We start from the raw sequence: 72,089 nt of genomic DNA on the forward strand, positions 1-72,089 counted from the left end.
AGGAAAGGCGAATTGCATCACCAGATTAAAGAATTCCGCTCTAGGCTATTCAATATACGAAGTCGGAGAACAAGTTTCCAGCTCAATATTCAACAAGTTCGCTGTTACCTACGACTCAGTCGCAGCCGAGGTAAAATGCCAATGCTTATTATTCGAGTCGAGAGGGATACTGTGCCGTCACGCACTAAGCGTGTTAAGCTTCGAACAAGTAAGCCAAGTGTCCCCTAGATATATACTGGAACGATGGAGCAAGAAGGTAAAGAGGCGACACACACATCAAGAGCAGCCACGACGAGCCACTAATGGAGCCAAGAAGCAAGAGGTTCGACCAATTGGTTTTTCGTTCGCAAAATATTTGCGAATTTGCCTCCGAATCGGAGGAGCTGACTGCAATTCTACACCGTACGTACGATAACGTCATGGCCGAGATGGAAGCATTAAAAGCCAAAAGGAAGGGGAGATCTTCTTTATCCCACGAAGACGCCAACTTGGAATCCGTTAATGAGCTTCAAAGCCCGCCAAGGATTCGAACAAGAGGACGTCCAAAAAACAGGCTAGGTTCAAAGCTAGAGAAACAGATTGCAAATGCCACAAAGAAGAAGAAGATGAAAGTTTTAAGCGAGGTACAAGGAAATGTTCTTTAAATTTGTGGCAATTGAGTTTATTTTTGTCGTTAATAGTTTAGCTAATGTGTGAGTGTTATATTCAGATAAACGTGTTTGATGCTGCATCAGCGGCGCATTCAAATTCCAACCAATATCAAGGACACGTTATGAATTATCAGCTCAGGGTACCAGCGGCAGGGGATAACTCTTTGGGTGTATAGTTTTATAGAATATGGTTGTAAAAGCTCTGTTTCTTTTGGGTGTATTTTTGTTAATTCACAATTTACATATAGACACATATATAGATACATATAGAACAAAAGCTGTAAAAATTCGCAGGTTATGGGTGTATATTTCATTTGATGTTTTTCTTCATATTTTAGTACATATAATTCATACATTTTGAGTACAGCGCAGACAGTTGGGTGTATAGTTTACGCAATCTTGGGTGTATTATTAGACTTGCGTTGGGTGTAACAGTTTATAATTTGCGTTCACCACCTGTAATACAGTTTTTAAATACATCACAGACAGTTTACCAGCACAGATAGTTTAATTATGGAAAAAAATATACATGGAATAGAAGTTGTTGATAATTGGCAAATATTTACATCATTTGTTTAAATTACAAACTACGCAGCAGTTGGATTACCCAGTTTCTATATCAGCAGAATTAATCTGACAAAACGGACTCAATAATACAGAGGATGGCTTTGACAGCCTTATAGCACTACTCTCTCTAATTGCCCGATCTCTCTGTTTATTCATCTCATTAAATAGTATCCGGGAAGCATACTCCACTCTATAGTGGTCCACCTCCTCCTACAATTAAAAAGTATATTCTGTTTAAACAGCAATATTAATTCAGTAAAGTAATACAGAGTTATATAGTTCTAAAGACAGTTACCTGTGGCCAATTATCCCATTCATACTTCCACTTTTTGATGTTTTCCGGCTCAATTAACTCAAGCCACTTCATAACGTAGATAGCGCAGTCATAGCTGAAAACGAAGAAAATAAATTACAAATCTCATTTAGGAAAGTTTAATGTTCAGACTCACAAATTTATACCTTATTTTTTGCCCTGATATTTTAACATATGATGCTTTAATTTCCTTTTCCTTCTCGCCTTTCTCCAGAGGTTTTCCGCCGGCATATGTTATCAATCTTGAAAATACATATCCCTTAAATACCAAAACAAATCATTAATACACCCGAATGAATGCACAGGATACACCCAACTGAATATAGAATATACACCCAACACAACCTTCGAAATAGACCTATCTATTAAAGTAAAGAAGACAGAGGCAACTTACAGTGAATTTATTAATGTCCTTTCTCTCATCGCTTGGAGCTTTTTTGTGTAGCGGGTCAAGTATTTGACATTTCCGCTTTGTTGTATTTATTAGCCATAACCACCAATGTCCCAAGTGGCAAACAGGAGCAAAAATCTGAAGGATTGCCACATTTTAACAGTGTGTTATTTTATTTGGCATATAAGTAAATAAATAAGCGTACCAACAAATTTAGCAAACGAAAATTTACATATGGATGCGAACTTAATTTTTTTCTATCTATGAAGTGAATGAAACTCGGGTAGGCTTCCACCCTGAATTCCTTTTTCGTTTTCGGGGATATGAATTCCCCCTTTGGGTGATCCGAAAGTGCCATGCTCTGCAAGAATTGCGAAACAAGAAATGAAATACTGAAAATACACAACTTACACCCAATCGAACCCAAAAAATACACCCAAATTAATGCAGAAAATACACCCAAAGTTCGTAGAAGTAACACTTACCACAATATCGGGGGGGAGACAGTATATTTGTTCCTGAAACCTCTTTTCATTTTTCTGGTTTAGGATGAGGCAGATGGCAGATACAATCTAGAAATATATGCCGAAATCAATTTTACATTAATAAACATTGCAGTTTACTTTGGTGTAAAAACATTAATGTTAGTCTAATATTACCTGACATTCTATATCACTTTTTGCCTGGAGGGATGCAAGGTGCGATCTGATCAAAATGTATTCTCCTTTGCCAATCAGATTGCAAATCTCCTCATACTCGTCAGTATTGCCATTTGCTTCTTCCTTCAGTCTCGTCCCCCAGATGTAGCACTTTTGTTTCATATCATCTGTAATTTGATTTATTCCCCCTGGAGTTTCAAATTTTGCAGAACTTTCTCCCCCAGTCTCCCTCTGAATTTGTGGACTTTCGTTTGTTCCCTTCGCCGCATTGCTTGCTAATTTTTGGACCAAAGTGTCTAATTGTTCTAGCATACTTGCAGTTTCTGGAGATTTTTCCCTTTCTGTCTCCTGCGTTGACGCCCCCTCCTGGCTTGAATCAGTCAGTCCAAGGCTGAATGATGGCATCCCTGAATCTGTTTTAGGAACATAGGTTGCTGTCCGTGCCATCATCAACAGGGCAGCAGCGTCTTCTGCGGCTGGATGACTGCGTCATGATGTATAAGAATAAGAGTAAGAATAATAATATACGGATGATAAGCAAAGATTGATTTTAGTCTGATGAACTTACATTTTAGTTGGAGCTGGGGGAAGCGTGGGTGTGGTTTGTTGAAGTTGCTTGGGGGATTCAGGAGTGCTGCACAGTAACACAAAATTAATCATGGCGTAAAGAAAAAATTGATCAGGAACAATATACACCCAAACTGTATGCAAATATACACCCAAACCCTAAACAAATATACACCCAATACTATTTCTTACTTTTCTGTAGTCCCTTCAATCCGTAGCATAGGGGTTGGTTCGAAATCTGTCTCAGGGGTTGTTTGGGATGCCGGCACAAAAACCTGGATCGGGACTCTAAACAAGAAGAAAAATGAAAGGTTAACAACGCCTTTGAAAATAATAAGGTTATAAGGTTGAAATATTCTTGGAAAACTCACATTGCAAGCGCTTCCGACGGTGTTTGTTCCCTCACAACCATCATATTCGAGTCAGTCGGACTCAACCTAAAATAACCCAAAAAGGGTAAAAAATACACCCGAACAATTCAAAAAGAAGACAGGCTTTGTTTTTTGAGAACTTACATAGTTGCAGTTTTTACTTTTTTTTTGCTGCCTTTTTTTTCTTGAATAAAATAATAAAGGGCTTTTTTTCTAAAAAAAAATATATACAGAATTAGAAGTAGAAGGTAATAGAAGAACAAAAGTAACGGTTATTTGAAAGAGAAATTACATGCTCTGCGATGGCTGGTTTACGCTACTCTGTTCTGTGCGTCCTTGAGAGGAAGGATCATCACTTCCCAAGTTCACAGCCGGTAGTCTAAACAGATTTCACGTTATTCAGACAAAATAAGATACAGGTATAAAATACACCCAAATGAATGCACAAGATACAACCAACCGAATGGACAATATACACCCAACAAAACAAACGAAATATCCCTAGTAAACAACATACACCTAACTTGATCCACAAAATAAACCCAAATGGTTCCACAAAATACATCTAAATCATGATAACAAGATTTTATTAAATAATAAAGTTTCTTACATTTCAGAGGACACATAGCGACCTTCTGTCGATCGCAGGTCAGCTAGGTTCTCCCTGCGAAACAAGATACAATTATTAGCAAACAAAACAGACAAAAATCTCAAATACACAGCCCCGCAAGACATACCCCTCCGCAGCAGATTTATCAACGTTTCCCCTTAGCCATTCATCGATTTCGTCACTTGATATTTCATATCTCTCACTACATTCATAAAATAAGATGTTAACAAAAATAATTACTATGATAGACCGTAATATAGCTTACGAGGTACTGTACCCATCAAAGTATTGATCTTCTTCAGGAGGTGAATCCTCCACAACAACTTTTTTCTTTTCTTGTTGTGTTCTGGGTGGAAAAAAAAGAATACCAATCAGAAATAAAAAATTAATTTTATCACAGAATATTAATGAAAGAAGTGCTTACTCTTTTGGTGTTGTTTTTGGTTTTTTCTTTTTCTTCTCCTTCTCCGCAGGTGATGATTCTTCACTCCTATAAGTTAATAATAGACACTTCAATTAATACACGAAATCTTTATAATGAAGCCAAAAGAAAGGAGTAATAATTTTAGGACATTACTCATCACTTAGTTCATATTCAGATTCTGAATTAGAATCTGACTCCTCTTGCCTCTGCTTTCTTTTTCTGGAGTCCATTCTGGAAGGCAAACAATCATCATTTAGAACATACTAAAAATACACCCAAACGAATTCACAAGATACACCTAACTGAATATTAAATATACACCCAACGCAGCAAACGAAACACACGCTGCTTAATAAACTACATACACCCAACGTGATCAAACAAAATACACCCAACTCGAAAAAGAAATTACACCCAAGTATGGTTCTTACTTTTTCCCCTTTTTGCTGGGGTGTTTTCTTCCTGAATCCTCTGAGTCTTCTTGAGCCTCAGACTCAGAGGTAGAAGTGTCACTGTCAGTAGTTTCTGTCTCCGAAGACGAAGTTGGACTCGCCTTCCTTTTTTTTGTTTTTTTTATTTCTTGTTTTTTTTTCTTTTTTTTTTCTTTTTTTTCATTTTTTCTCTTGTCTCTGCGATCTTCAGAATCCCCTGAAACATGAGATATTTTAGTTAGCAGCATTCAGGTAAATAAAATACACCCAACTTATTATGTTTACTTACCAAAATTTCCTGTCTTTCTGCAGACATTCTTTCCACCAACTGCTCCTTAGTCCAGTTGGCAATCCAGGGCTTTGGTGGTCTTTGAGTCCTGTTTTTGCCTTTGTTTTTTGAAAGATGAAAGTAGATTATCATAAGGGCGAAGAGGCAGCCATTAATTGATTTCTTCTTCTTCTCCTGATAGTCTGTGATGCCCTTGACCATGAAGGTCAAAACATGCCCCCCCCCCCAGTTTCTCTCTGATATGCCGTCCATGTTAAAAATTGGGGCCAGGTGCACGGGCGATATTTTGTTTATCGTCTTTGGCAAAAGGAACGCCATCTGTATGTAGAGGATGAATATCCTCTTGAACATCAGGCGTTCCTCTTCGTTGCCAACGCCGATTTCCATCATTTCATCAGTAAGACTTTTGAGGGTCTTACCCTGGAATCTTCTATAAATTATTTTGTCATCATCAGAAAGTTTCTTATACTCAACTTTCTCAGGAAATAGATCTCCTAAAAAAAGGAAGACAACAAAGTATCCAAGTCGGTTCAAAAACACCCAAGCATCAACTTATATAGACCCAAGCAACAACTTAATATACACCTATAATTTTAAGCTAGTTACCTGTTGCATTGATGCCAAGTGCATGACCTATTTTTCTTGGTGTTATTTGGAAAGAACCATATCCTGTCTTCAGTCTGTTCTCCCCAAGTTTGAAGTTGTTTGCCAGCTCCCTTAAGAGTTGGTGATCCACCCTTAGTGGTGTGATGTGCATCAACCCACCGAATCCCAGATCCCTCACAATTGCCTTCTTCTCCTCAGTCATGTTTCTGAACTTATCACTCAGGAGATGTGTGGCACACTTAAGGTCTTTTGTTTGGTTTCTTGCTGCCATTTTCTCTGAAACAAACAATACACCCAAAGATAACAGTAAGATACACCCATATATATATGAGTCAGATACACCCATATATATATGAGTCAGATACACCCATTGATAACAGTAAGATACACCCATATATATGATTCAGATACACCCAAAGATATCAGCAAGATACACCCATTGATAACAGTGAGATACACCCATTGATATTATTCAGATACATTGACAAACCCCAATTTGACGGTTTGTCTTGCATTGAATTTAGAGCATCTTGATAGCCTTTTGTCACATTTAGCCTAGGAATTAGCATGATTTTGTTATCTCTCCCGTATTTGTGCTTAAGTGTAAAAACATGCTTTTTGAGCCTTATTTTGATGAATTCTATTTCCTCTTTGATTCCACAAGATGCCTTGATGTGTTTGTTAGTAATCTCAGGATGAAATAGGCTAGGCATGGATCAAAGAAAGCAAGGAAGGAAGCATGCAAGTGGAGAGAAGCACAAAAAGCCAAAGAATTGATCTCGGCCAAGCACGCGTACGCGCACAAGGCGCTCGCGCGCACATGGCGATACAGGACAAGGACGCGCACGCGTACCGTGCGCGCACGCGTCGTGGTCCGCACGTGATTCTTTTATTGCAACACGTGCCTGGCGATTTTGGAAGGTTTCAACAACCAACTTTGGCGCCAAAATGCATATAAGAGCCAAGGATTGAAGGGGAAAAACACACATTCACATCCATAGACTAATTCTAGGTCATTAGATAGATAGTTAGAGTTAGTTTCTAGGGAGGGAAGCTCTCACTTCTCTCTAGAATTAGGATTAGGATTAGGTTTAGTTCTTAGATTGAGATTTAGATTCATCTTCTTCTATTTCTATCTTCTGAATTCTTTGTTGTTACATTCATTCTTCTTCCATTCTTTTATTGCAATTTCCTTTATGTTGTTCTTATATTTTGTTGTAGATCTAGTATTGTTCCTTCTACTTTCTTCCAATTCAATAAAAGGTAATTCATAATAAATGTGTTTCTTTTGATTGTTGTTGTTAATTCCTTTCAATAAATGTTGTTAGATTCTATTCTTGTTGTCAATTTGCTTTGCTTTTCTTTTGTGCCTTCCAAGTGTTTGATGAAATGCTTGGTTGGATTTTAGTGTAGGTTTTGTTCCTCTTGGCCTAGGTAGAGTAATTAGTGACTCTTGAGTTACCTAATTCCTTTGTTGATTGATAATTAGAAGTTGCTAATTGATTTGAATGCCTCTAAAGCTAGTCTTTCCTTCAGGAGTTGATTAGGACTTGAGGAATCAAATTGATTCATCCACTTGACTTTTCTCCATGGTTAGAGGTTAACTAAGTGGGAGCAATACACAATTCTCATCACAATTGAGAAGGATAACTAGGATAGGACTTCTAGTTCTCATATCTTGCCAAGAGTTTTATTAGTTGTTAGTTTATTTTCTTTGCCATTTATATCTCTTGTCTAAAATCTTAAAAACCCCAAAACAACTCACAACCAATAACAAGACACTTTATTGTAAATCCTAGGGAGAACGACCCGAGGTTTCAATACTTCGGTTTATAGATTTTAGGGGTTTGTACTTGTGACAAACAAATTTTTGCATGAAAGGATTAGCGATTGGTTTAGAGACTATACTTGCAACGAGAATTCATTTGTGAAATTCTAAACCGTCAAAAATCCAATCGTCATACATGCGTATAGATATTAGTCAGATCACTCAACCATGCTTCAATATCAAGCCACATTACAAGGTTAAGCAGTATACACCCCCGAATCTACGGAATAAACCCCCAAAAATCAACAACAATAACAGGAGAACTTAGAACAACAACGTAGAACGACGTAGAACTTAGAAGAACGACGTAGAATTTAGAACATTGTAACAAAGAAGCAAGAATAATAGTAAACCCTAGAAGAACGACGTAGAAGAAAAGTAAAATATACAGGAATCTTAATGAACTTACGTTGAGTATTGTTGCTTTGTTTTCTCTTCAGATTCTTCACGGAGAGTTTGATGGTGTTTTGATGGAGGTTTCGAAGAACGATTTGTATATTTTGAACTTTGATTTTCGCTCGAAAATGGGAGGGTTTCCTTGTTTTCGAAGTGCCTTGAGAAATGGAAGAAGTGGAAGAAGTGGAAGAGTCTGCCATACGTAACCGTTTGAGTGTTGAGCGCGTGACTTTGACGCGCCATGTTATCTCTTTTGGTGCGCGTGATTTCTCTTTGGGCTGGGCCAACTTGTATGCTTGTAGGCTTGTATGTGTAGCAGGCCCGTATAAGTATTGGTAAAGACATCATCTAAGTTTAAATAATTATAAATATAATTATGATGATTTGAAAATATAGACAGGTTATATTAATTATTATATATTAGTCTTGCTAGCTCATGCATTATTGTCCAAAAGGATGCTGCAAAACAATTGTTAAATAATTTTAACTTTGTAGTTTGCACTACCAAAGAGTCAAAGACCAAGTTGCCTCGATTAAATCGGTCTTCGTATTTTAAGTGTAATTAGAGCTTTATATTAAATAAAAGTTTTCACTTTTCAATTAGTTAAATTCACACTAGCCATTGGTTTTAAGAAAACAAATTATTCTTAAAGTATTTGCTTTTATGTTTAGGTTATTTAGAATAGAATTAATAATATAAAATATTTTGTTTTTTTTTTCGAATGACAACGGTTAGTAGAGTATTTAAAAGAATTTGTTTAAGACAGAAATTTAATCATAAAATTTTAAATAATAAAAAATTTAGTTAAAAATTTAGTGAAATTGTTGAAATCTAAGTTGTTGTGAAACAAAAAGCAAACATTTTTAATACAATTGACGATGATGTATAAGTTTTGACAACATGACTTTTCTTGCAACGTTTCAATTTTTTTTTTTGACTTTTCGATGATATATATATATATATATATATATATATATATATATATATATATATATATATATATATATATATATATATATATATAAAAGTATAGATTAAGTAGCTTTAAAATCACATAATAATATACTCATAATAAACAGAGAAAGTCAGGCTCGGAGAGGATTCATATGCTAAACATATAGTATAACAAATAATCAGGATTACATGATATTACACGACGTTTTTTATTTTAAATTTGTTTAAATATACATCATTGCATGTGAGGCTTTTTTATTTAGCTTTTTTTGAATGATGATCTGTTATACGTACAATCTTTTTTGACATACAAGTTAATCTTAACTCAACAAAATCCACTTACATAATGTGTGCATAAAAAAGAAGAAGAAAAAGAAAGATGATAATGATAATGATGATGAAGAACAAGAAGCAGCAGAAGATGAGGAGGAGAAAGAAGAAGATTTTTAAATTATGCAGAACGTATCACTATAAATACACCAAAAATTCTTAACAATACACATAAATATCTTAGTTTTACACCGAAATTAAAAATGCCAAAATAAGGAATAAGACTGGATATTATTAGAAATGTCCAAAAAATATCATAGTCGTAAAGCAAAAGTATAAATGTATTTCTATGTATGTGAAAAATCTAACAGAAACAAATTAGTATAATTGTTATTAGTCGAATTCGGTAATTTCTTTTGCATATAATTTTGTTTTATCCGATCTCAATATCGGTGTTTTTTTATGGATTTTTATTTCGAGTATTGCTCTGATCGGACCTCTTAACTACAAATACATAAAAATAATTTCTTCAATGCTGTATTTTTCTTCTTCTTTTTATTTTCTTTCTTTCTTTTTTTTTTTTCTTTTTTTTAGTTGAATGAATGTAGGTTCATCATTTTCTAAGTAATTTTACAGCATTATGTGTTTCTTTTTCTTCTTTATTTGATTTTTTTGTTTTTAATTTATTCTTATTAAGAGAGTAAAACAAAAAGAAACTTGACAAGGTAAAATAAGAAGAAAAAAATGAATAAAAAAAAGAAGATGATAATGATGAAAAAGAAGAAGAAGAAGCAGCAAAAAATGAAGAGAAGGAAGATGAAGAGTTTTGAATTACGCAGAACTTATCAGTACAAATACACTGAAATTTTTTAATAATACACAAAAATATATTAGTTTTACACCAAAATTTGTTACAAATACATGAAATGTTTTCTTTAATACTGCATTTTTTTTCTTCTTTTTTTTCTTATTTCTTTCTTTCTTTTAGTTGAATAAATGTAAGTTCATCCTCTTTCAAGTAATTTTGTGGTATTATGTATTTTTTTATTTGATTTTTTTTTGTTTTTATTCTTGTTAAGAAAATAAAATAAGAAGAAATTTAAAAAATTTTATGACAAAATTTTGGATTAGGCAACGTTATTGATATAGCAAAATTTTTACGATAACAATAACAATAATAACAATAACGATAATGACGATACATATATAAAGAAGACGACGATAACTATAACGATGATGAAGATGATGGAGAAGAAGGACGAAAAAAAAAAAAAAGAAAAAAGTCCACTAAAAAAAGAAAAAGAGGAGAGGAGGTGGTAATGACGAAAACAAAAAAATAACAAAAAAAAAGAAAAAGAAGAAAACAAAATTTTAGAATGACAAATAAAAAAAAGAAAAACGTGCAGAAATGTATAAATATAAATAACTTATTAAACTTGTTTGTATAAATAATTTGTAGATAAAAAATATCTATTAAATTTATATAACTCGTAAGTTTTGATACAGACTATTAGATCGAATCCCTTCTAGATAGATATTGTATTGCATACTTTTACATATAAACCAAGTGCTAAAATATTTATCACAAACAGAAGATTTTAAAATATTTTCTACTTTTAAAAATTGTAAAGCAAATTAAATCAATTTAAATAATTTTTTAATTTCCTAAACAATAAACCAAATCAGCTGTAATTAAAAATAATATCACATGATGATATTTTTTAACGAAAAAATATCACACGTTTTTTTTTAATTTGTTCTTTTGAAATATAAATAAGATAGATCAATAATATTAAAAAAATAAAAAAAATTAATTAAAATTTATCTTATTTAATAACAAATAATTAATAAATTTTAAATAAAATAAATTTTAATTATTTTTTATTAATATTTTTTCTTTATCAAATATTTTGACAAATAGATATAATCATATAGGTAAGCATCATTTCATGAAGGAGGAGAGAAGGACGAAAATATAAGTTACTTAAGATGTAAGTAGTCTAATAATAATGACAACATGTAGCAAAAGAGGGGTGGAATCAGGAAATTTTATAAGAAGAGGACGAAATTACATATAAAATAGTTAAAATATAATATACAAAATTAATAAAATATAATTTACGGTATAATATTAAATCGATCATTATATTATATAAAAATTAATATTTAATTAAATATTTTAAAATTTTGATATTTTAAATTTATGATATTTTATAGAACTAAAATCATTAAATATAATTTTATTTTGTTTGGACCACCTTAATCTATAAATAGACTAGCTTATTATTTTTGTTTTAGTCCAACCCATATATATCAATGACAAATTTATTACATATTCAATATTCATATATAAAAAAGTCTAGGGACAGCAATTTTATTAAATTTTGGCCATCATATAATTAGTAAAAGAAAAATGAGTAATTTTACATTATTGAATAAAATCTCACACCATTAAAAATATCATTAATAGCTATTTGATAGCTACAAATTACAAAAGTTACTGACTTTTTAACACTCCTCTTCATATATTTATACTCTTTTATTTATTTATTTATTTTTAAAACACTACTTGCTACTACTATATTACAATAATTCACATATAAATTTTTATGTGTCTAACATAGTAAGTTATTAACATATATATTTAATCCATAATACACATATATTATATATATATAATACTACTATTAGTCAACTACTAAATTATTTTAAGAGAAAAGGATAAATAGATTCTTGATTTTTTTTATCTACAAACATTTAAGTTTTTGAAAATTTGAAAATACATTTAATTCTTTGACCTTTTCAAAATTTAGACATATTGATCCCTTACATTCATTTGGGTTTATCAGACTCAACAAAAAAACATCAGACGTGACTTCCGTTGTACTGACCTAGCTTATACGGATGCACATGTAAGAGAGTTTTTAAAATTGAACAAATTAAACTCAGAGATCGATATGTCCAAATTTTAAAGAGGTCAGAAACTTAAATGTATTTTTAAATTTTTAAGGACTTAAATATCTTCAGACCAAAAAGTAAAAGATCAATTTATCATTTTCTCATATTTAAAAAAAATTAAGGAGACTATGGCCACCTTAGACTCCATGAACCCGCCAATGAACATGACAATCTATTTCATGGAAACTCCATTGATGGAACTTTCCAAAATAACTAAATTCTATCCCAAATTATCTTTTATTATATATAGAGATGTACATGGTCTGATCTAATTCGGTCCCGAATATTTTAGAGATTAATTTAGTGTGATTTTATTCAATCTAAAATTGGGTAAGAATCTCAAAAATGAACTTAGTCATTATTTTGAGTTGGGTCCGGGTCAATACAAACTCGTCTTCACCCGGTTCAAGTGCACCTTAAGGGAACTAAAAAAGATATATGTTTTAAATTAATTTTAATATTACATTATATTAATTATAATGTATAAACTTATTGTTTTATTTTTAATCACACTTATTGAATTAGAAAATAGATCAAAGAAGCATCAAATTAGAATTTATGGACAAATTCAAGTTCAAATATGGATAACAATTTTTCGATAACAAGTTTCTTCTTTATAAATAAATGCATCATAAATAATTTTTTTATAAAAAAGTTTCTTTATAATTTATTGTTAAAGTTTTAAAGACCCGGTATAGTTGTTGTGGCCTGAAAATGTTTAGATTTTATCGGATCTAAAGTCGAGTTAGAGTCTAAAAAATAGATCCGATGTATATTTAGGGCCGGATCTGGGTCAGGAGAAATCCGGTTTCACCCGGCCCGAATGCCTCGAACATTTTAGGGGCTAATTTTGTAGGGTTATATGGTGCGGAATTTATAACCCACAAACTAACCGGCAAGTGCACCGGGTCGTACCAAGTAATACCTCAGGTGAGTGAGGGTCGATCCCACGAAAATTGATAGACTAAGCAACAATGGTTGATTAATTTACTTAGTTAGACAAAAAGAAAATAGTGTTTGAGTGTTCAAAAGCATTAAACAGTAAATTCAGATAATTAGAAAGCAAGCAGTAAATTGGTTGTGAATAATATATGGAGAAACAGTTAAGGTTTCAGAGATATCTATTTTCCTGATTGACTTTTCTTATTAACTATTTTAATCATGCAAGATTTAATTCATGGAAAACTATATGTGACTAAACCCTAATTCCTTAGACCTTTTTAGTCTCCTCTAAAATTCATCAATCGCCAATTCTTTGGTCATTTGATTCCAATTAGAGGGTGAAGTTCAATTCTAGTTAATATGTCACAAAAATCCTAATTACCCAAATATAAGAGGATTATATGTCACGTATCCTGTTAAGTCCAGATAATTAAAAATTTAGGAGAATATGTTTTCAAGATGTTGTTCAAGTAAAGAACTTTTTCAAGTTATATAAGAACTCAATTAGAACAAGGCTCATACTTCCGTTCCACCCAAATTCATAAGATAAAGAACGAAAACAATTCTTGAAATATAAATCAGTACATGAATTAAAATAGAAAAATAATAGTATCAATCCATACAATAGACAGAGCTCCTAACCTTAACAGTGGAGGTTTAGTTGCTCATTGTTCAGAGAGAAAACTAGAATTATGAAAAATTGTAAATTGCGGAATGAGGTTCAAGAGAAGAGATGAGCCCGAAGGACTGATTCTTTTCCCTTTTATATTTAATCCTAATTAATGTAAAAATATATTTCCTAAAACTAAATAATATCTTTTCCTATTTTTAAATAAAATAAAGTTTAAATCAAAATTAATAGGAGATTGCGTGCTTGCTTCTTGGAGAATTGGGGACCACTTGATTCCTTAATTATCCACGCCTAACTTGAGAGGTGCAGCCTTGGTCAAATTGATGGAGAAGAAGTATAGACTATTATATATCGTTGGAAAGCTCTAGAAGTTAGCTTTCTAAGGCCACTAAAATTACGTCAATTGGACCTCTGTAGCTTGAGGTATTCAGGTTTGAGTGCAGAGAGGTCAGGGTTGATAGCATCATTCGCCTTCTTCTCTTTTTCTGCGAAAACTCCATCAAATCCATCCGAATGCTACCTAAAATAAACAGAATTATACACGACTTAAAGTAGCATCTATAGTGGTTAAAAGATAATTAATTCTTGATTAAAATCAATAAATTAAATACAAATTCACTAGGAAAAGGTAGGAAAGATGCTCACGCATCACAACACCAAACTTGAATTGTTGCTTGTCCTCAAGCAACCAAAATCAGTACATGATTAAGATATGAATTTGCATGAGAGGTGAGAGTTCAGTTATGCTCATGTCTCTTTTTAAAGTGGGGTTTATCTATTGTAATTCTGCACAGTTTTGGCATCTCACTCTCCTTTGAATCAGAGGAATGTCACTGTCATTCAGAATTAGAATCTGGATCATTATGAATTCTCTGCTCTTTGTACTCCAGTTTAATCCTTGAACACAGCATACATCCTTTACTTCTCAATGAATTGGTGCTTTGCACCTTGAGTCTAGCCGTAACTTTAAATGTTTTGTCTCAAGGTTCACTTGACACAAAAATACCACAAGTACTTGACTGGGGAACTCTCTTTAAGTTCTGATTTTTCTTTCAGTTACTCCCAGATAGTGGTACTTAAAGCCTTTGGCATACTCTGCTAAATATATTTGGCCTCAACTCTAGATATTCTGTTTCAAGGATTACTTAACACAAGAACTCCACAAGCATATAATTAAGGAAACAACTCTTTGAGCTTTTAATCATGTCTGACCTCCTTAGTCATTGATGCTCAGAGTCTTGGACCTTGCTTTTATTTTTCTTTTGCTGTTTCTTTTGCTTCAAGGATTAAGCTTTTGTTTAATTCAGAGAATTCATAATAGTTTTTTAAATTCCTATTCCTTATGCACCAACATCCTTTGATTCAAATTCAACTATGCATGGTTTATGTCATGCATTCAGAATCACAAATAATACCACCATGTTTAAGTAAATAGGACTAATCTTAAATATAAACTCAATTTCTGATGCAATACATCACTTCTTTTCTTTTCTTTTTAGATTCAAGTTCAGTAAGTGGTACATGAGACATTTTTTTAACTAAAAGCAAATGATAGAATGAAATTAAATCTAAGAACTGAAAGTACTAAAGATCATGCAAGCAATCAAAACAACAAAAAACAGAAGATAACAAAATAAGAACGGAAGAGAAATAAAATGAAAGGAAGTCAACCACCTCAGTTATGCTGGTGGCCATCTCATTCCTCCATGAAGAACATTCATCTCCCTTTGGTGCTATTAAAATAAATAGAAAAGGCCAAAAGCGAAGCGATAATACCAAATTTAAAAGTTTGCTTGTCCTCAAGCAAAGAAAAGCTGAAAACAGGGTGTCAAAATTTCTTTTTAATTGCTCCTATTCCTGTTCTAATCATTCTGCATGACCAAAATACATGTAAAACAAGAAAAATTCTAAAAAAATGAGATAAAATAATTTAAAACCAAAACTAAAATAACTATAATGCTAAAATCAAAATAATTATAAAATTAAAATCGCAGTAACTGCAAAAACAAGGATACTAGTAGTTGGGTTGCCTCCCAATAAGCGCTTCTTTAATGTCACTAGCTTGACACTTGATTGTTGAATTTTCTTCCTCTTCTTCCAGTTGGTTAAAAGAAATGTCTCCAAGGGGGGAGAGGTGAAAATTAGTGCTCCCTGATATAAATTCCTCCTAACAAGCTTTCTTTTATTGTGATTAGCTTGATTCACATTGCTTGTTGGGGTAGATATTAGATTGTTTTTTGCTGACCTTCTCTTTTTCATGGATATTTTCTTCTGTTTCTTGGTCACAATCCCCTTTTCAGTGCTTTCCTTGGTTGCCTTCACTTCTTTGATTTCAAAATTTGGGTGTTGTGTGATGGTTAGAGTGTACCCTTCATCAAGAACTTCTTGAATTGGTGGTTCAATAAACTCACCCTCTATGCCACTCTCTGCTTCATTGGATTGTAGATTCCCATAATTGTTTTCAACCCTTACAACCTCCTTTGTTTGTGCATCTTCCTTATTTGTTGGTGCATCTTCCTCCTTTATTTTTGCATCTTCCTCTTTTTCCATGTGTGAGGGTGGAAAGTTCTCTAATTCACTGGAGTATGAACTCCTTTGATTGATTTCCTCACTTTTTTTTTTATAGGATATTGTATTATATCTCTTGGGAAGGAATTTTCTTGTTCCTCTTCCTGGGGCTTGATAATCAACTGCACATATTTCTCTATATTTTTTACGCTCGTCTTTATATCATGTATGAATTCTTTCAAGAGAAGCTCAAGAGCCGATGGTTCTTGATATGAATAAGGAGATGGTGGCTCTTGATATGAATAAGAAAGAGAAGATGATTCTTGATAAGATTAAAAAGAGGATGGTTATTGGTAAATAGGGAGATGGTGGCTCTTGATATAGGTAGAAAGATGATGGTTCTTGATATGGATAGAGAAGTGGTGGTTCTTGGTATGAATATGGAGATGGTGGTTCTTCATAGTTAGAACATGGAGCACTAAATTTTCGTTAGTTTTGACTTTGCCAACCAAAATTCGGATAGTTTCTCTATCCACAATAATATGAATCACTACTTGGGTGTGAGTAATAACCCATGTGATCTCTCTCCATTATTTTCCTTAGCACAAAACACCAAAAAGAATTAAACGTACCATGTGGTAAATAGGAAAGCAAAGAAGAAAGAACATAATTTTTTTAAAAGAAATAAAATAAACAATAAAAAAAAGAAAAATTTGAAAATAAATAAAAAAAGGTGAACTAAAAATTCAAAAATTAAATAATGAAAAATACTGGTAGTTTAAAAAAAATATTTTTAAAAAAAAATTATTACGGAACACCAAACTTAATTTCAAAAATTAAGAGAAAACTAATTGATGCAAAATTTGAAAATTAAAGCCAAGAAGCAAATAAAACTAATAAAATAGAAAAATAAAAATAAAAATAATGCAAAGAGCAAACGAAACTAAAAAAAAGGAGCTACAAAAATAAAAGACAAATAAAATAAACAAGATAACTAATTAATTTTAAGGACTAATAAACAAAAATAAAAATTGAAAGGGAAAGTAAAAAGAAACGGACAGGGGATGTGCACAAAAAGAAAGAAAAAATAAAGGAAAAAAATGGAAAACAAAATTACTAATACAAAAAGAAAACTCACTAAAGAAAAAAAATATCTAATCTAAGCAATTAAATAACGAGTAGTTGTCAATGATAGTCAATCTCCGGCAACGGCTCTAAAAATTTGGTGTAGAATTTATAACCTACAGACTAACCGGCAAGTGCACCGGGTCATACCAAGTAATATCTCAGGTGAGTGAGGGTCGATCCCACGAGGATTGATAGACTAAGCAACAATGGTTGATTAATTTACTTAGTTAAACAAACAGAAAATAGTGTTTGAGTGTTCAAAAGCATTAAACAATAAATTTAGAGAATTAGAAAGCAAGCAGTAAATTGGTTGTGAATAATATATGGAGAAACAGTTAAGGCTTCAGAGATATCTATTTTTCTGATTGACTTTTCTTACTAACTATTTTAATCATGCAAGATTTAATTCATGGAAAACTATATGTGACTAAACCCTAACTCCTTAGACCTTTTTAGTCTTCTCTAAAATTCATCAACCGCCAATTCCTTGGTCACTTGATTCCAATTAAGGGGTGAAGTTCAATTCTAGTTAATATGTCACAAAAATCCTAATTACCCAAATATAAGAGGATTATATGTCACGTATCCCGTTAAGTTCAGATAATTAGAAATTTAGGAGAATATGTTTTCAAGCTGTTGTTCAAGTAAAGAGCTTTTTCAAGTTATACAAGAACTCAATTAGAACAAGGGTCATACTTCCGTTCAACACAAATTCATAAGATAAAGAACGAAAACAATTCTTGAAATATAAATCAGTACATGAATTAAAATAGAAAAATAATAGTATCAATCCATACAATAGACAGAGCTCCTAACCTTAACAGTGGAGGTTTAGTTGCTCATTGTTCAGAGAGAAAACAAGAATTCTGAAAAATTGTAAATTGCGGAATAAGGTTCAAGAGAAGAGATGAGCTCAAAGGGCTGATTCTTTTTTCTTTTATATTTAATCCTAATTAATGTAAAAATATATTTCTTAAAACTAAATAATATCTTTTCTTATTTTTAAATAAAATAAAGTTTAAATCAAAATTAATAGGAGATTGCGTGATTGGTTCTTGGAGAGTTGGGGACTACTTGATTCCTTAATAATCCACGCTTAACTTGAGAAATCTCAAGTTAGGCGTAGCCTTGGTCGAATTGATGGAGAAGAAGTATAAACTATTATATATCATTGGAAAGCTCTAGAAGTTAGCTTTCTAATGCCACTAAAATCACGTCAATTGGACCTCTGTAGCTTGAGTTATTCAGGTTTGAGTGCAGAGAGGTCAGGGTTGACAGCATCATTTGCCTTCTTCTCTTTTTCTGCGAAAACTCCATCAAATCCATCCGAATGCTATCTAAAATAAACAGAATTGCACACAACACAAAGTAGCATCCATAGTAGCTAAAAGATAATTAATTCTTGATTAAAATCAATAAATTAAATGCAAATTCACTAGAAAAAGGTAGGAAAGATGCTCACGCATCAGTGTAAGTTACCGAACCGAACTGAAAATTACCACAAAATCAAACCGAAAATTACAACAACCGACTTGAAAACTGAAAAAATTGGTTTTTTTTTTTTACAAGATTGATCGGTTCGGTTCGGTTTTTGGTTGACTCGATAGAAACCGAACCGAACCAAACCGAACCGAAGATATGCATAAAGTTCAATGTTTTAACTATTTTAACCTTTAACCAAATAACAAAAATTTCCAACCCCTAACCATTTTAATGTTTTACTCTTATTATTTCAGTTTATTGACTATTTTGAACCTCTAGTTATTGTGATTCATATTCTACTCATTAGAAATTAAAAACCAAAAAAACCAACCGAACCAAATCGCTGTTGGTTCGGTTCGGTTCGGCTATTGCAAAAGTAGCAAATCGAACGGTTGTGTGTATGTAGGAACCGAACATATCGGTTCGGTTGGTTTTGGTCCAAAACCGACCAATAACACCCCTACTAATTTGGTGTGATTTTACCGGATCTAAGGTCGGGTAAGGATCTCAAAAATAGAACTGGTCATTATTTCGGGCCGGGTCCGAGTCAAGACGAACTTGGCTTCACCCAACCCATGTGCACCCTAAGGAAACTAAAAAAGATATATATGTGTTAAATTAATTTTAATATTATGTTATATTAATTATAAGCTTATTGTTTTATTTTTAATCATACTTGTTGAATTAGAAAATAAATCAAAGAAGCATCAAATTAGAATTTATGGACAAATTCAAATTTAAATATGGATATCAACTTTTCGATAACAAGTTTCTTCTTTATAAATAAGTGCATCATAAATAAGTTTCTTTATAAATTATTGTTAAAACTTTAAAGACCCGATTTTTATTCGGTTTGGATCCGGTATAGTTGTGACCCGAAAATATTTAAGTTTCATCGGGTCTAGAACTGGGTTAGAGTCTAAAAAATAGACCTAATATATATTTAGAGTCGAATCTAAGTCAGAACAAATCCAATTTCACCCGACTCATAAACACTCCTACCTAACATCATGCATTTTACTTTTACTTTTCTATTTTCATTTATTCGCCAATATGGTTCCTCAAATTAAAAGTTCTCTCATCCCTAAACTATAAGCATTGTCTAAAAAATGTTTGATCGTTTTTATAAATATATAATATATAAGAGAAGAATAAGAATCGCATATATTCGTGCAATTAAAGATATGTATGATGGGCCACAACTAGTGTGAAGACTCAAGGTGGTGTGACAGAGAAATTTTTTATTGGTATAGGATTACACCAGGGATCATCTTTAAGTCCATATCTTTCCACATTAGTTTTGGAAGTACTCACAGAGCACATCCAAGAGCCTGTGCCATGGTGCATATTTTTGACGATGATATCGTCCTTATGGGAGAGCCAAGGGAAGACCTAAATAAGAAGTTTGACTTATAGAGAGAAGCTCTAGAAGTGTATAGTCTGCGCACAAGCCGTAGCAAGACGGAATATATGGAATGTAAGTTCAGTTTGAGAAGGGAAAATCTTAATATAGAGGTGAAGATTGGAGAAAATATCCTACCAAAAGTTAACAGTTTTAAGTATCTTAGGTGCATCATACAGGATAGTAGAGAGCTCGAATAGGATGTAAATCATAGGATCCAAGCAGGTTGGTCAAAATGGCGGAGTACATTTGGTTTTATATGTGACAAAAAAGTGCCTTTAAAACTTAAAGGTAAATTCTATCGCACTGCTATAAGACCGGCTATGCTTTATGATACAGAGTGTTGGACGGCCAAAAAGGAGCATGAACATAAGCTGAGTGTGGCAGAGATGAAGATGTTGAGATGGATGAGTGGTCATACGCGATTGGATAAAATAAGGAATGAAGATATAAGGGAGAGAGTTGGAGTAGCACCCATTGTGAAAAAGATGGTTGAATCGTGTCTCAGGTGGTTTGGACATGTGAGAAAAAGACCGACAAAATACCCAGTCAGGAGGGTGGATGAGATGGAAGATAACCATCCATGAGGTGGTCAAACGAGATCTACATGTAAACAGTCTCTGTAGATATGATACATGACAAAGCACAATGGCATTGTTTAATTCATATAACTGATCCCATCTAGTGGGATAAGGCTTTGTTGTTGTTGTTAAAATGATTGCTCTTTTTATCAACTGGAAATTTTAAATTTGAACAATCATTGTTATAATAAATCGAAATAGAAAAAATTAGATTTTGTTTGGTAGACAATGAAATTGACTCAATAAAGTAAAAAAAAAAACATTCCATTCTCAAATTATTTCCTAAACCTTAACATTAGGATAGTTATCTGCACACTTAGGTAGCGTTTATTTTTAAAGACAGAACAGAACATGACACTGAGACAGAGACAATAGGACAGAGACAATAAAAATTATTCTTTGTGTATTGTGTTTGGATACGATGTACAAGACACTAATGTAATGTCTAGTGTTATGTTTGGATACACATGGATAAGACTAAAATATTATATGAAATGACTAAAATAGCCATGTAATTCTAAATTTTCTGCATCAAATACAAACTAATTTAATAGAGAGTAAAACTTAAAAAAAATGTTTGAAGGGACCAAAATTTTTAATAAAAAATATATAATAATATTATATTAAAATAAAATTTACAAATATAATTATTTTATTTTTAAATTTATTATTAATATGTAGGAATACATATGGTTAATATTAACAAAAAAATAAATCTGATTAATAAAAAATTTTGTTTAGGTTAATAAGCTAAATTAATTTTAAAAAAATCAATTTTAAAAAAATCCATTTTTACATGAAAAAAATAGTTTTTGCACATAAAAATCTATTTTTATTTAGAAAATCAAATTTTTTATCTAAAAATTGATTTTTCTTTTCAAAAAACTAATTTTTTTAAATTATATAAAATTAATAAGACTAATTATTTTTATTATTATTTTTATTACAAATAAAATAATATAATATAAGGTTAAAATGATATTGAAGTAAGAACGATAAGAAGGAATTAATTATCCAACCCAATAAAAAATTTTATAAAAAAGAAAGAGTACCTGAAAAAAAGAAAGAAGAACATAGAGATAGAGGAAGAACATGGAGAAGAAAGTACATTTCTGAGAACAACGCAAATTAGAAAAAATAAGAAGGGAGTAACAGTGGAATAATAAAAAATATCTATGGACAAAAAGAAAAAAATTCATAAAAAAAGTCCGTATCCCTCTTTTAAATTTCATGTTCATCATTGTCCTTCGTAAAAGAGTGGACATAAAAGTATAAAAAACTGTCTCGGAGATAATGTATTTAGTATCTATGTCTCTACTTTCAAATACTTTTTAAAGATGTGTTGTCTATGTCTTTGTGTCCTATCTCCAAAAATAAACACTACCTTAGTGAATTGAATATTCAGTCATTAATAAATGTGCATGAATAAATAGAATTAAAAGAAATAATTATTCAATTAAAAATAATAAACATAATCATTTGTATACCTATTGAATTGAATATCTAATATATCTATTGTTTATATTATTTAATATTCTCATTGTCTACCTATACTTTCTGAAAAAATTAATAAACATGCTATGGTAAATTTACAAATAACAAAAAATCATTTGATAACATTATAACAACAATTTAATTATTCTAAAGAAGTCCATCAATAATGGAATAAAATAATTTATCAAGAATTATATACATACGGCAATTTAAACATATACGAAAGAGTTCAGTGCATGGAGCGATTAGAAGTGGTGCTTTTCAAGCTGAAGAATTGGACCTAATTGACACCTATATATATATATTATACGTATTATTATTGTATAATGCAAGTATAGCATCAATTGAGTTCGTACGCATTAAACTGAATACCCCTTGTCCTCATTAAGTTGCTATTATTCGCTTATTTTCCTTTTTTTTTTAAGAAAGTGACCTCAACATACAAAGTAGAACAAATAGAAACAAGAAAAAAAAAAACAAGATAAAGATACAGTATTATAGGGTATAATTTATTGTCATTTTTGGCATTATCATTAATAATCAAATGGATCCATTTCACATCATTTTTTGTAACTCAGAAACGATCTATTCTTAATTTCATCAACACCTGTCTTAGATATCTGAAAACTCTATTATTCCATTCTAACCAAATATTTTAAAAAACTGCAAAGAACCCTATCAGCCACTTCTTTTGCTCAGAATTACGATCAAGCACTTCAATTCAACTCTCAAACAATTCTTTGACAGTCCCTAAAATAGCCCATGCTCTATCTGCATACGTCAACCAAGCGCACCATACCTACAAGTAAATTTACAACCAAGAAACAAATGGTGTACAAATTCAATTTTCTTTTTACATAAAACACAAATCTTATTGATGTGATGCATGATTCCTAACCTATCCAGTCTCTCTTTAGTGTTGATCCTGCCTACTAAAACAAACCACGTAAAGAGTTCAATTCTTGGAGGAACCAATCTTCTCTATATGACACTAGTGAAGCTGTACAGCTTCTGATGTCCTTCGGGAGAGTCACTTTCTGCAGTACCTGCACAAAGAAATTAGTAAAAAAATTCCTGTTTTGTCAAATTTTCATACAATTGTATCCTCTCTACTTGACAATATTCTTACTAGTCGTAATCGGTCATGGAGTTGATTAAGCAGTTCAAGTTCCCATTGAAATAACTCTCTCCTCCACTGAAAGTTCCACACCCACTATATCCCATCCCAAAACCCACAGTCCCCTACGACAACGGATCCTTGTTGATTTGAAACAGAGAAGAATCTCGAAAAATTATCTTTCAGAATACCACTTTGTAGCCAATCATCTTCCAAAAAACGAGTACGTCTGCCATTTTCCACCTCCATAGTCAAGCCACCGATCATCATATTTTTTGTATATTGCTCTTTAATATTAAGCTGATAAATATCTTTCCATAGATCACCCCTTAACGGTAATGGCTGTTTCGACAATATTACAGAAGGGTTCAAATGATTACAGGAACGTATCACCTTCTTCCACAACGAACATTTTTCTTTCGAAAAGCACCACCACCACTTGAATAAAAACGACACATTTCTAATTAACGCATCTCCCATCTCTAATCTATCTAACTTTTTCGAAGCTTGTCCCATCTTCTATTTCACAAGTAGTATACCGTTATTTCTATATTTTTTTATTCTAAAAAAACTTTTTCTGTAACCTGATTATCTTTTCTGCGCCCACTTTTGCCATCTTGTACCAATTTAAATAATAAACCGACAAATTATTTAAAACAAACTTGATGAAAACTAGCTTGCTTCCATTATATTCTTCTTTTAAAACAATTAGTATCAAGTATTGACTAATAGCTAACCAACCTAATTTAATTTATTTATCTATTTAAATAAATATTAATAATTTAAATTATATTTTATATATGTAACAATTTATTAATCATAAATAACTTTAAATTAAGTTTAGATATACAATATATTAATTCTTGATGAAATAAAAGTATTAGCTAATAGCTAATAGTCTAATTAATTTGACATAAAAATTAGAAGAATAATTAAATAATTGTTTAGCAAATAATTATTTTTAGTAGATTTTTAATAAAAAAATAAAATATTTTAAAATGATAAAATTAATTTTATTTATTTATTATACATTTTAATTATGATATGTATTATTCATTTCTTTATCTTTTAATAGTTTTCTAATTGTTTTTTAAAATGAATAAAATATGACAGCAGCCGCAGCAATGAGGGAAAAAAAACTGAACAAACTAACAAACAAAGGAGTTAATTTTAGGGTTGATTGCAGCTGATTTCCTTATTCAACTCACAATCACATTTTTGAGTGACCCTTCAGCAATTTAGCATCAAGTTGAGTTCTTTTTCGATTTTCCAATCTGAATATTCTACAAATTCGTTTGCTTGACCGGGTTCAGGTCCCCAGATCTTTCTCTGCGTCTAACACGTTTTTTTTTTTTTTTTTTATGTCGAACTCCTATGTATTACTTCAAGTTGCAAAATTTGAACCCAATTATGCTGTTAGAAGCTAATTATCAACAACCCTTTTCCCATTTGACTAATATGACAATGTTTTTGTGGTGAATTTGAATCATTGCAGATCAAAGATTGAATTTTTTGGTTTCAGCTTTTTGGGGTGTGCTCATGGTGGTGAGGTTTAACCCTTCGTGTCTCACACTGTATCAACATCCTCACCACTCTGTTTGTTTCTCGAAACAAGTATCTGTTAAAAGCAGTTATGGGAGACACATGAAAAGAGGTGGAATTTCAAGGCCCCAGATAGAGTTTCCTTCTCCTTTGGGGAACGGTGAGGGTTTGCGTGTGTTTGTTGTGTCTGATTTGCACACTGACTATGCTGAGAACTTGAATTGGGTGAAGTGCCTGAACAATGTGAAGCACAACGTGAATGATGTTCTTCTTGTGGCTGGTGATGTTGCTGAGACATATGACTTGTTTGTTGTGACAATGTCTCTCTTGAAAGAAAGATTTGAACATGTGCTCTATGTGCCTGGAAATCATGACCTTTGGTGCCGTCGCGAGGGACAAAAATATGTAAGGCCATTGCATTATATGCTGAACATAGATATGGTCTATGACAGAACACTATGGTGTTGTTTGGTCCATGTAGCCAATCGCACCTAGCATGACACAACTTAGTTGTTGTTATTGTTCTGTGTAGCTCAAATACATGTGTTGGTACTAGAATTTACAAGCTATTATTGACGAAGTTATGATATCTATAGCGTAGAGAATTGAGTTTTATGTGACTCAAATTAGGAGAAAAGGGTGGCCTAATTCTGCTAGAATTTAAATATGCAACCATTGTTTGTCAATATATGCATTGATGTTGTTGGCTTGGCTCCTTTATGTACTATATAATCCTTTTATTCTGATAAAGTTTTCATTGATATGTCATTAGGTTGATTCTGTTGAAAAGCTGGATAAGTTGCTTGAAGCATGTAAGGCACTTGGAGTTGAAACACAACCAATGGTTATAGGTGAATTAGGAATCATTCCCTTGTTCTCTTGGTACCATGAGGTGATTACTTCCATAGTGCCAAATTTTGTTACCTCCTAATTCTTTCATACCATGATATGCCGGATCCAATTTGCTGCTTAAGGGCAGTCTATTTGAATGTTCAATCATCTTCTTTCGCAGAGCTTTGACAGAGAGAAGGACATAACGGGATTTCACATCCCGCCTTTGGAGATGGTGACTATTCTCTTAACTCCTAGTAAGCCATTTTTTCAATTAAGGAGTGCCTGCATAAGAACTTCATGTTTTTATCTCTTAGCAATAACTTATATTGATCTCCCCTGAGATTATGTGATATTACGGTAAACACTCCATTGTTCGGTTTCTGTTCCAGACTTCCTGTAAGATCTCCATTAGGGAACTACAATACCATGTGTCTGTTTAGATCCAGAATACTATGTGCACAGATTATTATAGAAATATTCATCTCTAATAGCAATCTTGTTTTTATTTCTTTATGTTGCTCTGGGATTGCTTTACCATTCTTTATATGGTTCTGAAAGTCATGGTTGATTTTGATTTTGCTCGGCATAAATGCTGCCAAATAGACTGATCTTGAAGTGAATTTGTACCTAAAATGATTTTTTTTTTCTTTCTATTATACTTTTCGATAGGCATGTAAAGACTTCCATGCGTGTAAGTGGCCACATGGACTTTCAAATGGAGATATGTCCCTTTCAATGTATTTTGATGCCATGAATGATAAGCAACTGGAGATGATGGAGGAGGTTAAGATGAAATGTGATCACATTATTACCTTTTCCCATTTTGTTCCAAGGTGATAAATCAACCTGTCATTGAAATTGTTGCTTTGATGCTTTGCTTAAATTCTTGGTTAGTCTTCTTTGCATATGATATTTATTCTGATTGTGGCTTATATGATTGACAGGCAGGAACTGTGTCCAGAGAAGAGGATGTTATTTTATCCTAAGCTTCCAAAAATAATTGGTTCAGACTCTCTTGAAGATAGAATAAGGTCTATTCATGGTGCTGAGGGTAAGAAGGATGCATCATCTGCTTGCCATGTGTTTGGCCATACTCACTTTTGTTGGGATGCTGTTGTTGATGGTATCAGGTATTTGTACATTATCATTCTAGCTTATAGGTTAATGTTGATTGTAGAATTTCATCAAATGTTAGAAATATAGGCATTTATGTATTTCTTCCTATCAGTTTAATCTTTTGGAATAAATGGTATCAGAACTTGTATGATCTAAAGTGTTTCTTCCTAACATAATTGCATTGCATTGAAGGTATGTGCAAGCACCATTGGCATATCCAAGGGAGAGGAAGAGGAGAATGAATGGAGGTGAAAATTGGCTACCATTTTGCATTTATGCTGAAAACAAATTTTCTGAGAGACTCAATCCTTGCTTTTGGTCTGACTATTATTCTGCCAACCCAAGAACACCTCATAACACTGAACTTGCTCCTTGGGTTGCCAGATTTTACAGGCAAACACACCCTGTAGATGTGTAATGTTTTTGTTGTTACTTGTAGACACTCATGAAGCATTCCTCTCTAGAGGATTCATTGTTTACTATTTTCAATATAGGCTGGGCATTTCATTCTACATTTCATATTTTAATATTAGATTCTATATTGCTTATAAAAATACTAAAATGACACCAAAAAACTTGAAAGGTTATGCATCATCAAATTTATTAAGGTTACATAGAAGTGTGTTGCTATACAAAATAAGGTTCATATTTTATTCAAAAAGTAAAGATAGACAAAGGACAACAAAGATAAACCCACAAACAACAAAGTCTTTTCTTTTGGGTTTAAATAAAACCCAAAATACACATAATTGGAAGTAAAATGCATACACAAGACACAAAGAGAAACCCCACTACAAAATTAACCAAAAAAAAAAAAAAAACACAAAGCATACATTAAAATTAAAATATTCCGATACATTATTATTAGGGCAGAGGTAGAGGTAGCTAGTAATCTTCAGGAGCCAACGGTTGATGAGTATGAGGAGGCTCAACTGGGATGATAATGTACTCATACATGATTGCTGCAATGGCTGCTCCAATGAGTGGGCCAACCCAATAGATCCAGTGGTAGTGCCATCTCCAGCCCACCAAGGAAGGCCCAAAAGCAAGTGCTGGGTTCATACAGGCCCCATCAAATGGGCCTCCAACAAGGATGTTTGCTCCAACAATGAGCCCAATTGCCAAAGGTGCAATGGCCCCAATAGAACCCCTTTTGGGATCAATAGCAGTGGCATATACTATGTACATAAGCCCAAATGTCATCACTATCTCAAGTATAAGCCCATGTCCTGCTCCAAGCCCTGATGTCACATGGAACCCTCCTGGTCTCTACATTCACCCATTTCAATGCAAAAAAAATCAGATCAAGATTCAAGAAAAAATTAAAAAATACGAACTTAGTAAAATAATAAAGTAAATAATTAATCATTAGACCCTTACCCTCATTTTAAGAGGAACTTGATCCAAAGGATTAAATTCTAATCTATTTTTTCCCTCTTCTTTTTTTAATTCAATTCATTTTAAAACATTTGTCACTCCAAAAATTAAGAAAACCCTAAAACAGGAGACCATACATATAATATAATATTTACATGTGATGATTTTGCCTAAACTTCATTTTCAATTGACCTAACTAATAATAGCTTAAAGCTAAAGCTCAATCATAAGAGAATTTAAGTCACATGTATGATGTATCAGAGTAAATTACTATTAAAAGATAACTTTAATTTTAATACACTATTTACACCCACTACTTTTTTTAACCACATGATATAAGTGGCCCAAACACAAGCAAAATCAAGGACAAAACAAACATGATTAATTGATTAATGCATAAGAAACTCCCTTGAACATTCTATGTTAGCAAAGTTGTTGACCTACTTAAGAAAAAAGATGGAAAAAAAATTTGGGAAATATATATTAGTATATTACCATGTTGTTGGTGACAAGCCTCAACAAGAGGGAAGCCACTATAGAACCTAGAAGTTGAGCAACCCAGTAATAGATGGCACGGACGACGGAGATTCTGCCGCCGATGAGAGCTCCGAAGGTCACCGCCGGGTTGACATGACCACCGGAGACATGCATGCTAGCAGAAACCGCCGCAAATAGTGCAAATGCATGTGCAAGTGCAAGTGACAACAGTTCTCCAGCTGAGAATGCTTCATCCTTGTATATCCTATCTGTAATTATAAAATAAATATATAAAAATCCATCAAGTAATCTAGCATGCATGTATTATTCTTGATTATATGATTAATAAATTAAATTAAATTAAATTAAAGTAGTTAGATTAGATCAACACAATAATACAAAAATATCCAAGCTACCTTAAATTAAATCTCACCTTCAACCTTTTTAAGCAATATTTTTAAAGTAAGGGGAAAAATTAATATATATTTGTTCCTAGAAAGCATGAAAAACAATTTTTTTTTGTAAAAAAAAAAAAAAAAAGAAACTACAATTAGACTGAAAATTTTTCATAGAACTAAAAAAGTTATAAGACCATAACTATATTATTTAAGTGTAATAACCTTACTATATTGTATATAACCTAATCAATACAAATGGACAAGAAGACATTCAAATAAAGCCATGAATTTATTGAAATACAGACCTAGAGCAAGGCCAGTGCCTTCTCCAGCAAAGACAAAGATGAAAGTGGATGCAAATTCAGCTAAGGTAGCCCTCATGGAATCAGGGTGTGTTGCCTCATCAACCCTCCCAAAAGCATATCTTCTAGTAGCCATAATATAATGCTACTAATTAAGATTCTTTCTTCAAACACAACAAATATATATGTATATGTTTATGTTCTTATGTTCCTTAAAATGTCAATGTGTATATGTGTTATTCTTGTTCCTTAATTCATAAAAAAGAAAGCTTAGAAGAGAAGATATTTTATTGATGTTGTTTTCTTTTCAGCAACAAAATAGTAGTAGTGATGAAAAGAATGGAACTTTGATAAAGGATGGTGATGATAACTAGAGAAAGAAGAAGGGGTCTTTTGCATGGGTGAAAAGTGTTGTGAAAGTGGTGTATAAGAGCAACACTTTGGTGAGACACCTGGTTTTCTCCAATGCTAAAAGGTGGCCACGTATTCATATGTGTTGGCATATTCATGTTTCATTCCATACATATCAACAAAATCATGTGTGGTTTTTTTTTTAATTTTTTTTTTCTGTGATTTGTGTTAGAGTTGATCCTCATTTCTCTTTTTCCACATCACTAAGGACAAAATCCAAAGTGTGTCCCACTCGCGGTTGCGGTTTCCGTGACTTATTGTCTCAATATGTTTATTGAATTTTGTGTTCTGATTTATTTAATTAGTTTTAGATATAGTTCAAGAAAGTACAATTGTTTTTTATTCTTTTCTTTGCAACAGTTTGTATATCCATGGAAAAAACTGTTGATGATTACCGAAGTAATGAAAATTATTTTAGAACTTATTCAATATTTACTATTTAGATTTATTTTGGTAAAAATTTTAAAAAAATTATTTGTATTTTGTTTAATTTATATTTGGTAAATTAAAAGATTTATATATTTATGTTTACAGTTTTTAAAAATTAATTTATATTTATTAAAATTAAAAATTTAATATAATTTTACATATTAATTAATATCTAAATTTAAATTTTTTAAAAAATATTTTATTGAACACTTTTGTTGTTATTTATATTTATTAAAAGTTATTTTTAATTTAATTTATTAAATATTATAACTTTTAAAAAATAAAAATTTTACTAAATTAAACATTATAAAATTTTAACCGTTTGTTGTTTGTAAAATTATAATAAAATCATAATAATGTTTATACCGTTTGTTAGATATCTAGAGTACTAGATACATTAACTTTTTAATAAATAAAAAAAATGACAGTTATTTTGAAATTAAAAAAAAAAAGAGTATTAATTAAAAAGCTTGAACATTGTTATAATTTTTTTTTATCAATTTTGGCTAATTTACACTAGACATTTAGGACTAACTCTTGGTCACAAATTTCCTAATTCACAAAATTCATGTCCAAGTAAATTTTTATTTAATTAAATCAGATCAAGAATATGTAGCACTTAAATCATTCAACATAACAGTGGCCAATGCTATCGGATCTCTACCCAATCTAGCTATGAGCATATGATATTATATGATGAGATGGTATCGAAGCTTAACTTTGCTTGCATGGTTATTGTCAACATGATAAGCTTGAACTAGCCCATATTCACAGCTCAGTAGTTCACATTCTCTCTTGGACTTATTTGATTTGTTTGGTCAAGTAAATAAGAATATAAAAAAAAAGTATGCAGAATTAAATTTTCATTAGTTAATATTAATATTTTTTATTATAAAATTAAAATTTAAAATTTTGAATTTAAGTTTAAAATAGTCTGCAGCAATAAATAAAATTGTAATGTTTAGAATAAAAAAAGTATGAAAATAAATATATAAAGAATAATTTTAAAAAATTTAATTTATATTGGCCAAATAATAGTTAGTTATCTAATTAGATTGATATAATAACTTCAATTGATATTGAATTTCTAAATTTTCAAATACTTTTTTTTAATCTCAAAACTACGAAGGAAAAAGAGTACCTGGGACAAATTCTATCAACTACTCTAATAGAAATAACAATTCCTCAACAGTAAATTAAAAAAAAAAAACACACACACACTTCTAGAATACTGTATGTGCAATTGTTGCCAAGTAATCTCTGCTTTTGGATGATATGCCATATGATCTGAAGTAATAATAATGCATGGAATTTTGTTTTGAGTGGTTAATTAATGTACTATTCTGTATGTATATTAAAATTAATCACTAAAATTAATTATTAGTATAAAATATATATTAATATACATTAATTTTAATATACAAATAATATTTTTGTTAATTAATTATTGGCTCTTGTGATTTTGTTCTATCTCTTGTATTGTCCTTAACGCTTGACTCATCTTAGGCCTATTATCTGGTATAACATGAGTGCATTCTAGTGCTAATTCAGTTAACTTCAACATTGCATCATGCCCTTCTTTTTCTGCTAATAACTCTGAATCCAATATATCTGTGGACCAATCATTGTTCACCACAGTTCTCACCCAATCTGAAAGATCACTTACAATTTCATCATCATTAGCGCTAGTTACTTGGCCAGGAATCTTCCCAGTTATGATCTCAAGCATGATGATACCAAAGCAATAAACATCTGCTTTGTGTGTTAGTTTCTTCCTTTTGACAAATTCTGTTGACTTGCTTATGGCTAGTTTCTCAGCATGGTTTTTCTTCTTTGAACTTAGAAGTGGAAAGAATCCATAATTTGTGAGCTTGGAATGGTTATAGGCTCCTTGGCTATCTTGTTGGATTAGGACATTGGTTGATTTTAGGTTTGCATGAGGGACCTTTTGATATGGCAAACATTCATGAAGAAATGCAACACCCTTTGCTATGTCTTTGATAATGGACATTCTTGTGCTCCAATCAAGTGACATTCTTCCAATTCCTCTACCCTCTAGCACCAACAGATTACATATGAATTTTTATGTTAGTGTCTTAATTTAGGGTTTAATGTGTGATTTGTTTGTCTTAAAAAAAATCAGTTTTTATAGAAATAATAAAAATTTAAGAAAAACTTTTGGGCCAGCAATTTTTAATATTTTTGTTTATCATTTGACTAGTACAATACTAAATTGTCTTTAACAAATAAATTTTACTAATTCATATGTACAAACTCTGAAAAATGTGGGTACAAACACTATTGATTCATGTATAAAAAATTCTGGTAAATATAAGTATAAATTATATGCTTCTTATTATAAAATATCTATAAATATGGGTGCACATTATTATTACTGGCCAAAAAATAATAATTTTTGCTGGCCGCTCAAAATTCAAAAAATAAAAAAAATTGACTTTTTATAAAAGTAAAAAAGAAAAATATTGGAAATTAATTTTTTTCCAACTAACTATTAACCAATAGTCCCATACTTTTTTATCCCTTAACCTTTGTCCATCTACTATTTTGTTGAAAATAGTGAATGATAAATACAAATCAATTTTTTATGTATGTAAAAAGCATTTCTCATCACCAATATAAAAGTCAAAAAAAGAATATATAACCAATTAATTGTCATTTAAATTGAAAGTACAAATTTACCTACATAGTAAAAATTATTGCTCTTTCAATCATAAAGAAAATTTGAGCTGTAAAAACAATGTTAATAATTTTGTGGTTTCTTTAGAATTTAGGGAAGAAAGGAAAGAATTAATGTACTAACCATGTAAGAGGTCAAACAAAGTTCCATCATTCATAAGCTCATAAATGATGAGCTTTTGCTCCTCTGAATAATAGAAAGATATAATCTCTACAAGATTTTCATGCTTGATGCTCCCAAGCAATTGCATCTGCTGAAGAAATTCCTTTTTGCTCAATTCATTCATGCAGCTAAGTTTCTTCACAGCAACAAGAGCACCATTTTCAAGTGTTGCTTTGTATGTAATACCCAATTTGCCCCTCCCTAGAACTTCTGCTGATGCCCTTAACAAATCATCTAAGTCAAATACTGGAAACTTCTTGTTGGAAAATTCCAATCTTCCTAATCTTTCAGAGTCTTCACTGAAGGAATGAGACACCATTTTCTTTGCCCATGTTCCAAATACATACCCTGTAAGAGAAACCATTAGAACCTATATAAAAAATAAAAACATTCATGAATCTATATTCATCAATGTGAGACAACATTTTTCTTCATGACCAATTTTCTAGGCTTTTGAAGGCAGGGGAGATTCAAACTATCAAACTAAATGAGAAATCACAAACTTGATCTAAAATCTAAGACAACAAATCTATTTATAGTTACATGAATTCATCAATTAGGTAACGTACCATGTACTAATTCGCGTGTACGAATTCACAATTTGTCTGCCCACCAAAAATCATAAGTACATTTTTCACATGAAATATTGTACTTGTATTCTACCACATATTTTTTTTTGTACCAGAACGTATTGCATTCTATATAACTATTATTTGATTGGTCTTTCTGAATTTACACTATTTACTTACTATGAATTTAACCGTTGTTACAACATGCTTGAAAAAAGACATCAACCTTACCTGCTGAATCTTTTGAATCTTTTCTTCTTGTTTCTTCTGCACTAGCCCTTCTTTTACAAAACAACAAAGCAATGATGATCAGAAACAGAAACAGTGCAGAAGAAGAAGCAATCAAAGCAATAATCCAAACTTTGAGTCTCTTATTTTTTCTAACTTCTGGTTCTGGCATAGGAGATGGAGCAGGAGAAGGTTCAGGACATAACTTATCCAATGGCTTTCCACAAAGATCTGTGTTATTGTCAAAGGAACTCACTGGAAACCTTTGAATCACATGAGTCTGAGGAATAGGCCCCACCAAGTGATTATATGAAAGGTTGAAACTTTCCAATGATGGTTGATCAAAGGATGGAATTTGACCATCCAAGTAATTCTCTTGCAGCTCCAAAACTCTTAGACTAGGAAGATCAACATACCCAGAAGGAATTTTCCCTGAGAAGTGATTATCTGAAAAGATCACTTCTTCTAAAGACACCAAATTTGTGAGATTTGGTAGCATCCCAAGAAGCAAATTGTTTCTGAAGCTGAGTTTCTTCAAGAGAGTAATGTTTTGAAGGAATGTAGGATTTTTCAAAGTTCCACTAAGGTTAATCCCTTCAAGAACAATGTGAACAACATGAAAATTAGAACAAGTGATACCAAACCATTTGCTTTGATCTTCTCCAATGCATGGTGGACCAACCCAATTCCCATGCAAATCAATAGAAGAATTTAGAGAATCCCTTATAAACAGCAAAGCCTCTCTTTCTTGTGGATAAAAACTTTGATCACTGCACAAGACCATGCTACCATTTTTGTTATTGTTGCTCAAAAACAATAAAAACAGAAACAAAAACAATGATACATAGTAAAGAATTGTTGTTATGTTAAAAGGCAAGATCATGATTTGTTGAGAAATTTGCATAAGCCAGCTTGACATGAGTTTGGTAACCAATGAACAAAGTCTTGCACTCTTTTTTTTTTTTTTTTCTTTAATTGTTTTGTTCCTTTTTGACGAAGTTGACAATGCAAATTAAAGTTGTGCTGAGATAGTGATCATAGTATTATTGGACACAAACGGTCTGAACAAGGTTTTGGTTTGGTTTACTTTGTTTAATATTTTTGTTATTATATTATTATTAATTAACTACATAATATATATGGTGGTTGCACAAGATGACAGCTTTCAAAATGTTTCCTACTACATGGCATATTACGGTTCCAAATTGGACTCTTTTTTTTCTTCTTCTTCTGTTATTTTTCTTCTCTAAATCATGGTTCTTCAAGAGACTGATGAACTGATGATTGATGAAGCCTGACATTTAAATTGAGTTAAATGTATCTTTTCAATTTATATGCACTAGTAGCGTAAGAAAAAAAAATCACAAATATATAATCATGTAATAATTGAAGTGTTTTTTTTCTTAACTAGCTACTTTATGAAAAGTTACATACACACAAGTTTTTTATTATGTGTTTTTACCTTCCAATTTAATTTTGATACTCATAGTAAAATAATTATTCAAAAAAGCGAATATGATGGTATGATTATGTAAAATGTTTTATGTTTTTAGTAGATCAAATTAAACTCTTTTATAGTATTATTGTATAATATTTAAATTTATAGATTTGAATTGTCATTTGTTATGATGTACAGACACAGATACAAACACCGAACACTACATGACATAGAACACGCTAACACACAAATTTTAAAATTTTATAAGATACAGTGACATTTATATATATATAATATAAAATACTTTTTAGATAAATCGTAATGATATTTTGATATTTTATTGATATTAAAAGTTTAAAACATAAATTATTTTTTAATTTTTTTAATGTCTTATTTTAATTATATAAAGCATTTAAATATTTTTTATTTTAATAAATAATAATGTATAATATTTCTAAATTTATTTCAAACATACATGTTAAGAATAAGGTTTGATATGCTGACATGTAATGATATTTAGGTGTGACCAAACGAGTCTAGAAAATAATTTTTTTATTAAGACATGGTTAGACACAGCAGACACGTACATATAATGGGAGTACGTACTCCTCATCTAGCGCCCGACGCTATGCTAGGGTTTCACTGCGCCGCCTCCATGGTTACACCTTTCTTTGTCTTTTCTTCGTCAAACTCTTTTCCATCTTCTTCTATTTTTTATTTTCTTCTTAATTTCTTTTCCACTTAGCTCCCTAATTTTCGTTTTCTCTCCCAATTCATTGCTCTTTTAACTCATTCCATTTTCTAATTCACTCATTCCATATATCTTATGTCTCTTTAGAATCATTGAATACCAATTCTGATTTTCTCTACACCATGAGTAACAAATCAGAGACTCATAACCCTCATATAATTGCTATGACGGTGGAGGGTGCCAGCCTTCAAGTGGCACCCAAAGAAATATGAAAATGCTCTCGTGGAATTGTCGGGGTTTGGGGAGTCCCCTGACGATCCACAATCTTAAAGGGATTTGCAAATCCTACTCCCCCGAGGTTGGTTTTATCTGTGAAACAAAAAATCAATTTTAACAAGTTGAAGGAAAACTAAGATCTTGTGGTTTTAAGGAATGGTTTATTGTAGATCCGAATGGATTATCAGGGGGTTTGGCAATGGCATGGAGGGATGGTTGCACTGTTCAGATTTTACAGCATGGTAGATTTTTCATTGCGGCATCAGTTCTGACAACTGGTTCTAATGATCCCTATGGTGTTCTAGGTGTTTATCTCAGTTCAAATGATCAACATAGAATGGCTCAATTTGCTGAATTAACTTCAGTCACCCAACAGTTCGATGGTAAGGTTGTGTTAATGGGGGATTTTAATGCCATTTCTAATCAATTGGAGAAAGAAGGTGGGGGTGCTAAATCTCCTTCTTCTATTGAAACCTTTAATAGTTTTATTGATGATAATTTTCTGATTGATATTGGTATGGTCGGAAGACCATTCACTTGGTGGAGGGGTGATGAGTTGATACAGGAAAGACTGGACCGATTCCTGGTAGGAGTTGATTGGCAGCAACTCTATCCCAATGCAACGGTTCTTAGACTGTCAGAATCAGGCTCGGATCATGCCCCTCTTCTCCTAGACTCTAATCCGAGAACTGAGAGATCTAAACGCCGATTCAAATTCCAAGAAAGATGGTGTTCCAATGATGAAATACGCCAGATTATTAGAGAGGTTTGGCATGAACAGATTGATGGTTCAGCCATGTATATCCTAGCTCAAAAAATAAAGCGTTGTCGGCATAAGATTGTCAAATGGCAGCAAGAACACAGATCTAATTCGAAGGTGGAGATTGATTTACTACAGTCGAAATTAGAGGAACTTCGTTTAGCAGGAATTCATGGAGGCGACATCATTTCAAAAATAGAGGACAAACTTAAAAAAGCATTGCAAAATGAGGAATCTTATTGGAAAGATAAGTCTAGAGTCAAATGGCTCAAATCTGGTGATCAGAATACAGCTTTCTTCCATCAGAAATTTAGAAATTGAACCCGAAGGAATAGAATTTGGCAACTAACTGGCAATGATGGTGAAGTGGCTACTTCAAATGCTGGTATTGCTTCTGTGGCTGAATCTTATTTCAAGAACATCTTTTCCTCCACTTGTCATGAGAACCCTGAACCTCTGTTTACTGATTTTGAACCTAAGGTTACAGCTCACATGAACCGTAGGCTTCAAAGACCAGTGACTATGGAGGAAGTGAAACGCGCAACATTTAGCATTCATCCTCAAAGTGCTCCAGGAGATGATGGTATGACAGCAAAATTTTTTCAAAGCTTCTGGAACATACTTAGTGGTGATGTGTTTCGAGCAGTTAAGAGCTTCTTTTCTGGGGGCAGAATCTTGAAGGGTTTTAACCACACTCAGATCTGTCTTATTCCCAAGATTTCTGATGCTAAAGATATGACTCAGGTAAGACCAATAAGCCTATCTTCAGTCTTTTACAAGATTATCTCCAAAGTATTTGTACATAGGCTTCAGAGTATGATGAATAGACTAATTAGCCCTACGCAGAGTGCTTTTATTAAAGGCAGATTAATCTCTGATAATATCCTAATTGCTCACGAGTGTATGCATTACTTGAAAAACAAGAAAAGGGGTCTCGAAAATGAAATGGCGCTAAAATTAGATATGAGTAAGGCATATGATAGGGTGGAATGGCACTTTCTTTGGTTTATACTGGAGAAGTTTGGTTTTGACTCTCGATGGATCATGTGGATTCGAGAATTAGTGACAACTGTTTCTTATTCTGTTATTGTGGAAGGACAACCTTATGGTTTCTTCAAACCAAATAGAGGTATTCGACAAGGAGATCCTCTATCCCCCTATCTTTTTCTTTTTTGTGCAGAAGGTCTCTCCTTCTTGCTACACAAGGCAGAACAAAATAGACTAATTCAGGGTCTTCAGATACATAGGCGATGTCCCAAGGTCAACCACCTCCTGTTTGCTGATGATTCCATTTTATTTTGTAAGGCTAATCCTGAAGCATGTTCAAATATCCTGCATTTATTGAATTCTTATGAAAGCATTAGTGGCCAGAGGGTAAATCTTAATAAATCTGCTGTATTCTTTAGCCACAACATACTACTCGTACACTACTGGCTAACTCTATGAATATTAATCATATTGGGGCTCAGGATAAATACCTTGGTTTGCCTTCTACAGTCTCTAAATCGAAAAAGGCTTTTTTTAGTATGATCAAAGAAAAGGTTCGAAAAAGAATCCAAGGGTGGAAGCGCAATCTTCTTTCGTCAGGTGGTAGACACATATTGCTTAAGGCAGTGGGAGAAGCTATTCCTATTTATACATTGTCTTGCTTCAAGTTGCCTGATGGTTTAATTTCGGAAATTCACTCTCTACTTTCTCAGTTATGGTGGGGACAAAAAGGTTCTGAAAGGAGGATGGCTTGGATTAGCTGGGACACTATGACTCGCCCACGAAAAGAAGGAGGCCTTGGATTTAAAGATCTCAGAATCCAAAATCTGGCGCTTTTAGGCAAACAGTTTTGGCGACTTGTAACACAGCCTACTTCCTTATTATCCAAAATCTTAAGAGGTAAATACTTTAGCAATGGTAATCCTATAACAGCAGAAATTGGAGTCTTACCTTCTTGGGGATGGAGGAGCATACTGGAAGGCCGAAAGATTGTTGAAAAATGTCTTAATTGGGCTGTGGGTACTGGTGAGGATATCCGAACCTTTGAGGATCCTTGGCTGCCTCCTCCGTATCCTTTAATGATTTCTGACATGCCAAATAGACAGGCTATTTCTGAGTTGTTTCCAAGAGTTAAAGATCTAATTACTGAAGATAGAAATTGGAATCAGAATCTCATTCAAGAACTATTTCCCCAAGACATTGCAAACAGGATTTTGTCAGTTAAAATTCAGCAGAGTAGGGACAAATTGCAATGGGATTTGAACAAATCCAAGTAATATGATACAGCTTCAGGTTACAGAATTGGCTATTTATTTTACCATCCGCCTCTGGAGCTTTGCCCTAATTATATGCAACAGAAAAAGCCGTGGATTGATCTATGGAAGTTGAACTTGCCTCACAAAATTAAGCTATTTATTTGGAAAGCTCTCCATGGCCGACTTCCAGTGCTTGCTCAGATTCATCACCGCATCCCATCTATATCACCAATATGCCCTTGCTATCATGAAGCAACGGAAACAGTCACTCATTGTTTGATCGATTGCTCTAGAATTAAAGATGTATGGTCTCAGAGTTATCTTCGTGACTGTCTTCCCCCTCAGAGTTCTAACGACTTTTGGACATGGTAGACTGCATCAACAGAGATACTTAACCCGTTGAAGAATGCTGACCATAATCCTCAATTGCTTACCATCATTTGCTGGAACTGCTGGAAAGCTCGCAACCAGTTGATTTTTGAAGGTTCTACTTCTATGCCGTCTGCCATTCTAGCAAGCTCTGTCAAGTTGCTCCGTGAAATTCAAAGAACTCCCAGTTTAGGTCGTCATCTCAATGAGACAAGCTCTTAGGTGCATTTAATTTGATTTATCATTATTTCTTCTTTAAGATTTTTCTTCATTTTTCGACCACACACCGTTGGATGAATACCTTCAGTGTAGTGTTTTTGGGAAATCCCCACCTTTTGTTATGCTGTCCTGCTTTTGGACATCTTTGTATTTCATTTTTTAATAATTAATGAAATATAACCTATTATCTTTGGAAAAAAAAGACACAGCAGACACGTGTGCTGAACGAGTGTCAATGAATGTCGTGTCTGAAATGTGTCCGACACACGCAGACACAGCAACTCAATAAAGTGTTCGTACCTTACATGTCATTTGTCATCCATATTATATACGTATAACTAACAATTAAAGAAGAGTAAAGTGATAATTAGATTCTCAAAAATTTTGACATCGGATTAATCAGTCCTTGAATAAAAAAAACATCAATTAGGTTCTCTACGATAACAAACAATGGATGTGTATATCCTTCCATCAATAGATATTACGAAACAAAATTGAGTTGTCCATATATTTTTTTATTTACAGTTGTGTGTGTTCCGTTGCTGCTATGTGAGCATAAAAACGATATAACAGTGAGACATCTATTATCTTTTGAATTTTCATATAACATTGTTTATCAACTCTCTCTATTTATTATAAATCCGATCCTACTAAAACAGGTAAAAGTTTCACTCCAAAAGTTGTTATTTGTGTGACGATCTTTCATAAAAAAAAAATACGTCATAGTAGGTAATGGTACATATGAACACAGTCGTTAAATTTTACCTGATAAATTAATCAATTTCGCTATGTTACCAACAACATTTCTGCCAACTTCTGTCAACTCTTGTTTATAACTGTGTTTAATAGAAATGTCTTTATGTCTGTCTCTAATAAAAATGTCTTTTTTATAACGATATCTAATAGAAGTGTCTTTATAGATGTGTTTCTTTATGCATGTGTTTAAAATATAATAATTAATTATTATTGGTAATAAGTTGTTAGATTGTATATTAGTACTCTATACTTTTCCTAAATTAATAAAGGCATTACGTGTTCATATTTACTATTGTGGAGAATCAAATTAATATTTTTTTTAAAGACTAATTAATCCAAATTCAAAAACTTCAAAAACTTAATTGTCAATTTACTCATTAAAAAATAAGGTTAATATAGTGAAATACGTTCTATGAAAGAATTAATCCAGTTTTTGAAAAATCAGATCTTTCATTTTAGTCTCTATAATATATAACAGTAAATGAAATTATTTTTTATTTTGTCGATTAGATAATATTTTATAAAATAATTTATGTAATATATTATTATCTAACTAACAGACTAACTAATTTAACTAATTTAAAGTATCTGAGTTTTTTTAAATATTAAATTCATGTTAATTGATTAATTAAAATAACTTACAATATAGTACTAATGGGAAGAGTCAAATATATATGTATTTATGTTTATAGATGTAAAAATAATATACGAAAAATTAAAACAGTGAATATATAATAAGTTTATGCTTTATGTGTATGAAAATTGATTCCAATAGGTCTGAGTTGTAAAGAAATAGTTATGTTTAGATGTGGTGCCTTCGTGGGAAGCAAGGAATGTCAATGCTTAGTGCTGGAAACAAAAATGTTTACTTATTTCATCTCTCTGAAAATGCGCATATTCTTGATGGTTGGCATAATGTAAATTATTAACATGATAATTAATTAATTATTACACCAACATAATTTTCAAGGCATAAATGTATTTCATGCTTTATATTATCCGAATCAATAATTAATGAAAGCATGCATATCATCAGATTACAAAGTGTTCCATTTCATTAAATTAATAGAATAAAGAAAAGGTATCAAATCAATAATGGGATTTCTTAGGGTTGAATAATTCGTTATATATATAAGTATTCCTTTGGTTACTTTGTCTCGAATTCGTTCATGATCTTATGCAAATTTCTACAATAATAATAATAATAATAATAATAATAATAATAATAATAATAATAATATAATTTTTATGTATGTTTAAAAGAGTTTTGCGCACTAACAATCACATACCAGCAAAATAACTAATTTTTAAACTCATTATTTAAAAAACCATCCAATATAATTGAGCTAACTAAGTTTTAAACTCACATTCTGTCCTACAATACCTTACTATATATTTAATTAAGCTCGCTTATTATAGGGCAGTTGTGTAGACTCTATGCAATTGATCCCTTTTTTTTCAATTAAAAAAGGTTTCGTGGAAGATAAACTAAAGCATTATTTTGATTTGATTAGTTAGTCGCCATAGATTTCCGGGCAAGCACTCCACGATAATTAATTTGCTGATGTCGTCACTTCAGCCGATAATTATGTTCAGACTATTTTTGTTCACCTCAAATTAGGGATGGCAAGCAAAGTAGTCCGCTTTGTCTCGTGCAGTCTTGTTAGAAGTTTGTCTTTTGATGAGTTGGTTCGTCTTACTTATGAAACAGTTTTAAAATTTTAGACTGCTCTACTTAATTATGGGTTAATGAATTAATGGGCTGATCTCGTCAATTTTTTTTTTAATTATTGTTAACTATTAAAATAATATTATATAATTTTACAACTATATTAATAAATTTATAATTTCTTAAAACATATAAAATTATATTTTTTATATTCACAAATATTAAAATTTTTGTAATTATAAACATCTAATAAATATAATTATAAACTAAATTTTTATCTAAAATATAATTATAAATATTATCTCTAAAGCAAAATAAATATAATCCAAAATATAATTATAAATACTGTCTTCAAAGCAACATAAACATAATCCAAAATACTCAATTTTCATCTTTATATTCTTGTAAGTTGGGTTGAAGGAAATTGGATTTTAGCAAAAAAAATTGCAAAAAAAACCCTTGCAACTAAAGCCCGACAGAAAAGTCCGTCCCGCCCCGCCAAAGTTTGCTGTTTAAGCGGTACGGGTTAGGCGGATTTTTGTTCTTTAGGGTCTCAATTTTTCAGCCCGTCCTGCCTTTTCTTTACAAATTACGCGGGCCGCCCTGACGGGTTTAGTTCCATTTGCCACCCCTATCTCAAATATCACTCTACTTCTTTCAAATGAGTATATGTGTCTGTCCAAAAAAAAATGAGTATGTGTGTTAACTGTTAACTTAGGCTGCATTTGGTTAGATTGCATCCTCAGACATAATATTTATGTCTATATATTATGTTTCCTAAAATAAATGAGTGGTAATAAGTAAACAAGATATTATTCAATTAAGTGTTATAAATAGTGTTTGTTTTTAGATATTAAAATTGAAATAAAAAGACTAAGATTTAATATTGTGCTTAGTGGTGAAATATTGGAAGTTTGGAACTAAAATTTTAATTTCGAAATACAAAATTGTAGTCCCTTCATTATTATTAAAACAAGTGTAATAATCCGTGCTATGTACGTGATAAAATTAAAATTATAATTTTAAATTATTTTATTAAAATTAATTTGAATTATAATAATTTAATTAATAAATAAATAATATAATGTGTATTATTCGTATTTTTTTAAATATAATATTAAATGTATTAATTCGAATGTAGTTATTAAATGTATAAAAATTATGTTTAAATTATGAGTTTTCTAAATGAAATTATTCTGTTTAAAATATTTAAATTATGATTTTAATCGTATTACAATTATGATTTAAATTTTTTTTATATAATATTACATTTTTTTTATTTTACTATTAATATATTGATATTGCAAGTCAAAATTACAATATTTTACTGAATTTTGACTGAAAAAGAAAATAGTTACCTGTTTCTATCATTTAATTTATTCAATACACCATGTGCTAACACTAACAGTATTTTTTTAAAAAATATATTGATAAAAATAAATATAATATAATTACAAATATAACATGAATAAATAAAATATATAAATAAATGCGAAACCAATATGTTTACCAATGTCTTTGTTAAATTTTATAAATTAGAGAATAAATTATGTATTCAGTTGCTTGGTGATCACATAGATAATCAAGTAATTAGATTGTAAATTGATCTCATAGTGCACATCCTATTTTTTTCTTATTTTTGAATGAAAGCGAGAATTCAGAGAGTAAGTAGTAATACATAAAGAAAAAAAAAGTTGTACCATAACACATAATTATTCTCAAAAGAAGTATTCATATTAAAATTTTACATACTACAAATCATGAAGATCAATCACAATGTACTGATCACTTCTCTCTATTTTTGACCATGATATAAGTTTTTTTTTTAGTCAAGAATCCAATAACATCTAATTGAACAAAAAAATTGAATTAAAGTACAAAATTAAGGACAAATAAGTGAATAATATAAGAAATTATAACTTCCGTACGTGTATAAAATAAAGAGAATTTACTGTATTTTATCTTAGATAATAAAACTAACAATAGTATATTAATAAAAGGATATACCTTTAAAAAAGTCACAATACAATTTCAAATATTTTCATAAATAAACTGTTAAAATTTTTGTTATCGATAAAATGATGCTATTATACAATTTTTTCGCAAAACTTAAAATCAAAAGGAAAATAATTTTGTGTGGGTTAATATAAATTAATTACGTACCAAATAAGTAGAATCGTTCATTTGTTTGTTTCAATATATCAGCTTGGGCAAGCAAATTAATATGATTATCCGGATCATCGACCGTATGTACCATACGTAACTCCATGTTAAAACATATTTTGCACATGTGTACAGTCAGAAGATATATTTCGCTTGATTTCTTAATCTCAAAATTTGAGAAGATATAGACCTTTATTTCTACCAATTCATTCTCAAATATTTTTGTCAAATAATTCTTGATTGAACAATAAATTTTATCGTATTGCAAAATAAATTAAATGTAAAAGCTATTAGCATTTATAAAACTATTAAGGGTGTGTTTGGATTTGCGTTGGAGAAGAGAAAAGCGCGTTTGAGCTTCTTGAACGCTTCATCTTTGTGTTTGGCAATATTTTTGTACTCTAAATGCAGAAGTGATTTCTATGTTCAACCCAGGTTTACCAAAAGCTATAAATTATAGCTTTTCCATTTAGCTTTTCACGTTGGATTAAAAAATATGTTCTATGTACCAATTATGTCCTTTTGTTTTTTTATAATATTTTTTCTAATACTCTCTTATGCATATTATTGTTTTTTATAAAACTTCTGTTTTTTTTGTTTATATGAGTTTTTTTTACTGTTATTATTATTTCTTTTATACATGAAATATGTTTTTTATTTTGTATTATGATTCTATTAATCCTATTAGAGTATTAAAAAATTATTAAAATTTATTTAAATATTTAAAATAAAATTATAAGATAATATAAAATAATTATTTAAATTCATGTCCTTTTCTGTAATTTTTTACCTAAAAGTGATTTTGAATAATGTAATCCAAACAATATTTAGTTTATTATAATCCATTTTGAATAAAAATTGCCAAACATAAATCACGTTAATACTAACTCACTTTTAATCAAAATCAATTTTATACAAACCTCAGTTTGCAAATTGTAATCCAAACACACACTAAAAAGAATTGTCTTTGACTTATGAAATGGTGTATTTATAAAACTAACTTAAAATATGAACTACAAATATTTATAAGAATTTAATTTTGATGTACTGACAGTGTAAATAGTTTTACACATGCATCCAATTACGTAATGACACATCAATAAAAATAAATACCTTTCACATTGACTGCGTGAATAGTCATCCAAAAGAATTGATGTGATTGCACGACAGTGTAAAATGCTTTACACTATTAGTGCATCAAAATTAAACTCTATTTATAAATTGAACTTAGCATTACTTGAAAAAATTTAGCAAATGAATCAACTAGTCTGATCATCTATTAGAACTATTTCTATATAAACTGTCTTTCTATTGTCAAACTTGAATGGGACTTTCTATAGTGTTATAATTCTTGTCTTTATTTTTCATACTTTTTCTTTGTATAATCTATTATAGGTGATACTATTGATAGGATCGTAGTCAATAGTCATTAGGTATGGAAAAAAAATAGAATAATAACTATGAAAAATTATAAATTTTTTAAATGGTAAATATACATGAAAGAAAATTTATTATTGCTTATTATATATACTAATAATATGTCAATAATTTTAAAAATTTACTAATAATACTAATAGTTTAAAGATAATTTTACTATAGTTATAATAAATTTAGTTATCACTCTAAATAAATAAAATAAATAATATATCTGAAAATTAAAGAAAAAATATTATTGGTAATTATGTTTGGAATGTTCCCATATTTTTTTTTATTTATTTTTGCTTGTCATTCTTTCAGTACAATGTTAGATAAAAAAATTCTAAATTTAAAATATAATAATAAATATGTCATGTGATAAAAATATAATAAACTAATATATATATATATATATATATATATATATATATATATATATATATATATATTGCTATATAGGGACTTAATATACAAAAATATGTTATCGTAATAAAATATCACACTATGAATAATTATATTTATCAAGTAAATTTATTTATATTCTATATCTATTATATTATTTTATGTAAAATTAAAATCTATTCTTTTAATTTAATATTTTATATATATTTGCTTCTGATATTGTCCAAAATTAAATTAAAATTATGTCTAAAGTCTTAACATAGTAAATAGAATATAATTAATATCTAATATTTTAATAATTAAATACCTAAAATAAGTTAATAAATAATAATAATAATTAATGCATGAAATATTATATATATATATATATATTTGTTTTTGATATTGTCCAAAATTAAATTAAAATTATGTTCAAAGTTTTAATATTGTAATTGAGGTATAATTAATACCTAAAATTGTAATAAGTAAATACCTAAAATAAGTTAATTAAATAACAACAATTAATACCTAAAATATTGAAAAGAAATTTTTAATAAAGGTGAAAAATAAAAATAAAAAAATTAATAAATAATATTAGTGTTTAAGTGAAAGAATTGATAAAGAATAATAATTATAAGTAAAAATAGTATTTTATTTTGGAAAAAATAAACACATGAGAAATTGTTTAATAATCCGTGCCATGTACATGATAATATATTGTTTAATAATTCGTACTATGTACGTGATAAGATTGAAATTATAATTTTAAATTATTTTATTAAAATTAATTTGAATTATATTAATTGTATGTAAATATATTTAAATCGCATATATGAATTATCTTTTTTTATCATAATTAATATTTTTTTAACCTACAATCATTCAATAATTTTTTTATTCTTTATTATTAATGTCATCCTGTAATTTTCATAAATTATAATAATTTTTTATTTATCTATACATATATATTAATTTTATTAAATAATTCTAAATATTTGTTTATATATATATATATATATATATATATATATTAATTGTACATATAAAAATTTAAATCATATATATTAATTATTTTTTTGTTATGATTATTTTTTATATATACATATGATTATTTTTTATATCCATGCATATTTTTCCATCTCTTTTCATATGCATGATTAACAATTTTTTTTAAATGGTGATATTTTAATTTTTTTTCACGTATTTTTATATATTAGCAAGAAAACAAAACCACGTATTGTGACTCTTTTTCCTTTTTCACGCCTTAATCTTAATTAATCAATAATGTGTCCACACAATATAATTAAACTTTTAATCATTCTAATTTATTGATGAATTATATTTCTCTTAATAATTGCATTACTAATATGAAATACAAAAAACAAAGTGATACATATATCTAAAAAGGAAAATAAAATTAAAAATAAAAAAATCATATTAAAAAGTTTAAAAATAACATATAAAAAAATAGTCATCATATATAAATTGAGACAACAATTTAAATTTCTCTAAAACTAATTTAATCAATTACCGATATTAGAACTAAATTATTTAAATAATATTTAATCTACTCTAATCCTTAGATACGTATAGATTATTAGAGTCATTCTCGTAACAACCAACTGAAATAACATCATAAGATCGAATACTTAGAATCCGTCCAAATTCAGACTATTTTTTTAAATTGTCAAGTTAAATTGACTTTTGTTCTCCTCAATGGCATTACATTAATGCACCAAAAGGCCAGTAATTTCTAAAAAAAATCACAATATATTATAAAATTATTTTAAATACAAAAAGTTTAAGAGAAGAAAATTTAAACATAGTACCAATCTTTGAATTGCATCTTCAAGGTTGGCAAGAATTTTTCAAAACTGAACCTAAATCGAGGAAATTCAATTTCATTATATGCTTCACTTCGAATATTTTCAGACAAACTTAGAAAACGTAGAGGGGATGTGACTTGAACTTGACCTACAAAACTTCTTAGAAACAATTACCCAATCAAAAAAAATAACAAATTAGAAAAAAAGAATACTTTGATTCTTATATTTAGACTCACTAACCATAAAGAAACACTATATATAGCTTTTAGGAGTATAAAAATAATTATAGAAATTAATTATTACAATATTAATTTACCACTATGAACGTTAGTATCATATTTATAACAATTAGAATTATAAATTTATGTTTAATTTTTTATATAATTATAATTAAGATATTTTTTAAATTAGTATAATTATGCATTATAAATTTAATATTGATTGTAATATAATTCTAATAAAGATATTTTTTAAAATAAATTTAGAAGCGAGAATAGCACTTTTATTTTGAAAAGAAAATAAATTCATGAGAAATTGACACCTTACTTTCATTAGTTGGGGGAAAATCTAATTTTACTATATTAAGTAGATTATTTTATATAATTATAATAAATATATTTCTCTAAACTAGTATAATTATGCATTATTCATTAAATGCTAATCGTAATATAATTATAATAAAGACATTTTTCTAAAAATAATTTTAGAAAAGAGAATAGTGCTTTCATTACATGAGAATAGTACTTTCTAAAAATAAAAATATTTTCTTAAATTAGTATAATCATGCATTATTCATTAAATGCTAATTGTAATATAATTATAATAAAGATATTTTTCTAAAAATAATTTTAGAAAAGAGAATAGTATTTTCATTACATGAGAATAGTACTTTCTAAAAATAAAGATAGTTTTCTAAATTAGTATAATTATACATTATTATTTAAATGCTAATTATAGTATAATTATAATAAAGATATTTTTATAAAATAAACTTAGAAGATAAAATAGTGCATTCATTTTGGCGAAAAAATTGATTTATGAGGAATCGACACCTCACTTCTATTAGTTGAGAAAAAACCCAGTTTTAGTATATTAAGTAGATTAATACGATTTTAATTTTATATAATAGTTAGATAATAGATTAGTAAAAGCAAATGGGATGATGACTTTAATTAGTATTCGATAAAATATTCATTTAAAATAAAAAGTAAAAGTATGATATTATTAAAAATAATACATTTTTATGTTTAAAAATTATATTTAAATAAAATATTTGTAAAATATAAAATTTAGAGTAACATAGCTTCATGAACATTAATCGTTAATCAATTATGAACTAACATAGAATTATAATACAATTTATTTACGAAAAAATAATCAACAATTAATATTAATAAATATAAAAATCATCCAAACACTTTGATTTAAAGTCTGAGTGGTTAATTATTATTCATTATTAATAATGTTTTGTTCACAACAAAAAGTAAAAATATAATTATTTAAATTTAGATTTTAGAAGAATTAACGTTATAAGCAATAAATGATCTATTTTATTATGCATATTATAAATTAATGAATTAAACTAATTGATATAGTGAATTATAATTAATTAATCGGTATAAATTATAATAAATTATATAACATTTAAAAAGAAAATAAAATGAATAAGAAGAAAATAAAAAGAAATTAAAAAGATAGAAGACTACAATAAAATAAATTGAGTGTGAGAATTTTTTTTTTGGTAAATTTTATATCACATCTGTTTCAATAATAATAATAAATAAAAATACGTCAACTTGATATCTAAGAAAAAATAATGAGATCAAATCATAATACAGTTTTAAAGTAAAAGCTTAAATTAGAGCATAATATCATTACACAACACAAATTGAAAGTAATTTCACACTACAATATACCACAAACAGGTAAATGACTAAAATTTAAATACGAAACATTTTTTATTTATGCATACATGATAACACCATGGTCTATAAATACTTCATGGAATATATATAGCTCCGAATGATGAGCACGGGAGTTGGAGAGTCTCGCAACGACGCCTCATAGGAAGAAAGAGAATTGTTGTAAAAGCTATCCAATAAAAGAGTAATTGGTAAACAAATGATATTTTCTTCTAGCATACATGATCTTTTATAGTGGTAAAATAAAAATGAAAGGAATTAAATTTTATATTTTTATATTAGGAATAAAATTTGATATTTATCCCAACAAAATTATTATTATTATTATCAATATAAATGGGTTACCATTAAGGTAACAACTTGCCACTAATAAAATCATTCGATAATGAATAAGAATTAGAAGGGTATCAATATTATTAAAATGTTTAAAAATATTTTTTATTGATAATTAGTTTAATAATGTATTAAATATTATTTTATATAATTATAATAAAAATATTTTTTTAATTAGTATAATTATGCATTATTCATTAAAATAATTAAAAATATTTCCGATTAATAATTGGTAAGTAGTTTAATAATGCATTAAATATTATTTTATATAATTATAATAAAGATATTTTCCTAAATTGGGATAATTATGTATTATTCATTAAATGCATTCATTTTGGAGGAAAAATGGGTTCATAAGGAAGTAACACCTCACTTTCATTAGTTGGGGAAAAATCCAGTTTTAGTATATTAAGTAGATACATAAAATTTTAATAATAATACACGGGTAATTGAAATAGTTTATATACGGGTTTTTCAAGTTATTATTATTATTATTGGATAATAAATAAGAATTATAATTATATCAATATTTTTAAAATTAATATAATTAAAATGACTAAAAATATTTAAAATTAATGTGCGTTATTAATATCATAAAATTTGATCATCTTATGATTAGATTCAAATATTCTTATCATGATTATCATGACCAGTGCAATTATCATATATTATTATTATTATTATTATTATTATTATTATTATTATTATTATTATTATTAATAAAATGATTATAAGTATTTTTAATTGATAATTGATAAGTAGTTTAATAATACATTAAATATTAATTTGATATAATTATAATGAAGATATGTTCCTAAATTAGTATAATTATGTATTATTCATTAATTATTAATTATAATATAATTATAATAAAGATATTTTTTATAAAATAATTTAGAATAGAGAATAGAAAAATTCATTTTAGAGGGAAAATAGAGTCCTGATGGATCGATACCTTACCTTCATTAGTTGGGAGAAAACCCAGTTTTAGTATATTAAGTAGATGTAAAGACAAAAGAGACTGAAATTTCTAGAATTAGAGACTAAAATTTAAATAATTTTTCTTTTCAAAAATACTTTTATTTAACATTTTAAATCTACCACTCAATCTTTATATTTATCTTAAATTAAATATGATATTAAACATAATTTAATCTAATACATTTTATACCAAAAATAATATAGAGACTTTTTTCAATTTTTATATCTATTTTTTAATTTTTGTCTTTTAATCTTAATCTCTCTTCTAAATATAACTTTAAACAAATTTAAAAATTAAATACACTAAAAAATAAATATTTTTTTCTTCCCTTTTACTGTTTTTCTAATATGGATCCTCTTTTTTCGCACTTTTTTTTATTCTTACATGTTTTTTTTTTTAGTTCTTCTTTTTCTCAATTAAGAAAGAGAAATAAAATATATAATAAAAAGAAAGAAAGAGCAACAAAAATAGTAATAAGCAGATAACGACAAAAAAAAAGGAGAAAATAAGCAAAAAGCAAATAGGAAAGGTTAGAAAGAGGATGATAGAAGGTGAAGGAAGAAAGAGGGAAAATAGAAGAAAGAAGAAAAAAAAAAAGAGAAAAAGGCAAAGACAAATGATGGAAACTAGAGAATGGAAGCAGAACAAAAGAAAGTAGAGAAAAGAGTGATAAAAAACTATAATGTAAAAATTTAATAAAGTATAAAATTTAAAAAAAAAAATGTTTCATGTCAATAAGCGGCTCAACTTTGAGGTAATACATAAATTTTGGGTATTTGCATCAATTTGTGTTCTATTATTTTCTCAATATTTTGTTTAACTTAACAAATTAATTAAAAGTTGGAAATGTGTCTTTATGACAATCTTTTTGATGGATATGCACATCAAATAATTGTAGTCTTAATGTTCAGAAAGTAAAATTTAATATTTTAAATTTAGAGTTATGGTTAAAAAATGAAATTTGAGATTAAGGTTTAGATTTAAAATTTAGAAATATAAAGTTTAAGATTTAAAATTTAAGTTTTGAGTTAAGAATTTTAGAATTTTTTTAGGAGGTTTAGAATTTTGGTATAATATTTAGTATTTTATATTGAATAAATTTTTACAATTAAATAAAATATTTAACTAAGTTTAACTAAATTGTTATAATCATTTTTTACATTACATCTTTTGTTTTTTTTTTCTTTTTTTTTTCTCCATTTTTTATGGTGCTGCATCTTCTTTTTTTTTTTCTTTTTTTCATATTTCTTTTTTATTATCGTTGTTGTCACTACCACCATGTCACCACTTTCATCTCCTCTTCTTTCTTTTCTCATTTGAATTTTTTCTATCTCCTCCTTCATTTTCCCTTTCTTCCTCAATCATCATTATCATTATCATCGTTATCTTTATCGTTATCGTTGTTACCATCATCATCTTCTTCTTATATGTATAACAATTCAAATACAGAATACACTGAAATTTTTTATTAATGACGACACAAAAATAAACCCATTTCAAAGCAAGTTCATACTATAATATACCAAAATTACTTAATAATAACTCAAAACTCCTACTCGTCCTTCTTATTCTTCTTCATTATCATCATCATCTTCTTTTTCTCCTCCTCCTCCTCCTCCTCTTATTTTCTCATCTTTCTATTTGGTTATCGACGTCATCACTACCACCATACCGCCACTTCCATCTCCTCATCTTCTTCCTTTTTCTTTTCTCATTTGAATTTCTTTGATTTTCTCCTTTCTTTTCCTTCTCTTCCTCCATCATCATTATTATCATCATTGCTATCGTTATTGCCATCATCGTTGTCTTTTTTTTATATGTATAACATTTCAAATCCAGAATGCATCGAAATTCTTTAATGATAATGACACACAAACAAACTCACACTAAAAGTACACCTTATTTAAACTAGAATGCACCGAATTTACTTAATGATGACGACATACAAACGAACTTGGTTCAAAACAAGTTCAGACTAAAAGTCCACATTATTTAAACCTAGAATGCACCGAACTCAAAACTCCTCTTGTTCCTTATTCTTCTTCATTATTATCATTATATTTTTCTTATTTTACTTTCTCATTATTCTTCTGGTTTACTATCTTAACAAGAAAAAAAATAAAAAAATCAAACAAAGAAGAAGAAAAAATGCATAATGCTGCAAAATCACAAGAAAAAGGAGAAGAAAAAGAAAAAAAAAAGCAGCAGGAACAACAAAAATAAAAGAACAACTATGAGAAGGAAATATGTGAAAAAGAAGAAAGAACGCAAAGACGAAGGAGGAGGAGAGGAATGTGAGAACCTTCACGTAGTTGGAGTGTGTATTTACGCTCTCATTAATGAAACTGATTTTTATTGGATTTGAACTAACATTGTTGTCAAAAAATACTTGGATGTGTAGCATGACTCTTTAAAATTTGTTGTTTATGAAATAAGGTTTTTTGTTTAGGATTTAAGATTTTAGATTAAAGTTAAAGATTAGAAGTTTTGAGATTAAAAGTTGTGGTTAAGGATTTAGAATTTAAAATTTGTTATTTAGTATTTAGATATAGAGTTTGATATTTAGTATTTAGACTCTCACTAATGTATTTGATATTTACAAATTTTAATGTATATTTTTTTTCTCTTCAAATTCTTCTATGTGTATTTGTGTTTATTTACTCTAACATAATTAATATTCAAATTACTCTTAAAATTACACTCGCGTCTCAATCGATCCTTGAAGTTTTAATTTACTCAAGTTGGTTCTCCAATATAGCATCCAGGATTCATATTAGTCTTTAAATTTGTTTTTTTTATCATAGAACAGTTAATGATGTGCCGAAATAAATTGACATTTATCATGCTAGACGTATTTCTAACGGTGATCTAATGTAACAATTGAAACTTTTGTTTTAATTTATTTTTTAAGAAGTCTTTCAAATCTTTACATTAAATTCGAATTACAGTTTTAAATGCATCGCAGGGAGCAAATCGAGGTTAAAAAAGAAAAAAAAATCTAATTGTCACTTCAGATATTTGTTAAGAAATTTAACATAATAGTTATAAGTTCATCTCAATTTGTCATTAACAGTTTTATGATAAAATAAGATTAGAGATTAATGTAAATTACGAATGCTAAGTTGAGAGATTAAATTGAGTAAATTAAAATTTTAAAGATTAAATTGAGGTGAGAATGTAACTTCAAATGCGAGTATTAACTCTAATACTAATGATAATATTTAATCATTCTTTTAGTCTCTATAATTTTACTAAATTTGTAATTAGGTCTTTATATTTTTTTTGATTGAGTCTTTATATTATTTTTAATTTTATAATTAGATTCTTTTTATGTCAAAAAAATAAAATTAACAGAAGATTTTTAAAAAAATATATTTGATAAAAAATCTAATTAAATTTTTAATTATAGATACATTCAATTTGTAAAAGAATATTATGTTAATTCTAGTATTTTTTATACTAATAAAAATTTAATTATAAAATTAAAAATAGTGTAAGAAGACCCAATTGAAAGAAAAATAATAGGAATCTAATTACGAATTTGATAAAATTAAAACAATAATAATAATAATAATAATAATAATAATAATAATAAAAATAAAAATAAAAAATTAGCCATAGAGAAACGGCGTTTCGGAACCGTCTCTGATTTGAAAAGTTCTGCAGCAGATCGAAACGCTTAAACCCTCCATTTTTCGACTTTGAAAGGTTTTTTGAATCATACAATAGCATAGATCAGCTCCAAAACCCTACCCGCTCTCTCTCTCTCTCTCTCTCTCTCTCTCTCTCTCTCTAAAAAGTTGAAGTGCAGAGCATCACATCACGATGAGGAAGAAGCTTCTGATCGCAGCAGCAGCACGCCTCTCCTTCCGCTCCATTCAGAAACCTCGTAAACTCTCTTTTCATGATTTTCACCTCAGTTTTTTGTTTTAGTCTTTTCTTTGGAATAAATTTTCATTTTTGGATTATTTAGACATAGGGTTTTATTTGCTGTTGTTTTATTAGCTTGACATGGAAATGAAGCTAAGGTTAATAATCTATGGATTGCATGCATCACATTGTTTCAGAGATTGTTTCATGTGGCTGCAATGAATCAGTAATGAAAGCTTGATCAGTGCCAATCATCTTTGGTTTCATCTGCCATGGAATTGAAGTTATAGAAATTGGAATTAGGTGAATGACATTTGAGCACTGAAGCTGCATTTTATACGTTAATTTTTCTTGAAGTGTTAACTTTTTGTAGCTTAGTGCAGTGAGCCAGTGACGTTGAAGGCCAAGTGTATCTATGTGAAATGGATTTTTCTGTTATTAGGTTTTGTCTGTTTGTATCAGACTATCTGGTTATAATGCCTTCTATGAAATTGAGCGTGGAATTTCAAAATGTTTGCTTACTTGGATATTGTTTTGCTGAATTCTTTAATTAACAATCATAGATCTAATGCATGTCTTGTGTGTGTGTGACAGCATCCTTCGATGTAAGCAATTCTGTTGGTCCATTGTATGTCCAGTCGTGCGGATGGTCATATGCTGCTTCTGTTTCTTCTGACATGCCAAATGCCCCAAAAGGCCGGAAGAAGATTCGTCAATGTGAACGTAGAGCGATGGTTGAGTCTTACGTGAACAAGTAATTTTTCATTTCTTTTGAAGTTGAAGCTTTATTCAACATCTTTTGAGGTTTCTTGCATTTTGCTTTGTCTATGCAATATTGACGCTTAGTTTGGTAAAGCATTTTGAAGAGCTGCTTATACTTTTCAAAAACCCAAACACCTCGTTTTGTGTTTGGTAAATAAAAAAGAAAATGTGTTTGTTCAAAATTTAGGGGGTGTTTTTGTAAGCACCTAAAGAGGAGCTTTTCAAAGTTGACTTATGCTTATCAAAATTAAAAATTCTAATATATTTGTATATTTTAATAACTATCTAAATTTACTCTTATATTTATATCTATTGTGGTCCTTTTAGATTTTAAAAGTTATTTTACCAAACACATTTGTTATTGCGTGGGTTTACCGGTGTTGCAGCTTTTAAAAAGATGTCTTTCAAAAGACAACTTTGGTAAGTTTCTTTTGAAAAGTAAAAGTTTTACCAAACCAAGCTTGAGTATTTCAAGAAGGTTGAGGTGCATCCATCATAGTTTTTATTAGAAACCTACTTTTCAGTACTACAAAACACACCCATATGGTATTCTGAGTCTCTGGTCATTTTTTGGTTGAGTTTATTGATCTCTTGACTTAGTCCCACATTTGTTACTAGTTTATGCCTTAAAATGTGACAAAGGGTTTTTAAAAGACGGAAAACAATGCCCATGACCCTGTATATAATGATCTACTAGTTTGTGGTGAAGAAAAAGTTTCCTATATGTATAATATATGAAGGAAAAAGTTTCACTTTCTTAAGTATTCCCTTCTTTCTTCTCTAGAAACAATTCAACATCACAAATTCTGTCTTTATTATTTGTTTTCCTTAACAAGAAAACGATCCATGTGGGCTCTTGTTATGCTACAGTGGTGCACTTATTTCTTATTAGCCATTTAGAAATGGCTGAATATTACTTGTTTTTTCTTTCCACAGATATAGAACAATAAATGCAGGGAAGTTCCCGACAACAAAGGATGTTCAAAGACAAGTTGGTGGTGGTTTTTATTTTGTACGGGAAATCATACAGGAACTGGAATACAAATCTAGAACGAATTCTTCCAAAGAAATGGATGAGAATCTGTTGGAACAGAAGAAATTCAATGAGAGTAAACTCCAAATCACTGTAGCCCGGAAGGTTTCATCAGATAATACTGGGAGTGCAAAAGAAAGGACAGCCCAAGATGATTCTCAGTCAATAGGTTTAGATGAACAAGAGATTATTAATGCTGGTTGTGATCATCTTAAAGTAAATAGACAGTCACGGACGTCATATGAAGCTGAAATTATCCATGCACCAGTAAGCATTGAACTTTATTGTGTAGGTGTAAATGTGATGAAAAATGATAAGCCAAAAAGGAAAATTGACATTACAATTCATAGTTTTTCTTTTTTTCACCATCCACCCTCCCCCCAAAATAATAACTGTATGCCTTGCTTTGATGTCTAATTGCTGAACTGTACCTTTTTGTTATCTTTTTGGTTCTAGTGTATATTATAAATTGTCAAGGCTTCAAAGAACGACACTACATTATCTGTGTAACTTTTGTCCTTGCCCTGATATTAATACAGATAGTGCATTCTGCATGATTTTGAATAACCTTATTAATAGTAAATCTGTTCTATTATGAACTCAAATTCTTTTAGGTTGTTAGTTACACCTTTTGATGTTTTTGGCTTCCTGTGTTCTTTTCTTTTTTTTTTTAAATAATTCATACTATTAATTGAATCAGTGTTCTATTGTTATTTGAGAAAAGAAGGGGGAGGGGGATCTTTTCATATTATTGCAAATTTTCCTTCTGCATTGTTTCAGGATGCACCAACAAACCAGCTGCTACAAGAGAGACGAAAAAGTCCTTCTAGTCCTTCAAGTGATAACAATGGTAATGTGTATGACAAAGCTGAAGGCCATGTATCTGAATTTGTTGAAACGGAAAATCATCAAGTAGTGGAGGAACGATGCATTGGGAAAGAAGGTTATGAGAAAAGGGGGAAAGCTCCCTCGGGAGACATTTATGGAGAGACTTCCCATTCAACCCTCCAGGTACCAAAAGATGTAAGGTCTGGGAATGATATGCCTAGTTATTCTTCTGCTTCTGTTACACCAGAGAGGCACCAGCTAAATGAAGAAACAGAAGATGTTTCTGCCTCATCTGTTAAAAAATCTAGCAGTAGTCACAGCAAAGCTCGGAGCCATGATTCTGAGTTTGTTGATATGGAAAAGCATCCAATCCTTGAAGAGAAAAGCTTTAGGAAAGCTGGTTATGAAGCAAAAGAGCAAAGTGCTGTAAAAGATGACCTTGGCATTCGAAATCATAAATTGGAGCAATCTCAAGGGTCTTCAGAATTTAATGAGTCGAAAATGTAAGTTTTCTTGTTTTGTTGGATATATAGAATTTTTTGTCGCAGCTAGTACAATATTATTTTTACTTGCTAATATGTCTTGTGAAGTACCAGTACCAATGCATGTCATTGGTATGATATAGAACTAGGTGGTGTGGATATGTAGTTCAACAAAGTTAAATGTTCCAAGTATATTCTGTGTTGGTGATTAAAAGATAGTGCAGATTCTAAATTGAACAGAAAGTTTAATTAATGATGTGGAGAAGTAATTTGCACAAATGAGCATAAAATTAATGTATATTGAGATAAAATAATACCATGATAGAATACGGCCACTCATACAAACATACACTGATATACACATACTGTTTTATATACTTGAAAGAATAATTCTGGGCAGGAGTAACATGACAAAGAAGTATGTTACTTCCTGGTAATATTCTAAAATGATAACATTTTGTGACTTGCAATCAAGTTTACATGAAAGCATTAGTTTATATTTGCAAAAAGGTAAGAGTCCTGAAATATAGAATGGGTAAAAGAGGTAAACAATGTTAGTAGTGCCACTTTGGAATCTGAATATATCTGTAGTATAGTTTTGCACTTTTGCTTTATTTTAGTCTTTGAACAATTGTTTATATTTTACCTGAAATATGCAGTAATGATCCAAAAATCATGCTGTTGCCGAATGAAATTTTGCTACCTTTTCTTCTTTTCGTTAGATCGGTTAATTTTTTTTCCTTTTAATTTCTGTATTCTTTACAAAAGCATTCTATAGGTATTATTAAGTTTGCTTATGTTTTCCATATGGCGAACAGCAACTCTGATAATCGGGAGACCAGTGGTGTATTGGCTTCAAAGAAGCCAACTTTGTGGGGAAACCTGAAGTCTCTTGCAAATGGCATAATAAATATCTGGAAAAAATTCTGAGGTAAAATTGTGCAACTTGCATGAACTTAAATATTTTTGTACACCTATGACAGTATGTTTAGGGTTATAAGATGCATGGCCCATTTTGATCAATGATTATCCAGCACTTGCAAATTCTATTCTCTGTTTTTTGCTATTCATCACCATACCATTTCCATAGGTTTAGCAGCTATCTTTCTTTCAATGTTCCAGCTGGCTGCTCATTATTTAATGGAAAACATATCCATATGATTCCAATTCTATTATTGCATTGGCTTATCTTCAGGAAGAGAAAAGAGGGAGGGAGGGGAGAGACAGCCGGGGGAGATAAAAAGGGGGGGGGGGGGGGGGACATTGACTCCCAGTCCTGTAAATTAGTGTTCTTGATGTATATTATTTACACTCAAATTGAAGATGGATTGCAATGTATATGTTTGAATATGAGCAGCAATGAATGGAAAGGTCAACATTTACGTCTTGGAGAGCATTCAAAGAACAAACTGTAGTTTTTTTTCATAGAAATCTCACATGTAAAAATTGAAGAGATTGATAGGATTTTTTTTTCCTTTTCTTAAATTGCTTTTTTACTTTTAGCATTATATATGCTCATTAGTTGCTACATTCATTTAGTATGAGCATTAGTCATGTAGTTAGAAAGAACTGTTATTTGGAGTTACATGGAAATGTCAGCACCAAGCTGATATTCTGCATATATTCATCACTTTTAGCATTCACATTGTCGCATTGAAACTTCTTGCATAACTTGCCTCCAATTTGCTATTTTTGAACTATATTTCAACTATTGCCAGATTAGAATATGATATCCAACATTTATTTAGGATCATGTTCCGCTCAGACATCCTATTGCCGAAGGCAGGAAGTTGTGTGCATAATAACATTGCAACATTAATTCCCTTTCCTCAATATCTGACATAGAACAAGTTATGAATACCATGTGGCATATGGTATTTAAATTGTTATTTGCCATCTCATTCCCATAATGACATTGACAGTTAAACGAAATTAGATTTGCAAGTATACACTTGAATATTATTTATTATTAATTAGCATTGGGATTTGAATATGGATAATATGATGTTTTGAGGTCTGGTATGAGGGGATATTTGCACTGATATAATAAGGCTAGTTACAACTATCTTTTTATTAATATTATTATTATTGAATGAATGCATTTTAGGTATACATTGATTCAAGGATATACCAGAGTCAAGATAACAAATGTAACAAAGGGAATTATTTTGTATCATCAGCTTCTAGAAGAATAAAGATTAATAAACTAGATTTGCGAACTTCCAAATCCAACATAAATGAATACCAAATTTTTTTTTTTGGGGGGGGGGGGGGGGGGGGGGGGGTGGATAGTAGCTTCATTTGAGAGGAAGCATGTGAAGAGTTTCCAATTGGTTCATCATAATGTCATGAATACGGCTTGCAAGTTGCAACGCCTTTTATGGCTTTAATATATGAAACTGGAGCTAAGGCAATGCAAAATTGTTCCCACTTTTAAAAACAATATTCATTGCACTAGACGTGGGATAAGTTACCTAAGAAAGAAAGGAAAACGTTGAAGAACATAACTGCCTTTACAAATTGAAGGGAAAGAGGAAAAAACAATGTGTTGTGCCCATCATAATTCATGTATTTAGTTGAATTCAATTGAATAGTATTTTGTTTAGAAACTTGTAGAGGATGCTCCATTGCTGCTGCATTTCTTTTGTAGCAATCAAACAAAGAAGCGTGGCCTATGTGACAATTTTGCATCACTGCTTTCATCAGGTTATTGCTAAATCCTTGGAACAGCATAGTTGGTTTGTATAAAATTGAAGAATGACAGCCTTTTGCTTATTCTGTAAGATAACTATCACTCGTGTATTTTAAAGTGTACTTTTATTATGCAAGAAACGTGCCATTTCCCTTCCAACTGTTTTCTATAATTAAAGCAACGTCATGGTATCTCAGTTCCATTATATTTTACTAATCAACATATATATATATATATATATATCATTATTTGTTCTCTAACACACGAGTATTTTCTTAATGTAAAATCTTCAACAGATCTTTATTTTTTTAATAGAAAAATTTTAGGTACATACATGTTGACATGTTATAGATACTGTTGGTAATGTAGATAAATGTTAGCTCTGGTTTGTTGTTTATGATTAATTGTTGGTACTACAATAATGGATAATCTTGCTGATTAAAAATTCAATAAAGATAAGGCCAAGTCAAAGAATATATGTGAAAATAGGTATTTGATATTGATTGCGTTAAATTGATATTATTCAAGGGTAATAGATATTTTTGAAGAACAATCTCGTTATGAGTACACCTCTTTATAATAGACATTATTTGTTCAAATTAAAGCCATAATTCAAAATATATAAAGACGTTTATATGAAAACTACCAAAGAATAAGAAAAAGATGCTAATCAGATAAATAAGTCAAATTCCATTGACGTAAATTGTAATGGATATACATAGAGATAAACAACTAAATTCTTAATTCTTAATTCGAATTGTGAATGACGCTTTAGTGTATCTAACCTATAAGTATAAAATGAGATGAAAGGTTCTCGCTTCTCACTATTTTTGTATTTTCCATTTAAGAAAACTATACTAGTTTGATGACATATCTAGCATTGTTTGCTAGGCTGGTTCTTACTGGCATATATAAATTATTATTGATTCTATAATCAATTACCCAATATGCTTTCAACATTTATATGCTTTAAAATAAATAATTGCATAACTTTAGGGTGCTGGTTCCTTGAAAGAGGCCTGAAATATGGGATTCAAAGCCTTTTTTCTTCTTTGACTAGTCTATTTAGTGGCTCCATAATAGTCCAAGCCTTCAATTGCAATATATAGGCTCCATATATAGTGTAGTGTGCTAACAAAAGGGAATGTATGTGATTCATTTCATCCTAATTTTTGTTGAGAGAAAAATGGTGTCACAAAAAAGGAATATCTCTTTTTGTGATTAATTATTATAGACTATAGTACACTTGAAATAAATTAATGTAGTCATCAATGAAACAAAAATCAAGAATATATCAGATTGAAGATACATCGCTATGAAACGTTTTATTTATAAATTGATTATTGAAAATTTATTTATTTATTTTTTAAAAAATGTTTAGCACCATAGTTAATTTGTTATGTGGAGCAAGATGTTGTAGGATGTGACACTATGTACCGACAAGAACTAACTGTCCTTTCTATTTTCTAATGGTTTGGAGTAAAGTATGATTAACTTGGTCGTGTATAATGGTTTCACATGACCAACAACAATATTAACCTAACTATTTAACTCAACTAATAAAACACATTTTATGGTACAATGGGGACACACCTATCGTTTAGGGTATTTAGAGACCTTTTTATATAGCATTTTTATTTTATTATAATTGAGTTTTATTAATTATAATTAAGTAAAGCACCCAAAGTTGGTAATTACTTTAAATTTAAAATTCTTTTAAGCTAGGTACCTAAATCTGTTTAAAGTTGATCAAGTTAGTATATTATATATTTATGTCGAAATTAAAATTACACCATTCAGTGTGCATAAAAGAAATAACGAATAAAGAGAATTCCAATTGGTCAAACTGGGATTGGAAGGCTCCATTAGGTAAAAATAAAACAAGTAGGCTATTAGGGCATGTCTCTTAACATTGATACAAGTTTTTTCTAGAGAATAACTTGACCAAAAGGGACAAATCCAAGGTTGCTTGCTAATGTGAGACACTAGTACGTAGGTTACTCCATTATAATTTTGTGACACAATTTCTTTTTTTTTTTTAGAGAAATATGAGACAAACTTATCTATTTAGTCATGTCTATAGGGCATATTTGTTCCCCTTTGTTAACATTATGGAGGCATTCATGCAGAATTTTTTTGTGTATTCCCAATCCGTTAAGTTGCTCATTAGGTCAAAATTTATTCTGTCATAATTTTATTTAAAGAGGAGTGAGGAGCCAGGAGTTGAATCCCATTTTGGCCCTTGAAATTTTCGAGGTGCCTCAATTTGGACCCCGTAATTTATAGTTATCCAATTAAAACCCTCAAATATTGAATCGTGCCCCACGTTTGCCCTTGTCGATAGTTCCGTTAACGGAACGCTGACGTGGCACGTTAAGTCGCCAGCGTGTGTATCCAAGTGTCATGTAGCTTGCCAGGGTGGATTCTTCATGAGTGAATGATGTGGCCAAATTTGAATCAACTCAATTTAACCCTTCCATAGATGATAAAACCCTAATTTGCAGCCCTCCTTTCCGAATATGGTGAAGACTGTGCTGGAGAAATGATGAATTCAGGAAGCCAACCTGCAGCGAGTTCTGCACGATCACGTTCTAATGGGGCTTCCCTGAGGAACCGTAATGGTGGGAGGTTGGGGAAGATTCCTGACTGGTGTGGTTGTGGAACGCGTCCAGTTCTTCGCTGGTCTGGAACAAATGCTAATCCTGATAGACCCTTTTATGGGTGTCCAAATTATAATGTAAGTTCTCAATGTCGTCTTCTTCTTCCTCAATGTGTTGCTACTGCTATTTGTGGTTGATGAGTAATCTTAAGATTTTTCTTTTGCTGGTTGTTGCAAAATTGGCAGAGTTCTGGGAGAATGTGGTGTGGTTTCTTTATGTGGGCAGACGGTGAAGAAGAACAGAGTTTAGTGGGCAAAACACAAGATACAAGCAGTGATGATAGTTGGAAGATGAATTTAGCATGGAGAATTACTTCAATGGAAGTTGAAATTAGGTGTTTGAAAATATGGATTAGTATTTTAAGTTGGTTATTGTTTAGTTGTGTTTCTGATTGTTATGTATGGTGTAAGTATGATTAAATTTTGATTAAAAGTGTGGACCTGAAGGTGTGTACTCTGAGAGTGAATGAAAGTATTGTATTCAGATTTTCATAAAAAAGAAGCATGGTTTTAGCTCCTCTGGTACATATGTCATATTGCAATAGTAAGAAAGGAAAGCTAAATATTAAAGATATTGGTACCATTCATAAACCTGAAATAAGGTGTCTACATTTAGTGAATATCCAAAAGCATTCCTTGCCAACAACTAAACAAATATCCAGAAAGTCATTAACAAAATACATCCAGAAATTCTTTAACAAAATAGCCAAGTATTTGGACACACACACATAACCATGTTCCAGTGACACAAAATAAACATAATTAAGAAAACAACTACCCCAACTATAATAGTCTATTACAACTAAACATCATTCATTTCTTCCTAGGAGGTTTGAATGCTGGCTTCACTCCTGGTGTTGGGACAAATTTCATGAATTCAGCCATCCTTGAAGATGTTCCAGCACTTGCTCCTTGCAATGGGTCAACACTTGATGATCCTGGGGCTGGAGATGCTTTCCTCTTAGGCTGTAATTTGTCGGGCCTCGTTGTAGGAGTCACCTATGATTGCATAAGTATAATACAAATCCCCGTCAGTCAAAGTAAAAATTAAATTTAAACATATATTTTTTAAATAACCATTAAAAACACAAATAATAGGACATATTGAAATCCTACTTGTTCCTGATCTCCATTATCTGGTTGTGAGGAAGGGGTCTGTGAAAGCACAATCTCCGAAGGAGCATTTGTTGGGGCAGCAGAAGTAGCAACATTAGTTGCTGCAGAAGTGGCAACACCAGTTGTTGAAGAAGTGGCAACATTTGTGACTCCTTCCTTATCTTCTCTAGTCTGCTCCTCTGAATAGGAGGTAACCTGCCAATGTGGTGTTGCAGCTTCACTTTGTTTTTTGCAATTGGCCTGGGGGTACAGAGTTTGCTTCAGAAAATGTGATTGTATTTTGTTCAAGGGCTGTATTTGGAATACACGAGGATGGATTTGAGGTGGTGTCAGATACCATGATTTTTGTATTGGGGGTCATAGGGACCAGCTGTGGAACCTCATCACCTTCATGTTCAGAATTTCCATGCTCAATGTATACATGCACTACACCTTCATTATTCTTTGCGTGAAAGCACATCTCTAAGAGCTCCTTGTCATGTGACAGTGCTCTCAATCCAGTCTTCAAGGGCCTTCCAGGAGCTAGCCACCAACACTGTTACTTAGATTTTTTTTTTATTTGTATTTTTTTATATAATGGGAGTACATAAAGAGTACATAGTAGTACATAGTATATAAGGGTTATGTACTCCCATTATATAAAAAAAAATACAAATAAAAAAAATAATCTAAGTAACAAACACTCCTTCAAGTTGTCATATCCTAGAACCTTGTAATAATTTTTTATTGAGAACACGTCCAATGTATCTTCCTCTAGTCCAAATAACTGTTCAATTTGGTCTCCAATATACACAACTTCTCCATCTTCTTTTGTCTCAAAACTTCCTCCATGGTGGATGACAATTGTTATATCATCATCCATCTACATTGCAAAATAACAAAAATCTCAACAATAATTTTAAAAAACAAAGCATACTGACTTAACTGACAGTAAAATCCAAACAGGACAATAGGTCATCCTTCATTTTAAAACAACAAATTTTTTAAATACAAGCAATAACACACACATGATAACATTTTTTCACAGACAGCAAAAAATAAAATCAACATTCTCTTCTTCATCAAGGAAAAAAAAAAACCCTAGCATCATTCACATGCAACAATTTTCAATGCCCTAAATATAACCAGCACCTTGCTTCGACAATAACAATGCAATACAAAAACCCAAACAAAAGCCAAAAACAGAGTATTAAGAAATTTGTGAAAAAAAAAAATAAAACTCCACTTCCTAACCTGATCTTCTTCGTTTCTTTCTGCGCCCATGTTAGTTTCTCAGCAACCTCACCCAGCAGTCCAATGCACCAACAATGTTACTCTGATTCTCCTTCTTCACAGTCAAGCAATGGAGAAGAACAACAACGTGGAGAAGAAGAATAGAAGACAAAGAGAAGGAAGAAGAAGGGTCAATCTACGTCTGTGTCTTCATCTACACGTTGGCCCAACTTTTTTAACCCAATAAAGCCCTTAAACGACGTCACATTGAGTTAAAACTGGGAGGGAACATAAAACGGCGTCGTTTTATGCTTTCCTACGTGTCAATTTAACGTGCCACATCAGCGTTTCGTTAACGGAGATAGCGACGAGGGCAAACGTGGGTCACGATTCAATATTTCAGGGTTTCAATTGGGTAACTATAAATTTTGGGGTCCAAATTGAGGCCGCTCGACAATTTCAGGGGCCAAAATGAGTATTAACTCGAGGAGCCAGTAAGTTATGTGATTTATAATCATTAATTAATTATTATTAATATTTTTAATAGTGTAAAATTATATCTAATAATATAGAATTACTCACTTTTTTTTACTGGTTAAATGTTGACCAAATTTTAATGAAAATACTAGCTTCTTAAATTTTCTCTTATTTAAATATTCGATGCTGTGAGTAAATTGTTGCATATATATTTGTGCATGCAGAATTAAAGTTTTTATTTATAATTATCTAAATTAATAGTGATAACTTGTCAAGCATGTGTCATGTGTAGATAGATTATTAGAAAACACCAAATTTAGATGTTTCCTACTATATTTATGTCACACTCTATAATTAGTATATTAAGGTAGTGTTCCACTCAAAGATGGAATTTTTTTAACCCTTTTTTTTTAAATATAAATATTTTAAGGTATTTTCATCCCTTAGCTTGAATGTGACTCAATTGATTAATACATGGATGAATAAGTAGCTAGCGTAAAAAAGATAAGTCAAACTCTAGCTAACTTTTGTTGATGATAACCTCTCTAGTCTCTACTACTTTTTATGATAATTCTACCTTATTTTGTGCTCAAGAATTTGAACATTTGAGTTTCTTGTAATATTATTATTATTATTAATATTATTATTATTATTATTATTATTATTATTATTATTATTATTAAATTCACATCAAAAAGCTATATTTTGGACAAGTTTATTAAACCCTTCTCTCTCTATATATATATTCCTATTATATAGTGTATAGTCACTCCCAAGAGCACAATTTCCCTCTACCATCAAACAGGTTCTTCATTCAATGCTGTTTATGTTACTCCAACAGAATCACAAGGTGATAAGGTGATTAGGCATAATTACTTGAAAGCCCTTCAAGGTTTTGCTTGTTCTATTTCTTCAAAGGTATATTAATCATTAAACCATAACAATCAAAATTAGTTTCTTATTTATTTTTTTGTTTGTGTCTGACAAACAAGATAGATTCACAGTATCTATTATTTGGTCGTTAGGATGTGATATTTTTCCATAAGATTGTGGACGAGTCAGCAAATCTTCTAGATAGTAAAAATTATTGTATGAATATTGCATGTTAGAAATTTTGGAGTCATACTTATGGATTATTGTTACACATTTGCAAATTCCATATACTTGCTATAAAATATTAGATTCTGGGAATGATTTATTCATGTAAAATACCAAGTTAAATTAACATATGGCCCTACCAGATCTTGTTTGTAAGGTCAACTAAGCATGTTCACAAGTTACAAACTCTGCCTTTTCACATTTTTTATTTTTTTAATAACAACATGTTCATACTTGCATTGGAAATTAAAATTAATAGTTAATCCATATATATTTATATATATTCATTAACTATTAATATCAGAACTGAAATTCTCTCTGGCATGAAGAGGTTTAGTTATCAACAAAGAAAGAAGAGAAAATGAGAGAAAATACTTCAGAAACATGGTTGGTATTGATGACTGTGATGATAATATTGGGAAGTGGAATAGTGATGTTTGCAAAAATGGTTCAAGAAAAGTTGAAGAAAGGAGAGAGAAGAAGTAAGTTGAGATTGCCACCGGGGAGAAGAGGATGGCCATTGATTGGTGACAGCATCAATTGGTACAATGCTGTTGCAAGTTCTCATCCTCCTCAGTTTGTTGAAGAAATGGTGAAGAGGTACTTTCTTAGTTACTTCCATTACAAGCAAAAACTATGTTCTAGCTTTTGAAATGGTCTTAGAGTGCTTAATTTTGGAAATCTAGTTTCAAAATATGCATGCTAATCAATGATTTGTAGAATCCAACCATAACTGTTTTAGAAGGATCATATTCTTTTGAAATTTTGGATTTATTTGGAAATCGATCTGCATAAAAGAGATTGAAATATTGAACACAGGATTTGAATTTTATCATCACTTCTTTTTGTTCATTTGAAGGTATGGGAAGATATTTTCTTGCAGCCTATTTGGGAAATGGGCAGTGGTGTCTGCAGATCCAACCTTCAACCGGTTTGTGATGCAGAACGAAGGGAAATTGTTCCGGTCGAGTTATCCGAAGTCATTCAGAGATTTGGTTGGTAAAAATGGTGTGATCACAGTGCAAGGAGAGCAACAGAGGAAGCTGCATGGAATCGCCTCGAATATGATGCGCCTTGAGAAGCTCAAGTTCCATTTCTTGAATGATATACAAAAGGTCATGCTCCAAACTTTGAGCAATTTTGAGAACAACCAAGTCATTCTTCTCCAAGATGTTTGTAGAAAGGTAATAAATTAATTTTTAATGATTATTTTTTTCATCTGTGAATTAAAGCTTATCCATTGTCAATTTATCATCAATGTTTAGCACAAACTTATGTTTTAATTTAATGCAGGTAGCAATTAACTTAATGGTTAATCAACTATTAGGGGTTTCAAGTGAGTCTCAAATCAATGAAATGGCTCAGTTGTTCTCTGACTTTGTTGATGGTTGTCTTTCAATTCCAATCAACACACCAGGATTTACATACCACACTGCTATGAAGGTAATATGAAGAAAAAATTAAAAAAAAAAGTCTCAAAAGGCTTAAAGAAGAATAAAATTGAAAAGATTTGAAACATTTTCATTCAAGAAGAGCTTCTTTAGCAATGCAATTTTGTTTACTTCAAGTATTAAAACTAAATGACTCTAGTACCTTTTATTCCTCAGATGCATAATACACTCTTTGGAAAAATATTACTATTACTATAATTATGCATATTGAATTAACATTCTATGGAAATGTATATATATCAGGGAAGGGAGAAAATCATAAACAAGATAAACAAGACCATAGAAGTACACAGAAAAAATGATGCTCCAACTGTAGGGAGTGGTGTGCTTGGAAGGCTGCTAGAGGAAGAAAGTCTACCAGATGATGCTGTAGCAGATTTCATCATCAATCTTCTCTTTGCCGGGAATGAAACCACGACGAAAACAATGCTTTTTGCTGTCTATTTCCTTACTCAGTGTCCTCAAGCCATGAAGCAACTTCTGGTACATATATGATATATAGAACATGAAAGTTTCTGCATATCTTAGTATTCAAGAAATGGAAGTAAAACTCTGTTGTAACATTTTTATTATTTTCAAACTGATTTGTTGTAACAGGATGAACAAGATTCTCTGAGGAGTAATTCTGGAGAAGAGTTTCTTACATGGCAGGATTACAAAGCAATGCCTTTCACTCAATGTGTAAGTAATAATTCTCCATTTTTCATATCAGATAATCTTAAAACTCAACTTTGATGTTAACATATTCAAAAGACAACAAAACATTACACTACTAAGGTTTCATGATTGTTTTCACAAATAGGTTATTGATGAAACACTTAGAGTTGGGGGAATTGCAATTTGGTTGATGAGAGAAGCAAAAGAAGACATTCAATACCAAGGTATATAATATATACATATATAAAAAACAATTTTTCTTGTTAATTATCATGCTCAAAAGAGACCACAATGTTACTATATGATAAGCATGTACTAATACTATGTTATTTACATTTTTTGAGTAGATTTTGTTATTCCAAAAGGATGCTTTGTAGTTCCATTTCTTTCAGCAGTCCATTTAGATGAGAATGTGTATAATGGATCTCTAAACTTCAATCCTTGGAGATGGATGGAGCCTGAAAATGAGGTTAGTCCCATCATTGGTTCATATGTACTTCAAAAAACATTCATAATGACATAATAAGACTTCCTTTTCATTTTACTCCATTCCTAAGTCCTAATTACTATATCTGCTTAAAATAATGAAGGAGAAGAGAAACTGGAGAACTAGTCCATTCTATGCACCCTTTGGAGGAGGTGCAAGATTCTGTCCTGGAGCCGAGCTTGCTCGCCTTCAGATTGCGCTTTTTCTTCATTACTTTGTAACTACCTACAGGTAATGCCACCCTCCAGTGCATTGTTAGTTACATGAATTCTGCTATCAAATTGGTGTAAAATTTTACACTGTCATCTAGTTACCTCTTTGTTATGTAACTAAAACGGTTGAATTATGTCGAAATTTACATACATAAAATTTTTGAGCAGATGGACACAGATGAAGGAAGACAGGATGTCCTTCTTTCCCTCTGCAAGATTAGTGAATGGCTTTGAAATATGCCTAACAAGAAGACAAGATCATGAAGAAACAAGTTGAAAAGATCATGTCACCAATGTTCATATCAAATTCCTTCAAGTTCTCCACTATTTTTTGAGTCATTGTTTTCTCTGGCTACTCTTTTTTGCTGAGTACTCTCTCAGTTTCACCCAGCAATGATGTGTTTTTCAGAGTTTGAATTCTGTTCTCAATGTATCAATAACTGTGTATAGATTTTTTTCCCTTTCTTTTCCCCTCCTTTCTTTATAGTGCAGATGTGCACTAGTCATAAAGGTTGTATAGTATACAGCATCCAAGTCTTAAGGTGTTTCATTTTTCTTGATGATACTCACTTTTATTGTATTTTTTTTTTAAAAATCTTAAGTAAAAATCATATTTAGTTTGAAAAGAGATATTGGAATGCCATTTAATAAAATAATTAATAGAAGAGGAAAAATAATGATAATTGTTGAAAAAAATTAAACTTTCATCCTTAACAATGAGGCTTAAATTTGTTATTATGGACGAGGCTAGTGTGTATTTATCAGTATTAATTATATAAGTCTTTTTTATGGGATTTAGATTTTCTAAAGTTGTATTGTCAGAAAAAATATACCATTAATTACCATTGAATTAAGATTGTGAAACTCACACATAATAAATGTTACAAATTTAAAGATAATTAAAGCATTACTTTACTTTTTTATTAACATTGTCACTTTAGAGAATTTTTTTCTTTTTTAGGATGATGTGTAATCAAACTATCCCATTATTTTGTATGAAGATTTAAAAAAAAAAGTTAATATTAAATCAGAAAATTCGATTTTTTTATTATAATTATTTTATTTATTTTAAATTTTAAAAATCGTATAGTCCAATTTTTGTTCCTAAATATCAGTATTGTTTTCCAAAAATTAGAAGATCTGATTTTTATCCTCTAAATCAAATAAAATTATTTAAGACTAACATCTTTATAGTCCATAAAAATGGAAAAATTATATCCCCATCCAGTATAAAAAATAATTTGCTTATGAAGGACAATACTTCGATATGAAGCATGAATTTTCATCAAACTAAAATTGGTGAGAAAGAAAATGTATCTTCCAAAAAGTCATGTCAAATGAAAGTAAAAGAGACAAAAGCCAAATTACTAAGAACAACATGATTTTTTGGGAATTTTTTTCAATAACACCATTTAAAATAGAATTTATGTTTATATAATATATATATAATTTGTTTTTTATCTCACTCTCACGTGTGTATTTTCATTTCTCTCTTA

At 30.3% G+C, this 72,089-nt stretch overlaps 6 protein-coding genes across 12 annotated transcripts; 3 read left to right on the forward strand and 3 right to left on the reverse strand.

The window, feature by feature from the left end:
• Nucleotides 1-1,253: 1,253 nt before the first annotated feature.
• LOC130981139 (uncharacterized) lies at nucleotides 1,254-2,748 on the reverse strand. The gene is made up of 7 exons (XM_057904761.1): nucleotides 2,581-2,748; nucleotides 2,407-2,493; nucleotides 2,154-2,282; nucleotides 1,925-2,059; nucleotides 1,677-1,789; nucleotides 1,513-1,606; nucleotides 1,254-1,427 (listed from the first exon to the last, which is right to left on the reverse strand). The coding sequence occupies exons 1-7, from the start codon at nucleotides 2,740-2,742 to the stop codon at nucleotides 1,254-1,256; spliced, it is 894 nt and encodes a 297-aa protein (XP_057760744.1). The 5' UTR covers nucleotides 2,743-2,748.
• A 21,951-nt stretch (nucleotides 2,749-24,699) lies between these two features.
• Nucleotides 24,700-27,574, forward strand: LOC130982682 (uncharacterized). 2 transcript variants are annotated; one of them, XM_057906730.1, is made up of 7 exons: nucleotides 24,700-24,818; nucleotides 25,066-25,517; nucleotides 25,885-26,004; nucleotides 26,125-26,178; nucleotides 26,616-26,779; nucleotides 26,891-27,076; nucleotides 27,255-27,574. In XM_057906730.1, exons 2-7 carry the CDS (start codon nucleotides 25,110-25,112, stop codon nucleotides 27,478-27,480), a joined length of 1,158 nt encoding a protein of 385 aa, XP_057762713.1. In that variant the 5' UTR covers nucleotides 24,700-24,818; nucleotides 25,066-25,109; the 3' UTR covers nucleotides 27,481-27,574. The 2 variants fall into 2 exon arrangements, with proteins under 2 accessions (XP_057762713.1, XP_057762712.1); XM_057906729.1 differs by having other exon boundaries at nucleotides 24,704-24,883.
• A 343-nt stretch (nucleotides 27,575-27,917) lies between these two features.
• On the reverse strand, nucleotides 27,918-29,834 carry LOC130982683 (probable aquaporin TIP-type alpha). Its single transcript, XM_057906731.1, has 3 exons — nucleotides 29,620-29,834; nucleotides 28,935-29,185; nucleotides 27,918-28,331 (listed from the first exon to the last, which is right to left on the reverse strand). The coding sequence occupies exons 1-3, from the start codon at nucleotides 29,750-29,752 to the stop codon at nucleotides 27,948-27,950; spliced, it is 768 nt and encodes a 255-aa protein (XP_057762714.1). The 5' UTR covers nucleotides 29,753-29,834; the 3' UTR covers nucleotides 27,918-27,947.
• A 2,066-nt stretch (nucleotides 29,835-31,900) lies between these two features.
• On the reverse strand, nucleotides 31,901-35,029 carry LOC130981140 (probable leucine-rich repeat receptor-like protein kinase At1g68400). Its single transcript, XM_057904762.1, has 3 exons — nucleotides 34,117-35,029; nucleotides 33,278-33,664; nucleotides 31,901-32,511 (listed from the first exon to the last, which is right to left on the reverse strand). The coding sequence occupies exons 1-3, from the start codon at nucleotides 35,015-35,017 to the stop codon at nucleotides 31,901-31,903; spliced, it is 1,899 nt and encodes a 632-aa protein (XP_057760745.1). The 5' UTR covers nucleotides 35,018-35,029.
• Nucleotides 35,030-55,225: 20,196 nt separating this feature from the next.
• On the forward strand, nucleotides 55,226-63,769 carry LOC130982421 (uncharacterized). Of its 6 annotated transcripts, XR_009087157.1 has the most exons (7): nucleotides 55,226-55,446; nucleotides 56,022-56,181; nucleotides 57,126-57,489; nucleotides 58,003-58,553; nucleotides 59,351-59,463; nucleotides 61,239-61,311; nucleotides 63,729-63,769. XR_009087157.1 is itself a non-coding variant. In XM_057906424.1 (6 exons), exons 1-5 carry the CDS (start codon nucleotides 55,383-55,385, stop codon nucleotides 59,460-59,462), a joined length of 1,251 nt encoding a protein of 416 aa, XP_057762407.1. In that variant the 5' UTR covers nucleotides 55,226-55,382; the 3' UTR covers nucleotide 59,463; nucleotides 61,183-61,400. The 6 variants fall into 6 exon arrangements, 5 of the variants coding, with proteins under 5 accessions (XP_057762407.1, XP_057762406.1, XP_057762405.1 ...); XM_057906424.1 differs by lacking the exon at nucleotides 63,729-63,769 and having other exon boundaries at nucleotides 61,183-61,400; XM_057906423.1 differs by lacking the exon at nucleotides 63,729-63,769 and having other exon boundaries at nucleotides 61,239-61,331.
• A 3,708-nt stretch (nucleotides 63,770-67,477) lies between these two features.
• On the forward strand, nucleotides 67,478-71,127 carry LOC130982743 (abietadienol/abietadienal oxidase). The gene is made up of 10 exons (XM_057906821.1): nucleotides 67,478-67,606; nucleotides 68,116-68,386; nucleotides 68,646-68,970; nucleotides 69,080-69,229; nucleotides 69,481-69,720; nucleotides 69,835-69,918; nucleotides 70,040-70,118; nucleotides 70,242-70,363; nucleotides 70,485-70,612; nucleotides 70,762-71,127. Exons 2-10 carry the CDS (start codon nucleotides 68,148-68,150, stop codon nucleotides 70,868-70,870), a joined length of 1,476 nt encoding a protein of 491 aa, XP_057762804.1. The 5' UTR covers nucleotides 67,478-67,606; nucleotides 68,116-68,147; the 3' UTR covers nucleotides 70,871-71,127.
• The last annotated feature ends 962 nt before the right edge of the window (nucleotides 71,128-72,089 follow it).

The sequence above is a fragment of the Arachis stenosperma genome, chromosome 5, assembly GCF_014773155.1.
Source record: "Arachis stenosperma cultivar V10309 chromosome 5, arast.V10309.gnm1.PFL2, whole genome shotgun sequence".
NCBI classification, from domain to species: Eukaryota; Viridiplantae; Streptophyta; class Magnoliopsida; order Fabales; family Fabaceae; genus Arachis; species Arachis stenosperma.

Bases quoted from the DNA above. Each gene is read 5' to 3' on its own strand.
- LOC130981140 (XM_057904762.1), bottom strand. From the start codon at position 35,017: ATGCAAATTTCTCAACAAATCATGATCTTGCCTTTTAACATAACAACA. The intron at 33,665-34,116 runs GTAAGGTTGATG...TTTCTCTTACAG, and splicing joins AGATTCAAAAGATTCAGCAG to GGTATGTATTTGGAACATGG. The intron at 32,512-33,277 runs GTTAGTACATTA...TGTTGGTGCTAG, and splicing joins TTTGTTTGACCTCTTACATG to AGGGTAGAGGAATTGGAAGA.
- LOC130982682 (XM_057906730.1), top strand. From the start codon at position 25,110: ATGGTGGTGAGGTTTAACCCTTCGTGTCTCACACTGTATCAACATCCT. The intron at 26,005-26,124 runs GTGATTACTTCC...CTTCTTTCGCAG, and splicing joins TGTTCTCTTGGTACCATGAG to AGCTTTGACAGAGAGAAGGA. The intron at 26,179-26,615 runs GTGACTATTCTC...ACTTTTCGATAG, and splicing joins ACATCCCGCCTTTGGAGATG to GCATGTAAAGACTTCCATGC.
- LOC130981139 (XM_057904761.1), bottom strand. From the start codon at position 2,742: ATGAAACAAAAGTGCTACATCTGGGGGACGAGACTGAAGGAAGAAGCA. The intron at 2,494-2,580 runs GTAATATTAGAC...ATATATTTCTAG, and splicing joins AAAGTGATATAGAATGTCAG to ATTGTATCTGCCATCTGCCT. The intron at 2,283-2,406 runs GTAAGTGTTACT...CAATTCTTGCAG, and splicing joins GTCTCCCCCCCGATATTGTG to AGCATGGCACTTTCGGATCA.
- LOC130982421 (XM_057906424.1), top strand. From the start codon at position 55,383: ATGAGGAAGAAGCTTCTGATCGCAGCAGCAGCACGCCTCTCCTTCCGC. The intron at 55,447-56,021 runs GTAAACTCTCTT...TGTGTGTGACAG, and splicing joins CCGCTCCATTCAGAAACCTC to CATCCTTCGATGTAAGCAAT. The intron at 58,554-59,350 runs GTAAGTTTTCTT...TATGGCGAACAG, and splicing joins GAATTTAATGAGTCGAAAAT to CAACTCTGATAATCGGGAGA.
- LOC130982743 (XM_057906821.1), top strand. From the start codon at position 68,148: ATGAGAGAAAATACTTCAGAAACATGGTTGGTATTGATGACTGTGATG. The intron at 68,387-68,645 runs GTACTTTCTTAG...GTTCATTTGAAG, and splicing joins GTTGAAGAAATGGTGAAGAG to GTATGGGAAGATATTTTCTT. The intron at 69,919-70,039 runs GTAAGTAATAAT...TTTCACAAATAG, and splicing joins CAATGCCTTTCACTCAATGT to GTTATTGATGAAACACTTAG.
- LOC130982683 (XM_057906731.1), bottom strand. From the start codon at position 29,752: ATGGCTACTAGAAGATATGCTTTTGGGAGGGTTGATGAGGCAACACAC. The intron at 29,186-29,619 runs GTCTGTATTTCA...TTATAATTACAG, and splicing joins AGGCACTGGCCTTGCTCTAG to ATAGGATATACAAGGATGAA. The intron at 28,332-28,934 runs GTAATATACTAA...GGGTGAATGTAG, and splicing joins GGCTTGTCACCAACAACATG to AGACCAGGAGGGTTCCATGT.